This window comes from Pollicipes pollicipes, unplaced genomic scaffold, assembly GCF_011947565.3.
Source record: "Pollicipes pollicipes isolate AB1234 unplaced genomic scaffold, Ppol_2.1 Scaffold_7231;HRSCAF=8579_pilon_pilon_pilon, whole genome shotgun sequence".
NCBI classification, from domain to species: Eukaryota; Metazoa; Arthropoda; class Thecostraca; order Pollicipedomorpha; family Pollicipedidae; genus Pollicipes; species Pollicipes pollicipes.
This window is the reverse complement of record NW_023597034.1, coordinates 34,192,224-34,263,887: the sequence shown is the minus strand read 5'-3', so window position 1 is coordinate 34,263,887 and position 71,664 is coordinate 34,192,224. Positions and strand designations below refer to the sequence as shown.

The following is a 71,664-nucleotide window of genomic DNA, read 5'->3' as shown; positions in this document are numbered from 1 at the left end:
TGGTGAGTTCCAGTTGGTAGGGTAGCTGCGATGGAGGCTGGACAGACTGCAGCTGGTGAGTCATAGCTGGTAGGGTAGCTGCGATGGATACTTGACAGAGTGCTACTGGTGAGTTGCAGCTAGTTACAGTAAATTACGGCTACTTAGAGCTAGCAGTAGTGTAACAGCTGGTTGCAGCTAGTAGGGTAGCTGCGATGGGCACTGGAGAGACTGCATCTGGCGAGTTACAGCTAGCAGATGCAGTAGGGCTCAGCAGCCTGCAGTCGGTGAGCTACCTCTCAGAGCTGACGCGCTGCAGCCGTGCGCCACACACGGCCGTTGGGGTGGTCGGGAGCAGCGTGCCGCGGCGGGCCACACCCACCCACACCCACGCCCGGAGCCACACCCTCACCTGGGGTCACACCCGACTGAAGCCGTCTGCTGTGGGGCTTAGGGGAGGATCAGATCAGGCACGACTGAATGGGTGACCTGTCTATTTGCGCCGCAGGCCAACAACCAAGTGCTTCCTCCAGTGAGTTCGTTGCTGTGCTCTCAGCAAGTGGCGTGACTCAACGCCAGACTCGCCCCCCCCCCCCCCCCTCTGTGGACGAAACAGCTGTAGGGGCCGAGCGATCCTTGACGCCGCCACGGCCGGTCCTCACGTCTGACCCGCCTCGTGTCGCCAGGTGGACCGCAGGAAGGGCAGCGAGGACGCGTACCGTCTGCGGCGGCCGGCGCGGCGCGGCCGCAGCCAGCTCTCGATCCAGGAGAGCCTGGGCCGCTCGCTGTCCCGGTCCGGGGCGCGCGCCGGCCGGTAGTGTCGCCCGCGGGCTCTGGGGCGGACCGGACAGCGCCAGGCGACACTCGGACGGCGGCTGCCGCCCGCGGGGGGGGGGGGGGCGGTGGCCCGTGTGCGTTGCGGGATGGGTAGTGAGACGCGCGGGGCTGTGCTCTGTGCGAGAACGTGAAGATGGACGGCCTGTGCGGGGGTTAGGGATTCGCGTTGTGCTTGCAGGGGCCGAGCCGCCGCGCGGGACTGGTGCTGACACGAGCCGCTGAGAGGCGACACCGTTTGTGTGTGATGCGATGGCGCAGGGCGGTGCCACCACCTGGCTGTGGAGCAGCGGTCGGTCTGGTGCCTTCGCGGTCTCAATGTCTGCCCCGATCGCGGCCGGTCGTGCGCGGTTACAGCAAGACGCTGTCGTATCGCCATCATCTGTCGCTGACGTAAAGTGTGTGTGTGATTCTCCGCTTTCAAGTTGCTTTGACCCGCTGCAGTGTTCTGTTTTGTAGCTGTCCAGTTGGCTGGGTTGCGGTGACGGACAATGGGTACCTTTGTGTTCGGGTCCTGCGCTACCGGTGTTCGTCTTATTGAATTCCATGAGTTTCGGCGAAGACTACTTTTTCGGAGGTCCGAGGTTCGATGACATCACCTGCAGAAGCGAGGCTCCTAGGATCGGCGAGCTGTTGTCCCGAGTTCCATACGTTTTCTAGGCGAGTTGTGCGGTGGCATTTGTAACAGTTTCATCGTCGCTTCTTCATCCATGCCGTGTGTATGGCATGGGACGATGGATTTCGCTTTACGCTCATTGTTATACGCTTCATCGAATTGACATGGAATATACGCAGTCCACATTAGTTGAGCGCCGGCGTGAATCTGTCGATCCCCGTACAGGTTTCGAAAAACGCAAGTGACCAAACGTGGGTGTATTTATCAATGCAAGCATCTTTTACGAGTCACTTTATATTGCACCGTTCTGCTGCCCGCTCGTCGATGATTGATGCCACAACGGTTGGAATGCGCTCTCCGAATTTGAAAAAGCCCTGTCTCCGGTGTTCTCTGCGAATGCTTACGGGCTGTGGGAAATGGAGGAACTATTGGGCTTGCAGGCTAAGCCAGAAAGCTTCCTGCTGGCAGGAGCGTGGGAACGAGCCGGGGGTAAACCTCTGGTTGATGCATCTCTCGAAGCATCGCCTTAAAGACGAAGTTAAAGGTTGGTGTGGCGTGCGAGGGCTGTGCCCGATCCTCGCCCGGCTTCTCTACCGGTGCCGGTGTGACGAGTTTGCAATGAGCGCCTTGCCGCGTCGCGTTTGCATGTGCGAATGACAACACCGTGCAAGCAAAGAAACAGAAACATGGCAAGGCTCACTATGGTAAGGTAATGGTATGGTATACTATGGCAAAGTACCCTTTTGTACCCGCATAAATTATGTTAAATAAGCTCGTTGGAACGGAAGACGCCGCTAACCCAGCTGGGAGGCACCTCACAGGGCTCCATGGAATGCGAGAGAACCTGTTTGAGCCGCGGGCCGATCCGGGGTCGCCCGGCGTTCAGTGAGCGTGTCGCGCGTCCAGCCAAGGAGAGCGCTGTCGGCAAAGCAGTGTATGGAATTCCGACCGAAAAAATATATTTAGCGCAACAACAGATAGTGTGCAGCGTGTTTACACTGACCATTGCATGTCGTCAGTAGCTCAATGGCCATTTTCGTCACGTGATACGGCGGCGTGCCGAGAACTTTCGTGCGTGGCGACGTGAAATGACACGGGATATTTTCAACAAGGCTTATCATAAAAGATGGCATCTTTCACCGAAAACGTGCTTGTAGGGGAGAGGCGGGAGGATTGGGACGAAGGAGAATAGGGACACGCAAATATGTTAGAGATGGGCAGCCCCGGATCACCACTGGCACTTCAATGTTTTTCCTTTTTGTATCAAGTAACGCTGGAAACTATCAGCTGTCCTTTTCTGGTGCACAGGAACGCTGTACGGGGTGAGTGCCAAAAAAACTATACTTTTCGAGTGTTATATCAAGTTGTGTGTGCTGTTCATGTCAAGCCATCTTTTCTTTTAACTATTTCACATTGCAGGCTCACATAATGCTAATTTTCTTGCTTGCGTCTAAAATTACATAAGCCAATTTACGAACGGCGGAGAACTCCTCTAGTAGGTAGCGTGCGCTGCAGGAGAATCGGGACACCCGTCCCTATCGTCATGCAGATGTCCCAATTCTCCTGCAGGAACCATTAGTGTCACTCGTGCACAATACTGCACATACCTATAAATTGATATATCTGTTTTTACTGAAACTTACTCACCTGTTTTTCTTCTTTCAGAACCATGCCACGTGTATCCGTTAGAAAAGAAAAGGGGTACGCAGACATATCTCATGATTCAATGCTGCTGGCTGTCAAAGATGTTGTAGAAGGGGGAGTGAGTCTGAGAAAAGCTGCAGAACCCCACAGTGTGACCAAAAGCGTCCTTGGAAGGTATGTCGCAAAGCACGGCGTCGATCCTGCAGCTGGTCTTGAGCCCAACTACAGTCATTCGAAGATATTCACTGCTGACGAGGAGCAAGTCCTCGGTGAATATGTAATGCAGTGCTCGAAGATGTTCCATGGTTTAACGCACAAGCAAACACGTGAAGTTGCCCACCAAATAGCGGTTAAAAATGACAAGCATTTTGCCGCCTCCTGGGCTGAAAATGAAGAAGCGGGGTGCGAGTGGATGAAGGCCTTCATGAAAAGGAACACCCAGCTGGCACTGCGGAAATCTGAAGCTACATCCATCGCGCGAGCTGGAGTCTTTAACAGACACAATGCCGAGAAATTCTTCGGAAACCTGTCTGAGGTTTTTGAAACAGACGGGAGCCTCAGGTGCAAGGATTTTAAATTTAGATGAAACTGGAATTCACGACTGTACAGAAGCCTGGAAAAGTCATTGCTGGAAAGAGAGACAAACAGGTTGGAAAGGCCACCTCTGCGGAGAGGGCTGAACTTGTCACGATGTGTGTCGCTGTGACTGCCACTGGGGCATATCTTCCCCCTGCCTACGTCTTCCCAAGGAAGATTCTTCGGGAGAATCTGATGGAAGGCACCCCGGAAGGATTGCTGCAGCTGTGTCACAGCAGCGGGTGGATGACGCCTGAAAACTTTGAGAAGGTGATGCAGCACATTGTGAAGCACATGGGGGCAAACAAGGACAATCCAGTCGTCTTGGTGCTCGACAGTCACGTCAGCCATGTCAGCCTGAACGTGTTGACGTTGGCGAAGGACAGTGGAGTCTATATCGTGACTCTACCTCCTCACACGAGTCACAGGCTCCAACTGCTCGATGTCACCGTCTTCGGTCCGATGAAGACAAACTTCAACAAGCAGGTGGACAGCTGGATGCTCCCAAACGCGGGTAACCCCATCTAGCTCCTGAACATGGGGAAGCTCATGGGACAGGCGCTGATCCGCTCGGCCACCTCAGTTAACATCCTGTCCGGCTTTCGAACGACAGAAATCTGGCCGTTGGACACTGAAGTCTTCACCAAGGATGACTTCCTTCCCGCAGACGTGACCGACAAACCAGCCCCCTCAGCGACTGCAGGAGCGCCAGGGGTGACTGAAGACGACACACACGAAGCGGACACACAGGAAGTGAACACACACGATGCAAACACACATGAAACGGGCGCACACGAAGACGACACACACGAAGCGGATACACACGAAGAGGACCGCGTCGAGAGTCCGGAGCCTCCATCCCTGTCAAGGAGGCCGACTGATCCGGTTGACCTGCAGCTGAAAAGGCCACCATTTGCAAGCAACAAACCGGATGCAGTTTCTGGGCCGTCACGGGCTCCAACTGAGGTTCAAGGAGGTGACCCACTCAGCCCAGCATCTCCCGCAGTCCGGCTTGTCTCACCGCAGGAGTTTCGGGGATATCCGAAAGTGAGTTCTTTTTATCCCAATTTCTTCCTTAAACCGATAAGGCAGCAATGACAAAGTGGCATTAAACAGTCCCCAGATCGCCCACACGATCCTTAAGAAAACATTGTTCATCATTGAACTGTCTTATATTTTCATGATTATAAATTTCCTTTCATTTTCACGTTTCCTATGGTTGTTAATTATGTTGTAATTCCGTCAGAACATAGTTTTTTTAATGGATAATTTTGCATCCCAAAGGATCCTCCAGTGAGCCATGTTGTCCAATGCCCATGCATATGTTCCACAACCGTATCCTTACACTTCCTGGTCCCCATATTATAAGGCAGGACCTCATGGTCCCCCATCTTTTAAGGCAGGACCCCACGGTCCCCCATCTTTTAAGGCAGGACCCCATGGTTCCCCATCTTTTAAGGCAGGACCCCATGGTTCCCCATCTTTTAAGGCAGGACCCAAAGTGGAGCCGAGTCGGCGACAGCGGAAAAAGGAAAGACCATGATATCTACTAGTACACGAGAGCTGCAAAGAAAAAAAGAGAAAGAGGAGAAGGAGGCCTGAAAGTTGCAAGCCAGACACGAGCGTGTGTCAAAGCGACTGTTCGATGTTAAGAGCAACACCGCTAACACGAAAGGTAAGAAGAGAAAGCTGGGAGGTGCAAAGGACTTGCCAAAGGCTGACGATAAAACGTCGTGTCTGTAATGTGAGATGCAGTATAGGCTCAGCTGTGAATCGTGGATCCAGTGTACAACATGCAAAAAGTGGGCGTGCTTGCCGTGTACCGACGCAACAACCTGGCAAGCACAGTTTGGATGTGACGTTTGCCGAGACTGATGATCCGCTCATCCGCTATGATCCGACATGATCCGCTGTGTCGCGGGTATTGAATTGGTTGTGCTGACTTAACGTGATTAGTACGATGTGTAGGAAGTTTTGTGACCGTGTACGTTGTTAAATGGGTGCCTAGGATAGGTACTGATATTGTTGGGCACGTGATCCGCTGCGTTGCCATTAATGCATTGACTGTGCAGATTCAACGTGAGTAGCCCGATGTTCAGGAAGTTTTGTGACAGTCGCTTTGCCTGTTTTGTGCTTAGACTGCCGAGACTGTGAGTCCTACGATTCGCTGTTCTACAAGTTATGCATTGGCTGTGCTAATACGTGATTATGCGAAGTGTAGGAAGTTTTTACCGTTGTCGTTGCCTAGTGTGTGCCTAGACTGCCAATGTTGGCAGTCATGTGATTCACTGTGCCGCAAGTAGCGCATTGACTGTGATGATTTAACGTGATTATTACGACTGCAGGTTGTGTGGCGGTGTCGCCTGGTTGCTGTGTAGAGTGCCGGCATTGCTACTAGCCGGATATTAGGTAAGAAATATCTTCCCGTTGTTGGAGTTCTTCTGCCAAAAACAAAATGGTTATTTGAAGGTGGAAAATATATCCTGAATTCACGTTCTAAGATGTGTCTCAGTTTGAACACGATATAAATGAATCTGATATGCTACCATTTCCAGCGGAAGGAAACGTTGCCACGACCATTGACAGGATCCTGAACGCAATTAGATGGCAATGCAGTGCACTCATTTGACCATTTGCAATTTAATTATAGAGCATGTAGCCAAGTAGAAATGTTGTCCCAATGCTCCTTAGTATGTCCCAATTCATATTCACGTTTGTCCCGATTGTCCTGCGTGCGTCCCAATTCTCCTGTAAATGAAGGTCTTTGCTTTTGCTCCCCGCGTGTCGTATTCTACCACAAAGTGAAACTTGCTTATTAGTATGATGTCAACAAATATCCAATTTATTCATTAGTTTGGTGCAATGTTACCTAGTTTTCATACTTTTGCTGCAATGACTCAGCAAAGTTGAAGTTCCAAAAGTGTCCCAATTCTCCCGCTTCTCCCCTATACATGGTTCAACAAGAAAAAGACCCCTTGCGTTTTAAAGAGGTTTCCGAGCAAACTTGCGTCGCAGCTCGCTGAAGTCACGTGGACGCATGGTGACCTTTTCGACGTAGCCGACCCGATAGATGTTTGCGTACAGGCCGGTGCCGGACTATACATCCTATGCATCCTTTGGAGTATACCCGTCTGAGTATACCTGCGTAAACAGCAGTGACTCCAGGGGAGACGGGCGTGCTGTGTCATAGTCAAGTAGTATCAGGGTGGTTTATTCCAAATTTATACGATGGATGCAGTCCTGTGTCATTCAGCTGATGTACGGCGGCTGCCTCCGCCTTTCAGCGTACTTCCGGTTGCATACGTGCACGCGCGACAGGGCGAGCGCGACAAATATGTGTTTTGTACGTCGTTGAAAGTTATGGCGAACGGTCTAAATGTGTGCTCGAGGACATAGCTTGACCAACCGCAATGATATGCCTACCAAGAAATAGGAAAGCGCATTTGTCGTCTATACTGCAAAACATTTGACGTCTGCTTGTCAAGTATTTGAAAATGGAGCGAACTTTCTCCCAAGATGTCGGGCGGTACGTGTATCAGTAGTGCGTGGGGCTTGTAGCAGTGATACAATGACCTGACACCATGCCATTGACTGACTTACCATCAATGATTGACATGACTGTCATGGCTTGTCGTTATCCAGAAAACAAGTCAACATTTACAGTACCTATGAAGGCACATGATTTCTGCCTGAGCTACCGAAACCGATGTGGCAGTATTTGTAAAGCAAACAGCAGTTGATAAATGGGACAAAAATTAGCATGCTGCAATCACGAAGAATAAGGAAATAATGCACACGAGCACATTTGGTCTACATGCCGCAACGCAATCGATTTGTGACGTAACTTACCCCATGACACAAAAAGCTCAACTTCTCCCACTGTGTGATACAATTTACCCCAGGGTGGGGCAAGTTGCCTCACTTTAAACGAGGTCATTCGGAGATCATTTATCGAAAAACGAAGATGTGCTCCCCGAAATTTTACCCCCACATATAAAGACGAAGTTGGATGAAAGGCATGGATGCAGGCGCGCAGCCAGAACCTTGGCAAGGGAGGCGGGCACACGGTTGACGAAGGGCTCCTTAATGGTGAAAGCCTCCCTCCAAAAAAGAATAGCTGGAGGTTGACATTTATGAATTGGAGTTTCTTGTCTTTGGTACTTGTATTCCTACCTTGTGTAACTGGAATATAAACCATAACCTATCGCGAGATCAATTATGCCTGAATTTGATGTTAGATAAACTGAATAGCTGCTTTAGACATAAATTGTCTTCAAATGACAGCATGAAATAAATCCCCGGCGCTCTTCGTTTTGCAGTGGTCTACTGGACTCCTTGTCATCCAATAGAACCAGTGCCCTAGAATTGCCGACTTTGGGCGTAAAGCAACACCCCATGAGGAGCAATATTTCATTCCTTTTTCCCCAAATTTTATGTGAATTTTTCACTCCTGCCTGACACTGTGTGATCGCACATGCCAAACCCCTATTCCCCTTTCTAAGGTTTTCAGATGTCATCCAAAACCGAGCTCACTTGAAACCACCAAGCATAAACGAGGTTCCACAGAACCTGGACACCCAATGGCTATGTCCTGCCTCACCTTCATCTGGATCATGTCCACGTATGCACAGAGCAAGGGCGCTAGGTACCTCCAAGCCCAAGAATCCCAGCGGCTCCAGCCGCCTGCACGCATTAAGTTTGGTTTGTTTACAAAATGCATTACGATCGGCAGCTGTGTGCCAAATTCAAGGTTTTCACGCATCCCTATTTTTTCGTCTCACCACCACACCACGAAAGCAGAGCCTGGTGCAAACATCAGCAAGGCCTGGTACAGAATTTTATTGCACGTATTTATTTTTCCCCGAGGAAACTTGACCACCAAATTGCATCACTCCCGAAATGCAGGAGTAAAGCATCCAAGAACTGTCTTCCAAATTAAATTTACAAGATGAATATCACCATTTGAGCACTTATTTTAACATACTATAAGTCAAACCAGCTGATAACAAAATGTTGCCAGAAAAACATCAGTCTTTATATTTATTTAAGTATTTTTTAAATTTTTCTTGGTATCATACGAGCATGACACCACTTTAGTTTTCTTTTCTTTTGGATTGCCTTCAGAGGTATCACCTGTTTCTTAAAATGTTGACCAATTTCTCTGCAGGATTCTCAAACTGCAAACTTGTACGCATTTCATTCATAAATTAGAGTAATTCACCAGCCGCCCAAACATGTTTGCTATGCACCCAAGAGTGAAGAATTCACAGGGAATGAAGGAGACAATTTGAAGCACGCAACTTATCTTTACCGCCATTTTTGCCCTGTTAGGCCCTAGTTTAACCGTTTTCTTGATTCATGGTGGTGCTCAATAATGATAAATCTAAACCTTTCGAGTGTCTAACTCACCAGGCTACCTGACAAGGCTATCCTAATGCTGTCATGAAGAGCTTTGGGACAGACTTGACGCAGCTGATACAGAAGTGTTTGATGGCGAAATTCTGCCCTCTGGAGATGTTTGTCATGCACGCCTCTTACTTGTTTCGCATTTTAATCTCGTAGGTTGGTGGGCATGATTGATATTTATATTTGTGGGTGAGTGGGATGAGTCTGTCTGCCAGCAGACCATGCAAAAGGTACTGACTTTGTCCTAGGGGAGCAGGAGAAAGCCAGTAAGCTTCCCGTGAACCGAGTAATTGTTTGCCTTACCTGCTTTCAACACATGATTGGTAACCGTAGTTGGCCATTTTCTGTTTCAATCAATCGAGTTTTGTCATAAGACAAATTATGATGCCGCGAGGCATGCAATGGGCTTATTTTATTCCATATTCTTGATTATTTGCCCCAAATTTCTTGAAGTGGTCCCTCATGGTTGCTTTCACCAGATGTTTTCTACAGTTGTCATGGTTTGCTGGCTGGCAAATGACTGTACAGTATATATGCACGATATTTTTAACACAGGGATACTCTAACCTGCATAGCAATTATAATACGAGTTAAATTTTAGTAAGCAACAAATAGTGAGACCATCCCATTTAAAATGTGAAGCCGACATGTCAAACTTTATCATTAAATATGAATGAACAAGCCTAAGTAGATGCCTCTGCTGCAACTGAAAAGGCAAGCAGGAATACTGGCATGGCCATCTAAAGGTTATGTTAGTTTTGGAGAAGAGAGATTGTTTTGTGGAGCATACCCATTATTACCCTTGACATAGGTTGACCATGGCAATCAAAAATAAGTTGTTCAAAGTAATTTCAAGTATTTTGATTTGTGTGTTGTGAACTTTGTCTGATGTCAACAAGCATACACAAATGAACTGAATAAAAATGCAAGTTGAAACCGGCCAAAAATGAGCTATGTGTTTTAATCACAAGTGCTGCTGTCAATAGATAGGTGAGCTGAGATGATGTACAGCATATGGGCTACTCTAAGTTAGGTTAAGTTAGCTAAGTGCATGACAAGTGGCGATAAGAATTGTGCAAGAATCAGTAACTCATATCTGCTGCTGTGATACAAACAGTTTAGACAGTATGAGACTAAGTAATGCCTCTTTACGTTAGGCATAGTTAGGCTACTTTTGTGGGATAAGCATTGGTATTTTGTAAGAAACAGTGACAAAATGTTTGTTTTCCCTGACCCCATCTTAACAAAAGCCAGATGTATGTCTATCGTGTTTGACTTGGTGATTGTCTGATGTGTAGGAGTTCAAGGTTTTTTGTTTGAGTGTTTTATGCTCGTTGAATTTTCTGTTATTTTGTTATTATATTCCTTTGCTTTGTTTTGTGTTTAAGTGCTGTGAAAGGGAAGTGCACAGCACAGCATCAAATTATTGATGTTAATAATTGTTTATGCTAATTGCACTATCATGAAATTACTATGCTTTAATGTAGTCTGTACCACTTTAACGGCTTAAGATGTCAAAAACCAAAACGTTTGGTCAGGTGTATGATATTACGTCCATGGCAACTTGAAATAGATGTCTTTGTTTGCTGAAGCATCAGTCAGTAGCTCATAAGTTCCATCCTTTGTGAATTGAATTTCTCACTCCTGCGCGGTCTTTTTGGGATGGAATTTTTCACTCCCACCCTAGTTCAAAAGCAATTCTAGCTCCCTGGATAGAACTCAGAAGCTTTGTCAGAATTTCTATCTGGGTTCTTCAGGCATATCAAGGACCCCGCGAATGTAGATCGCAGGTCGAAATGGGTCAACAATCTGTAGCAACATGACCAAGGCGTTTTTTGCCTGGAAATGTCCAACATTCAGTCCGAATTAATTAGTGATCCAAATTATGCCACGTAGTTTTGAACAAGCGCGCTCGCAAATCTAACAACAAAAACCTCGACGCCAGGCGTTGCAGTCTCCACAGGCTGCGCAGCACCGGCTTGGCGCTTAATATTAAGTGGCGGTCAATGTGTGAACGAAAATGATGACGTTTCTGAAAAAGTACCTTCCAACACTTAAGGACATCAAATCTTACATTTAGAAGGTAGACCGGGTATATATTCCACATGTACGATTTTTAGAGTGATGATAAGAACGGATTGGCCTTTTAGCACCGTGAAGTGGTGCTGGGATCTGGTAGTGGAGCGGGAAGAGTAGAGGCAAAATCTCTATTTTTGTGTTGATGTAACTGCTTATCTGACCAGAGCACAATCTCAAGGTTGCAAGAAAAGATACGCGCAGTCTATCTTTGAACGGTATAAATTAACTTTGAAAGACATTCGGGACCATTAATTTACGACGGTCGCTCCCGCGCGCACGGCGCCCATCACCTGGTGTCACGTGCAGTGGCCAACGGCAGTTGGTGTCATTGAAGCTACAGCCCAGGCCATCGCTGTCCCTGCTTGCGAGATTCCGGGCGCGCAAGCTCAAATCATGCGATGTAATTTATTTCACTGTCGATTCTGCGAAACAATGAACGTTTTTAGTCTAACATGGCATGGCCTTGTTGGTGTTTTAACTCAGTTTGGCCCACTATATCTAACACTAATGGGACCTTTTATTTCTGTCTGGGCGAGGGTCCCGTTTGAGTAGAACGCTAAGGAGATCTTACTGTTCCGGTCAAGGGCTGAGGGGCCATTCCGGCCCACCGCTGCATGCATCCCGGCTGCCATTCCGGGGACACGGGACGCGATCCGTGGTCGATCCGGAGGCCCTTAGAGGGATATATCACATCACATTGGTCTCCTCGCTGACTCGGAAGGCCTTCTGACCTGCGCAGTTGGTCACGGATCGACGCAGGAATCCTCATGGACGCATCAACATCCCCGATCTGCCACATAGATTTCAGTTCGCTGGAAATTGGGTTTGAGTCCATTCTGGAATTGGGTTTGAGTGCCCACCGCTCGGTACTGGGGGCCCTGGCAGGCACAAGACCCTTCCATTGTCTCAATGTGAGCATTCGTCATAAGTTTTCAGGCTTCATTTCATTGTCAGAGGGCCCCGACCGATGTAAGAGGCCCTGTGTCACTCGGGGTCCGTCCTCGCCCCTGCTGAGCAAATGTATCCTGACTGACTCGAGGCCCCTTGTTGGCACATAACACCACATTGGGCACTGTGGGTCCTTGACTGATACAGGAGATCCGCATTATTACGAGGGCCTCGACCGATGCAAATCGCGGCCTGGTCTTGTCTCTGCTTGGGAAATGGGCCCCCAGAGCGCAGACCAACACGGAGCCCACCTTTCAGTGTTAGTGCTCTCTGGACGAAATATAAGGAAGCTCTGTCTCAAGGGTCCCCAATCAGTGCGAGAGGCCGTCTAACGGACATTTGAGATCACGGCCCTACGGACGGGGGTCTTAAATGTGGCCCAGTCGGGTCCTTGGTCTTTGGTCTTGAGCGACCCTTCGGTCCCTCTTCGGTCCCCCTCTAACACGGCTCCTGGCCGAGTCGGGTTCCCAGCGGGTTCGTGATCTTTGGCCCGGGGAGTCCTTCGGTCCGCCTTCGGACCTCCTCATACAAAGCTCATGACCAACTGGAGGTCACTATCCGGCACATGAACCTCTGGTAGGCACTGTGGCCCCTGGCTGCCACGGGGGTCCCAACTATGGCTTCGGGGACCCAGACTAATGCAGATCGTGGCCCCCCCCCCCCCCCCCCCAGCCTCGCTCCTGCTTGGGAAATGGGCCTACGGTTTCGACTGACAGAGTCAACCGTTTGGTGTTCGTTTTCAGGTCTCGACGCCACTAGCTGCGATTCTTTCGTGTTTAGGTCCCGACGCCACTAGCTGAGATTATTTATGTGACCTACAGCTAGTGCTTTGGGCCCTTATGTCCTCTAACCGGGCCTTTGATTGCCGGTTCCATTGGGCCGCCCAGGCCCCTTTTCGGACTCATCAAACACTTCTCTTGGTCGGCTCGCGGCCCCTTGCGAACAAAGGACCCCGTGTTAGGCAATACGGGGCCCCTGACAGATGCAGGGGTGCCGGCCAGTGAAAATCGTTGGTCGGTCCCTGTAGCTAACTGGGAAGTGGACCTTCAAGCTCATCCCGATACGGAGCTGACTGTGCGTTACTGGTAGTGTCTGAGCGACACATGCGCCATTATCGACTGAGGGTCACCTGACCAGCGCGCGAGGCCCTCTGGTCGGCAATAGAGCGCCCGTTCCTTTCTGGACCCTATTCGCTGGGGTCCTGAATGCGACCTCCGGCTGGCCTTCCGTGCCGTTCGGCAGTCAAGCCGGACCCTTAATCGCAGGTCCCGATCCTAAGTCAGACGTACCCCCTGTGACCTTACCCCTCTGCCCGCACTACTGCATTGATGCATGGATAGAAACACACGGTATGGCACGGACGTCAACAACCATATGAAAGTTCACTGCAATTATTCTAATCTTACTGTTCCATCATTCAAGGATATCAGCTCTCTGCCAAACGAGAGTTTATCAGCATTTTTTCATGTCCGTAGTCGATAGAACTAATTTCCTCATCCAAAAGATGTTTGAGCTGCGGACTGCACCGGCTGACTTTGTATCAGCGGTGTCGGTGCACTGGTTGCGAAGATCGACGTGTGGTTCACATGCTCCTCTCAGTGGCGCAAAAATGGGGGCAGCGATAATTCTTCCTGTTTTTCTCCCACTCTCTGTAAGTTCTTTTCAATCAGTTACGTTCTTGTAAAACGTCCAGTGATAGCCGAGATTAAGTGTTTGATCCACTGATGTACGCAACGTGCGGCTGGTCAAGTGTTCATATTATAAAGATGTAAGATGATCGTAAAGCTATCCACTTGAAGCTTTTAGACTGATTCATGCGGTGTATGCCTTTGCCAGCCGTTCCTCCTTCACGTTGCCGCGTCAGTGCAAAAAAATTTTGAGCGTGGCATTGAAAGGGCTTAAAGCTGCAAATGAGTGGAAAAGACAACGGTGGCGATAATTTTAGCCATGACAATATACCGTGCATGGTATAGTTCTGTGATGAAGACGTTGCCAATAGGCATGATCACCACCAACACATTTTCAACCCAGTGCACCGAAATTGTATTTGTGTCTTGACCATTTTTCCGTCTAAGCGCGACGTCATTTTTCATGCTTCTTACTTAACTCACGGCGTCATGCTGCATTCAACACTACAACGTTACATGAATATTTTGCTGCGCATTGTTGGCAAAATATATGAAGATGGAGCTTACTTTAAAGATTAACTGGCTTATGTAAAGCACCCTGTATCTCTATATGAAAGGCATGTGTTCATTTATTATGGTGTTCACAGAACACACTACTGAGTACAAAAGAAGAAAAAGAGCTATTTGACCAATTATACATATCTTGGATATTTATTGCCCTGGCCTTATCTGTGGCCAAACATGACAACATTATATCGTAGCAAGCACGTTTACCCGACTGAAATTTTGGAGAGCAGCAGCGGCTTAAAACCTCCGTGACCCGTTATTTTATATATGGTACGTCTGAACAGGGGCCTATTCGTGATGTATGCCAGTCTATAGGAACCTCTGAAAATTTTGGGCTAAACGTTCTTTTACGCTTATGTCAACTTATGCCGTCATGGGCAGTGTTAATGCCAAATTGTATCAATATCACGGGCATCATGGCCCTTTCTTTCCACCCCTGCTCTTATGTTCACGCCCAGGCATACTCCTTCCACTCCTCTGTTCCCCTCCCCGGAGGAAGAGGTGTTTTCGATTCCGGGAATCGGCTAGCGGTTCACAGAGCCCCTCACGTTACATTTTAGCTCAGCAGGATGGAACGCCAGCAGGCAGACAAAGCCTCGGTGGGAGGCAAAGGAGAGCAAGCCTGTCTGTGTATGTCCGATATCCGGAACCACACGCAAAGCTGCTTTATAATTCCGGTTAGCAGGCTCTGCTTGCATGTCGGCGAAGTCTGCGAAGTCAACTCGTCCGGTTCGGGTTTTGCACAACGCTGCTCTAAATACCGTGCGCCACCGAATTCTGGACGGTGGAATCGTTGAGGAGGGGGGCTTAGGAAACAGTTGTTCTCCCTGTGTTCTGGAAAATACTTAAGCCCTAACCTTATGGTGTTCCATGAAAAAGAGATGAGCATCGCGTTTGCCCCTCCCAAAACTCTAAAGGCGATCCACTAGTACTGCTTCTCCTTCAGCATATTCACTTGTCTCGGGGTCACAGTTAGCGCCGTTGAAGGCGAAGTCAAACTCAGTTATTCCTCCAATACCCCGCTCTGTTTAAACCTGCCGCGCTGCGCCGCTACGCCGTTGCCAGCGCCCGGCTGCCATGCCAGAGAGTGTACCTGCGCCTTGTCAGAGGCCGTACTGGCCAAAATTGGGTTAATGTCTCATTTGGCTTGACTAGGAGCCGGCCGGTAGTGTAGTCTGGTGCGCTGAGGGGAGCGTGTGTCTGGTGTGTGAAGTGTGGCTATATTGACACATACTCTATATATCTGGATACATTCGGATATACCAGGTAAGTCTGAACAGCGTGCAGTATGGAGTGTCTCCCAGTCTCTTGTGCAGCCACTGTACGACGGAAGGCCAGCGTGTGCAGTGGACAAGTAGTCATGCAAGCGTTCTGTCAAGGCTGGGCAGCCAGTGGTGGGGGATGGCTATGCCAAGCTGAACGGGTAGTCGACCACGTGGCTCGGGGCGGTTGGACACCTTTGTACTTGGCCTGCTGCCTATTTAGAACTACTTGGGTGAATCCCTGCATTTAGAATGCGACAAGGTGATAAATACAGCCCCCGTGGTGCAATCATCATTCTGTTGCACCGAATGATTTTACTTCGGTGTTGAGGATGCAAAACATTATCACAGAAGTTTGTTATTGGTGTGGCGGCGTCTGTCAACTATATTTCAATGATTTCCAATATAGTGTCATCGAGACAGTTTTACATGTCTGGAGACTTGCTGTATGTGAGTCTGGAGACTTGCTGTAAGTGGAAGGTTGCAATGCAATGCCAACCGACGTAAGAATGCTCACTAATGCAGGGTACACCAAAAAGAGCCCCAACTTTCGATAGGCTTCAGTTCTTAGTTTTCAGTCAGAACTGAATAAAACTTTGGTTATAAGTAGTTTATTGTGTTTAAAACACCATGTGAAACATGGGCCTCCTTTTAGCTCCGTGCATTTCTTGAGGCGCAGCATAAAGCTATCCATGACGTTCATACAAACCGATCGAGGATAGGCTCTTTCTGATCTCTTCCCTGATGGTTTCCTTGAGTCTCGTGATGGTTCTGGGTCTCCCTGCGTGCACTCTGTCCTTTAGGTGACCTCAAAGGAAGAAATCTGGGAGCTAAGGACTGGTCTATGAGGGTCGCTGGGGTCTGGGTCTCAGACCACGCTGAACTGACTCACGCTACCGACCAGTTCGGCTGTTCGCGTCCCGGAGCATCTTGAGTGGTTCGGACGGTTTTTACCTCTGAGGCTCTGAGCTGCCTTGAGGATCTCCACGGTCCCATACTTCCCAAAAAGGTCCACTCAGTTCTGGATTCTGTTCTTGGAGGACGCTTTCTCACATTCGAACTGATGTATGAGTGTCATATATTCTCTTGAACGGGGCTGACCTGTAGCAATATTTGACGCCGTATATTCTTTGCTGAAGCTCCCATTGAGATTTAGTTGTGTTCGCAGGCGTTTCTTTTTCCATGTTTTGCAAAATAAGGGCGATTAATGAGTGAATGAAGGACATATCACAAAAGTGTGCACGGCGCCCGTTTTTGGGGTCACGCTGAGCTTTCAGAACATCACCTTCCGTGTGATCAGCACTGCACGCAAGAGCAGGATTCTTAAAAGCACAACTGCGAAATTAAAGCTTCTTGAAACCATTGCTGAACGGGGTTTGAAACAAACGCTGGATGCACGCGTACCAGAGCTCCTGATCCGATGCCGTCTACTTTTCGTGTCGCTCAGGGAGTGCAGTCTCGCTGCTCACTCCCTTAGGATTTCCTATGTGTGGCTTTCGATCGTCTGTTTAAGTACGCCAGAGATGTCCCTAGGAAAAAATGGCGGACATAACTAACTGGTGTGAGGGGTTTCACAGCGTTTCCAAGACTGTTGAAACGTGGGCATGCGTGCACTTGTAGCGGTTCCATATCTTTGGCTTTTATCTTTATTCTTCAGTCTTCGAAACGCTGACAATGTAAATCAAACAAGTAGAGCCCAAAGTCAGAGATAACCAAGTCTCCACAGAGAGTCTACTTATATATACGGGGCGTGCTTCGTGCTCACGCTACTCAGTCTATTTGTTTGACCGGAAGCCGATTCTTGACAAGATGCGTGTTTATCTAATAACGTGACGAGCACTGCTGGCAGGACATGGCATGGCTGCCCACCCATCGCCGCGCAGGAATTACGCAGATGTCAAGTTGACACTCTAGCTTGTCTGCGCTAGATCACGGCGTTTAACCAGTGCTTTCTGTTCTGTCGTATTGAAGGCTGATCAGAAGGTCTTTGTGACGCTGCAATGGTCGGAATCATCTCTAAAATTATATGTACAAGCATACTCGCATACGCACGCACACACACACACACACACTTATATATATATATATATATATATATATATATATATATATATATACTGTTATATGCGGACCTATGTCTACCTATTGTTGAAACGGAATGCATCTTGAAAAAAAACTTGGAAAATAATGGCTTGAGTCATAGGCATATGTACTTTTCAAGAATTCGTGGATCAGCAATAATAGGCAGGAAAATAAGCAATTGCTGATGAACGCAAGGGCTCGCTTTTAAGCAGGTCACGGGTTTCGTGCCATTCTGCAAAGATGTGTGCATTTAAGCCAGCTTGGTAAATCTATAGAAGGTTGGCATGGACGGTTCAGAGTGTATCCCCCCTTCAAAAGCATTCCTTATTCTTTTGACAACGCATTGACACACAGCTGTGCACTTACTTTCCATCCACGAATGCTTGAGCAACTGACAACTGACATTGATAAGTGACAACTTTGATCAGGCCATGCGCCAACTGATCAATATCTCTGATCAATATTTACGCGCCAACTCCACAATATCAGTGTCAGCACCCATTCAGTGCCCAGCTCACAGCCCCATCACCACCTCTGAGTTCCCCAGCACGGTCCCCCACCCAGATCCAATCCCGCTGCGTCGCGCGCAGACGCTGATTGGCCGGCGGCGGCGTCAGCTGGCGGCATGTGCGTGCGCGCGCCGGGCGCCGACAGGCCTCCGCTGTCGTCGCGTCCCAGAAACGGGCGCCGACGGCGGCGCGGCGTCCTACTGGGCGGCGGCAGCCGGCCTGACGGACAGCTGACGGCGCCGCGCCGCGCGCCGCCGGCAACTCAGTCGTGCGCCACGAACGCCGCTCTGGTCACCCAGCGCCAGATGGCTGTCCGGCACGGCGTCGCTGTTTGAGATCTCTGGTGGCTGAGGACTGCACGGACGGGCACGTCCTCCTAGCTGTGTGCAAGCTCTGCTGATGAAAATGAACAGAACCTATCCACAGAGGCGTACAGAGGCGTTATACGTTTGCAGCTTAGCTTACGATGAGTTTAAGTTCCAACACTTAGGAGATGACGGAAACTCAAACAAACTGCACTGATAAACAGAGACAGATTGTTGTCAACTTTTGTCTACCAAGTACATACATATACACCACGTGTTAAGACTAGGAAACAGCAATGATGGTCACGGTATTGATCGGATCCCTCAAAAACATGAAATATTTCAGCCTTTCCCTAACAGAACCTCAAAAATGAAGAGAACAGAAGCGTATTTAGGGCGTGTTTCTCATAGAACAACCAGCATGCACCGAAAGATGGGTACCCGCTCATGTCACACAGTCTTAGCTCTGTTCCCATAATTTTGAACCTAGGTTGAGTAATCCAACAAGGCCTGGAGCCTCTTCAGAAACAGCGGAATAGCAGTCTCAAAGGACCATAATACCAAACCCTCGAGAATTCCTGTCGAGTATTTACTGTCGGCTTCAGCCAGCTAATGTCGCGAGCATATGTGTGTCAAACATCCTGTTCGGGCGGAGTACAGCAATCGGCGGCCATTGTCCAATCACACTTCTATAGAGCCCCGCTAATCAAGCCCGCTCAAAAGCCGCCCGCGCCCCTAACGGTACCGTCGCCGGCGCGCTGGAGACGTCACACGGCCGCCCTGGTGCTACCGTCCTGTGCGACGCCGGAGGCTCCGGTGCTACCGCCCTGTCGAAGTAGATTAGTTGCAGTCCCGGCGGACCGGGCGGCTTGGTTTTTCGAGGTCTGGTGATAAGCGGGTCAAACGCTCATAAGACCGCGGCGCCGACGAAAAATGGCTCTTAGTGTCACGGTGTCGGGCGGACTGCTTATTTAGCTGTCCGGACGGTTCTGACATGCTCTCTGTCCGGAAGTCTTAGCTCAGTTCGGTTGACCCAGCTGGTTTGTTCTTTTGGAGTTATGGTAATATGGACAAGTTATGGAGATCAAGACCGTGCGCGTTCGGTGTTGACTTCAGCGTCAGGATTTTTCACACCAGCCTATACGCATGTGGGGTCGTAGTTGGGTGCAGGTCCAGGACACTTTGCGACCGTTTATTGGCACATTGATCAGGCATGCGCCAGTCTCGGCAAACAGTGGCCACCTGACCGATGGTGAACTGGATTGAAATGCCGGTTGAGAAAGAAAATTCTTATGACGAGTCAGCCACTCGCGCACCACGGTGCGAGGCATCGTCGCCATTCACCAGAATGTCGATATCGGAAAAGAAGGCGCACTTGCATGCCTGGTGCGGCTTCCTCTCAAAACGGCCGGTATGTCTCGTGAGCAGAACGCAGCAGCACGACAGACGCGGCTACCACATTCCGTGCCAACTCGTGTGCTTCGGCCGCGGGGCCGGCCATTCCGCAAGGAATTGCAGCGGACGACACCGTTGCGCTGCAGCCCACCGCTGCCGCGCTGCCAGCAGAACCTGACCGCAACGGTTAGCGCGGACCGGCCCCGGTCCAGCCGAACCGGAACAGTTCTCGACTGACGCATGTAGCGCGGCGCGCGCTCCGCCCTCGCAGCTTACGCGCGGCCGTTAGTCGATCACAGCCGACTGCCGTCCCAGGGACCACAGACCATGGTATCTGACCTAGAGACCGTGGACCATGGGACCAAAGAGCACCATCCCGTAATGGTATGGTGCTCTGTCTGATAAAATATGGACTGTGGTCCCTGAGACTCTAATTCCCTGTCTGGTAGACATCGTGCTGCGAACTGTAAATGCGAGCAAATGAGGAACGAACGCACTGCCAAAACACGTCCAAAATGTGGAGAGCTCGTCAACATAGGCGTCATGGGTGTTAATCACACACTTTATCGGCGTAATAGGACCGCTCTCTCTCTCTCTCCCTCTCTTTTATCACCCCCCTCCGCACCTTCTCACTCCCTATTACTCGCCCTGCCTGTGTCAGCGGTCACTCGCACTCTGTTCCCAACATGTTGGGCTAACGGCATGCGACCTACCACGAAGGCTCCGCTAAAGCATCGCTGGTCTCAAACAATAAAATCAGGCCATTGTTCGGAGGTCTCCGGCTCTGATCCACAGCTTCGAGAGGATGTTGTGTTTTGCGAGTGCTGATGTTCCGTTGCGCTTAGTTCTGTATATCATGGTCTATGTGTCAATGTTTCAATCCCAGCCTCCACTCCAACCCCAAGCCAGCGGCGCCCGCCACGGCTGGCCGTCTCTCCCGGCCTCCTGAAGCGGACCCCTGACCAACCCCGGCGGCGGAGCGGAGCGAGCTGCGCGGCCCGGCGGCCGAATCGGCGCGCCGTCTCCGGCGCGGGGACGGCGGGAAAGGCGGGGTGGAGGTGGCGGCTGCGGCGCCGGCTGGGGACGGAGGCGACGACGGGAGATCGTGAGACTGTGAGAGCCCGCAGCTGGGCGATGTGTAGAGGCGCGGCCGAATCCAGCCGCCGTCACACAACGGTGATTTTGATAGAAGCGCCCACCTACTTCGCCCGCGCGAAAAGCACTAAAATCGCGCTGAAAACTCCCGTCGGTTCTAAGTCTTTACGGCTGTTCTGATTTCTTATCTGACCCATACTGGCTTTATCAGACGTGTGTCAGTTACATCTTTAGTTTGCTATTCAATCTATTTCGTGTGACTGCTGTCTGGTAACCTTCTGCCCACTGCGGCCACACGTCGACTCTTGCGCCGTCCGGGGTCATCAACCCCACCCTCGGTCATTGGCCCCAGCTCACCGCTGGCTGAGCGGCCAGTCCGCTTAAGACGGCCGGTCCGGCCGAACCGCCTGAATCGGCACGCGCCACCGCAGCCCGGCCGGAAAACGGGTGGTCGTGCTGACCGGACCGGATCGCTCGAGCGCCTCCAATTAGGGTCACTCGTCCGGCCCCACGCACCGTGCAGGCGGGGACAGCCGGCGAGTGGCGGCGGCGCGGGACGACGTCGGATCCGGGTCCTTTCGAGAAGGCGGGGAGTTTGCCTCCAGCGGGCTGTGCGCTTCTTTCCGGGTTGCAACGTGCGTTGCTCACGGACGACGATCTGACTCGTGTGAACGGGGTCATGAATACACAGTGGGGATGAACATATGTAATGAAGTTGAATATGCAGGCTGGGGCGGAATGTATAGGGTGGATCCGGATCCGATCCAAGAAGACCCCAAATAGTTCGACTTGATTGGAGTCGTGCAGATTCTGGTGGCCACTGGTGGACGTTAACTGTATTTTTGGTCATTGCACGGTTCATGACATGTCTCACGATACATGCAACTCAATTTGAATATGCTAAGTACTTAAAAAAATAGAACCTGGGAATCTAGCCGCGGATATTTTTCGGAATGCTTGGAGACAGATCTTGAACATCTCTGGTGTTAGCTGCATAGTGTCATGCTAATTTTAAATTTTCCCAGGTGGCGAGTCATTTACCGTCACAAGCACGTTGCAGCTTCACCACATAGAAGGCACGACATGGTAAACAGCTTCTCCAAATCGCTCTCGTTTGGTGCTAGCACCGTAATTAGCATACCTCTGCGGTTTTGTCGCAAGCCACAGATCCCAGTGGGCATTTGTATTGAGCATGCGAGCGGATGAAACAAGCCTCTAAATGCGGGCACTACGAGCGGGTTACTACGACCGCTTGCGGCGGCACAATGGAATTTGTATCAGCATTAGCAAGCCCGCTGTGACTTGCGTCTGTCCGACGGCAGGTGTGCAGCGTTCCAGGTCTGTTGACAGTGGGCGCCAAGTGACCCGGGTTTTTCTCAGCGGCGACTGTGCGCTGGCCCGTGTCTGTCTTCCACTGGGTGTCAAGTGGCCCCGGCCAGTCTTTATAGTTGGCGAAAAGTAGTCCGGTTCTGTATTATAATGGTCAACAAAGGGTGCCGAGTAATCCAGCTTTGTCCGCCAGCCGGCTGGAGTCGCTGCCGCTGGAGATCGTCCAACTGCCTAGCTGACCCCCCCCCCCCCCTTCCGTCGTGTGACCGTGCTGGGTGGGAGCAGGCACGACCTTGACCGAGTGGGCGCAGCCAGCCGGTGCGGGGAGGGGAGCGACGGTGGCCGACCCCTGCCGCCGCCCGGCGGACTGCGGGCACGGCTTTTCGCGGCGCCGGGGCCTGCCCACAGGTGGCGGCCACAAGAAGGCGTGAGGTGCTGCCGGGCTGGTCTGCCCCTCACCGCCGCTGTCCGGAGTCGCCGGGACCGCGTCCGGTGGACTCGAGAGACACCGCGGGACTGTCTCCAGCACAACAGCAGGCGCACGCCCGCGCTGTCTAACGGGGCGACCTCCGCCGCGGATCAGCTTTGTGATGGACTGGACAATGGCGCTGCGGCCCCCGCTGCGGGGCTGGGCCGGGCCTGACCCCTGCCTGGTTGTTCCGTTTGGGTGCTGGGAAGCTCATCAATCATACAACGTTGCGCTTGTGTGTTTTACCGGCTGAAACCTGCTTGAATGCATTTTCCAGACGCGAACGCTGTCAAGAAATGTACGCACGGTTTTTAGCAAGATGTCGGTCTAAAAGTCTGCTTGTGCCTCCCGTTGCCAATGAAACCATGAGACTCATCGTAGCTTCTCGCAACAATACCAATAGCAATAATGCAAGGAGCAATGACAGTGTAGATACCCTGGGTTTGCGTCTGTCTGCTAGAACGAACTGTTCTTTGTCTCTGACAAGCTGCAGTGGTTGTCATTTAAGGGACGCAGTATTTTTAGACCCCTCACTGCCATCAAACTGCCACCTTACCTATTGCCTCGCATAAAAGCAAAGGAGTGTGTTCGGCTGGGGAACCGCGGGGCTACCGCCGACGACCTCTCATGCATTCTGCCAGGAGGGAGTCTCGCGAGTCACTACCGACCAGCCGCCTTCGTCGTCGTCCCGGACGGTGCCCCCGGGCGTGCCAACTTCTTTCTGACAAGTCATAACTCCCGCTGTCTCAGACCCGGCTCCCACGACGCGGAGCCCCGCCACTCCGAGGTGGCATGGGCCCGCCACGCCGCTCCTCGTTTGTCGACCGCAGGAATGACTCCGGCGGGCGGGCGGCCTGTCGCGCTGCAGCTGGAGGCGGCGGGGTCAGGAGGTCACGGGTTGTCGCTCACACTTGTTGGGCTGCGACTTGCGAGGCTGCTCAGGCCTTACAGATACAAGGGTCTTGTCAGTCCCGCATGATAAGTTGAAAGCGGTGGGTGATATCGTTCAATAGAGGGTAGTTTATTTGTTTTCTTTGCTGTTGTTTGATGAATTATTTGCATACTAACTTCAATTTTAAATTTAAGGAACAAAATCAACAGAATGAGAGTATCAACAGTTGGCCCCAATTCCATCTCAAGTTGCAAGCACGTCATGTAAAAGTGTACAGTTAGGATTGGCAAACACCATGAAGACAACGTAAAAGGCACGACGTGCACACACACACTTGCATGTGCAATGATGGGAGGGTAAGGTTCTTAAAAGAGTATGCATACGGCAACGAAAGGGCTTAGAATAAAATATTTAAAATACATTAACATAAATCATTACATGACACAGCACTAAACAGACGAGAGCGACCTTTGTTTTACGTAACGCAACCACTGTTTCGACACGAAAATGTTTCGTTGAAAAGGTTTCCACAATAACGAAAGCGTTTTTTCGGAAGAGTTTTTACGAAAAACGAAAACGTGTTTTCAAACGTTTTACTGTTACGACCAGAAAAGGCAAAGGGTGCCATTGAAAACATAGGAGGGATATGAATATACGAAGATGTATGAAAATCTTGCTGTGGGACACGTGTAAACACACCACACTTGAAAGCGCCCACTGTAGGTATCTAATACCACTGATATGGTATAACCTAGCTATCTATAGTGTTCGCTCTGAAAAAGACTCCTGGAAAATTATGCTTGGAGTCGATCGTTTAAGCTGGGACGAGACACATAGAGCCAAACTTCATATCAAGAAGAGATAGTCCACCTTTTCAGAGAACCCTTATCCGCGAAGAAGACGTACCTACCGCGATCCGCTTTATGCCAGTAATGTGACATAAGCAGCTTGGTCATGTCTGAATAGGCTTAAGGATGTAATGGGCGTGATGTGTGGATGAAAGAGGTCACCCAGATGATACAGTTGTGCCTTTGGATCATACTGACGCGGTCAGGCCGCATCTTGAATGTTTTGTCTCTTGACATGGTGAGACTTGGCTGCTGGCGGCCCCGAGAGTACAAAGCGGCAGGCCCTGGTTCAGGTGTGACCCTCATCATAGCTCCAGACACTGATGTGGACATCGCTGCCATTATTTACGGTGTGTGGTACGAGACTCAGTCGGAATGGCGGACTTTGTCAAGTCATGCAAATTTTTGCCGAAACGGATGATGAGGATGTGCACTTTCGAAAATGTTTCCCTCCGCTGGTGGTTAGCGAGGATTAAAAGCATGCTTTGCGCCGTTCGTTTAAAAATGCTACTTTTTCTTGATGTAATGATATGAAAGGCTGCCATTCTAGCCGTTCATTTTTTTTATTCAACCTCAGGGGCGCCAGTTTGTATGCTTGCTTTGCCACTTCGTGGAAAAATATACAAATTTACGAAACCCCCACAGTGATCAAAACGCCCAATCACTTGTGGTAAGTGACTTCCCTGACGAACTGAATCAAGATTCACTGCTTGCAACTACAATTATTGTGATCAAATATACAACCAAAGGCATAGTGCTCGGTTTTACATCCCCAACGTGTGCTTGTTCGCTTTTCATTTTGCCTTGCGGTGCATTAATTGAGCGGCATACTTTAAGGTTCGGGGTAAAACGACGACCATTTATGCAGAACCTAGTACGTATTCAAAAGGGAGAAAAGCTAGTCACCCGATAATATTTATTTGATGATTGTCTTATAGTATATGAGTTTATGTTACTGGAGTGAAAACATGTAGCTTTAACCCAGTTGGCTTTCTATCAGATCGCAAAGTGCCCTGAATGTCCAATTAAACACGCGTCGGCTATCAGCGACCTGCTTTCAGTGCTATAGAGCAACATTAAAAGAGATAAGATTTCATGAGGTCCCAGCACTCACAAAATACAGCAATACAGATTGCATTAGAGCACCGTAGCGCTAACTGTGGTATGAAGTATCTACAATATCATCCCTAGGCGGACAAGCTCTGACCAACCACCTTAAGCCTTTGCCGTTCCCTCCCGCCCAGCCACCCTTTCTCTCGCAAGCCATGCCAAGCTCATTTGCGCATTACCCACGAGGACAGGCACCTTGTTGTCACCCTGCCTCGGGGACCAGGCGCCGCGGCAGGCCCCCCCCCCCCCCCCCTTCCTCCCCGTCCTCAGCCCCGAACCTCTGCGCAGCGCTGCGGCGCGCTGTCCCAGCCTGTGAGCGAGCCATGACGCGCTGCCCGCGCCTCCAACGAAAGCGCCGCGCCGCATACCGGGCCGGCGCCCGCGGCGCGGCGAGGCGCGGCGCGGCGCGGCGCTCGCGGCGCGGCGCATCTGGGTCAGTAGAGAGTGATCCTGCAGGGGCCGATGGCCGACCGTAGTGGCTAAGGAGGCGCTCCGCGGACAGCCGACGGCGGCGGCGCGCTGCGACCTTGCGAACACGGGGCCGAGCGGGCAGAGGAGTGTGGTGCCGCTGAGTGCGGAGTGTGAGTGAGGAGTACGGGCTCCGAGAGCGGCGGCCGGGACGGCGGAGCGGGAGTGTCAGAGGGCAGAGCGCTAGGCCCGGTGAGGATCGGCAGCTTCGGGTTTTCACCCAGGTATGCCTCAACCTAAGGCTGCGGTGCGCTGCTAACGTTCGAATCGTAATGTTCTGTTTTCTGTGCCGAACGTGGCTGTAAATTAAGTGTGAATTAGAACAAAATGCACCTTGTCCTGGAATCGTGACGCACGCGATTTTGACCCTTGATGAATGCAGCTGCCAGACAAACCGACCGTAATAGCCATGGACAGTCAGTGTGGCGTTATGAGGCTTCCAAGCTTCTTGTCGCCGTCCCTCTAACAAAGCCATTGTTTTGTTTACCAGCGGCGGACTCCATAATAGCCTAATTAAGCACAGGGCTCCATAATGACCCATTAAGCCCATTCTTCTGTAACGATCCCTGCGTCGGTTAGATTTGAATTGAGCACATGTGCGCAGCGCTACCGTCCGAGAACATCCGTGGATGTTACCGAGCTATCACCAAACTTCCGGCGACAGCATGCTCGACCGTCTGCGCTGTGTGGAGTTTTGGCTGGCACCCTGCGCGACGGGAGACACCCTCCCTGGCGTCCGTGCTGCGGATACAGGACACCCGCCTCGGCATGTACCGTCCGGCCGGATTTTCCGGCCGGCACTCCGCGCCCGTGCACCGTGTCGGCGTCGCCCGCGGCGCCGACGCGGCGTCGTTACAAGCTGCGGCACGTGGTAGAAACGGGGCGCCGCTGGGTGCGCGCCGCCCCGCTCGTGTTTTCACTCGCCGCCCCCGGACCGGCCCCCGGCGGCCGCCCGCTTGGGGTCAGCCTCGCCGCCACGACCTTCCATTGTCATCGGGCGGCGAACAAAGCTGATATTAGCCGGCGGCCCGGCCCCGCCCGCCGCCTTTGTCCACCCTCGGGGTCCCGGGTCCGCGGCGCGGCAGGCAACACACGGCAGACACGCACACACACGGTGGGGGTCGCCAAGGGAGGCCATGGGCGGATAAATGTTGACTGGTTCCCACTGCAATGCGTGTTGTAGAGACTGCCTCTGCATGCACCGGGAGTGAGTAGGAAACGTGAGTCGCTGACTCATTTGCATTGGTTTGTGCAATAGCATGATTACGTTGCATCATAAACAACGGTATCCACAGATGGTGAAGCATGAAGAACATATACATGATCAATTTGCATCATATGAAAAACAAATGCATGACCAAGTTGCAACATATGAAGAACAATCCACGCACCAACTGTAGACAACATGGAGATGACCTACAAATAATTCAACTCCCTGTGGACTCACTTGCCATGCTGCTTTTAACACTCCAAAAACACTGTTCGTTGGTTTTTCACGTAAGAAACATGCATGTTCCGTGCTCGTTTCCTGTGAGGAATACATGAGTTTCATGTTCACGTATGTCAGCTTATCAGGAGAATGCCGCCGCAGGAAACCGGAACAGTTGAAGCCGAGGCGGTTAGCATAAAACGAAGGAGCGGCGCCATCAGGGAGTGAGCCATCGCGAACTTTTCGCCCCCCCCCCCCCCCTGCCGTCTGGCTGTTCGTGCCAGTCCCGCTCCTGACCAGCCCGTGCCCCGGTGGGCGGGGCGGGGGCGTTCTTTGTCGGTCAGACGTGCCTGGCGTTCGTAGGAGGCGTTTAAACATGTCACGATCGAGCAGCGGCGTGCTGGAAGTAGTTGTGGGAGGTGTCCGATAAGAAGCGTGGCGCCACTGCGCTTTTTGCCTGGCTACGCTACGGGTGGCGTGGTTTGTAGATGTTTGCACGTTTTTTACGACAGGCTCGAGAAGTTTTACGCAGCCAGCTGCTCAAGTGCAGCACTCGGTCTTATTTAGTAGGATCGGTAAGAACTTGTGTAAAAGTGGTAATATTTCATCGGGGATTTTGAGAAACAAGAACAAGATTACCACAAAATGCGGTGGGCTGGTCACGGTACTGCACTGTGTCGGCAAAGTAAAAACACAAATCAGTGCTCTCCTCAACCATCTCAAAGATTCTTTTAATTCTATATGGATCATTAGCTGATATTTGATAGGTCCCGACTGGCATTAAGGGCCTTAACAACCAAAAGTCGAGGAAACTGAAAAGCCTGAAGCCATTAGTTGTTCGCTAACCAGTTACCCACACAGCAAGTGTATTGACTGCGTTGCGTCACAAGAGCGTAACCTGGAGACTGCAGACCGACTGGGGAGGGCAGACGGATGTCTCTGCCGCTCCCACTTTGGGGCATGAACCTCGACAGCGTTTCGGGCCGGTGCTTCTGTGGACCCTGCTCTGGGAACGCTGAGTCTCGTGCCGATCACTCGGTGGGCCTTGGTCCGCAGAGTGATCTCTGTGGACCTTGATGTCAGTCCGGGATCTCCGTGGACCTTGGTGTCAGTCCGGGATCTCCGTGGACCTTGGCCTCAGTCCGGGACTTCCGTGGATCTTGGTGTCAATCCTGGATCTCTGTGGACCTTGGTGTCAGTCCGGGTTTTCTTTGGACCTTGGCATCAGTCCGGGATCTCTGTGGACCTTGGTGTCAGTCCGGGTTTTCTTTGGACCTTGGCCTCAGTACGGGATCTCTGTAGACCATAGTCTCAGTCCGGGATCTCTGGGACCTCGGTCATAGTCCGGGATCTCTGAAGTCCATGGCTCCAGTCCGGGATCTCTGTAGACCTTGGTCTCCGTCCGAATTTTCTGCAAACCTTGGTGTCCAGTATCTCTATAGACCTGGGTCTAAGACGAGTACTTTCGTGGACCTGAGTGTCAATCCGGTACCTCTGCGGGGCCGTCTTCGCGGTCTTGTTCTTTAATCCCGCACCCCTGCGGCTCTGTGATCCCGAAGTCTGTGAGCGTTCTCGTCTAAGGCCGGTCTCTTCTCTGTTTTCAGAATGGCACATGCCCTGGCGACGGTCATCGGCTGACGGCGGCCCACGAGCAGGTAATGACCCCACCAGCCGTGTGGCTGCGCTCCGACCGACTCCCCAACTGACCCGCGCCGTCAGATCATCAGTTCCGTCACAAACATCCGTCATAGAATCCGTCACTGATGGGCTGAGCCCAGACACGTGAACAGGTTTGAGATACCTGAGGGCGCGTGATGTCTGTTTGCATGCAAGTAATGCATGGCAGGGAGTATCGCATAGTTTATGGTTGGGATGTGGACGCAATGTGTTAGTTGCCTCAGATTTGGTAATATCAAGATTAGGTTTGTACTGTGCCACGTTTGCGAGCTGATGTACAAATTTATGGCGATAAACTCTGCCACAGTATGTGCAACTTATATAACGACAACGACGGCCTCAGACATGAACCACGAATCTCCTTGTTGCAGAAATGACTTGCCACTTTAAGGCATTACTTTCCAAGTAGGTTTTCAGAAGCAATGAATTCAAATCAGATTGGCGACTGAGGGTGGGTTACTTCAGCCATCAGACAAGTTTTACATTGCGCGTCCTGAGTCCCGACTTAACCGGACCCGGAAGGCCCATAACGTTCCTTATCCGTTCACATTCACTGCATGCGCTTGACACAGATCCTGAGCGACTCTTCATGTCCACCGTGTTTGACAGCACTCGCTTGTGGGGCACACGTTTAGCTGGATGACACACCGTTTGCCACTAGCGTTGCATGGTGTTCAGAGATTGTGCAAACAGATCACGGGTGGGCGACCAAAATTCAAGACACTCTTAGCATTTGAACCGTTTCCTTTTTGTAGTCCGTTGCATTGCAAGATTTAGGTTAAGTCTGTGCAAGACGGCAGGTCCGATCCCAAAGAACTTTCTTACAGGCAGATAAATAACGAGCTACTTCAGTGTGAAGTTCCAGTGTTCCACCACCGGGATATTTGCTGATACGATCATAAGTAGTAGCGCAATAGCCCATAAGAAGTAACCACCACAAATCATATATCATAAACCCGATCCACCCCTGAGACTCAGTGCACAGCCGCATGCCACACGGCACTTCCCCATTCCTGTTTGTGGTGCATGGACTGGCCCAGTTTGCAGGGTCCTGATCGGCGGATACAAGCGCGGATGCAAACCGGCCATATCTGGAAACACAATGCCACCGGCGCCGGCTTCCGCGCTCTTACCGGGTGCAGGGCACCGCGGAGCGCTGCTTGTGCCGACGGTGCGCCTGAGAAGAAACCGGGGTCGATGACTGCCGTGAGATCGTCTCAGAACAGGGAAGCTGCACTGGTCTAGCATGTCGTGGACTAGCATGGCGCAGTGGCTCAGAATCCGTCAGTCTTTCGGAGCAGCCGGGTCCCAGCTCAAGGGAGAAGGCACCGTTTGTGACCATTCGGGCTAAGCCTCGCAGCTCAATCTCCTACATGGCGCGTTTGGAGACTAGCCATTACCGTGGGCAGGTGAAAAATGCTCTTCGCTACATGCCAGAGTGAGCCGGGTTTTTGGCAAGAGAAAAAACAAATTGGGAAGTGGTTGAATCCACTCGTTCCCTGTTCCTTGACACTCATTGTGTCATGTGTCGGTCGTTAGGTGCCATAAATATTTTTCAAGGAAACTTTCATCTGCCTTTTTGAGGGTCCGTCTCTTTCTATACGTTTCGTAGCTGCATCGATCGTTAATTTTGCCGGGACGTATCAGGCCAGGAGAGTGCAACGGTCGCGAGAGAGCGCAATTCCCCGGAAGCAAGGCCAAAAAGGACCTCGAACCTGTCCCACCTCATCCACACGGGTCAAACCCCATTCATCACGCTCCAAGTGGCCTCTTGTCGCTCGTGCACCGCCGGCGACCCTGCGTCCTGCCGCCGGCGCGTGCGCCGCGTCCGCCGCGGCGGCGAGATCGCTGCGTGGCGGCGGACGCGGCGCGTTTTACCGCGTAATGGCGCGGGCAGCGGCCGGGGCGAGCGTTGCCCCGCGGCCGGCCGGCGAGTTTCTCCTGGGCGCAGTTTCGCCGCTGACCCTGATACGTCGCCAGCCGTGGCCGCCACGCCGCTGACGGCGACGCGCGCGCCAACTTTTTGCCGCGCCGCCCGCGCGGCGTTGCCGCGTTTCGCTTTCGTCAATGGCGAATTGTTGTGCGGCGTCTCGGCGCGCGCGCAGCCTCCGCGCCCTGTTTGTTGATCGGCGCCATTGTGGCCAAAGTGGAGCGCTGCGCGCCGAGACGGCTGCGGGTGCGCCACCCTCGGCGCCGTCGCGGCCACCACCTCTGGGCGTCTTTTAGCGGATCCGTAAACGGCTCGCGGAACGGCCGGCACGGTGTTCGTCTGCTGCGACTTATTCATATCGGCAGGAGAAAGTTATGTCCGGTCTTTGGCCCGGTGGCGGCTGGACCTGTCGTCTTCACGGCGCACGAACCGGCCCTGGACCGGGTCCCGGCCGAATTCCTGCCGGATACGACCGGACCCCGATCGAGAGCCCCTCCCCAGCCCGTCCGGATCCTCGCGGGGCCTCCACAGGCCGTCCGGATCTTCGAGGGGGCATCCCTAGCCCGCCCGGATCTTCGCGGCCCCTCCCCCCTCCCCCCCGCCAGTCCGCCCGGATCCTCGCGGGGCCTCCCTAGCCCGCCCGCATCCTCGCGGGGCCTCCTCAGCCCGCTCGGATCCTCGCGGTGCTTCCCAGCCCGCCCGGATCCTCGCCGGACCTCCCCAGCTCGCTCGGATCCTCGCGGGCCAGACCCGGATAGGCCGCCGAATCCCCGCGGAGCTCCTCCCGAGCCGACCAGAACCCACAAAGGCTCGCCATCGGAAGCCAACACGCCCTCCCCGGCTGCCGCCGATCGGGGTCAGGCGGGGTTGGGTCGCGGGGCGCGGCGGCCGTCGTGCCTGACCCGACCCACCCGGCCGACTCCGGCACACGTCTGCCGACCTCCGGGGCGGCTATCAACGACGCGGCGCGCGCTTTTTCGGCGGCGCGGAAACCGCGACCGACCGATAGAGCAGCCGGCCGCGATTAGACGGTGAAGATAAGAGTTTAATGAACCCGGCCGGCCGGACTCGGCCGCGGCTCGTGCCATGGGGTCCAGGGGCCGAGCCAGCCCGGCCACCCCTGCTGGAGGCTCCCAGAGGACGCGCATGGGCACGTATGTTCTGCGCGTGGCCCATGGAAGCGGTCTTCGAAATGCTTCGGCGAAATATTCAGAAGTGGCGAGATATTCCATCAATGGTTGTTCGAGATCGTCAGAATTGTTATTGTTTTGGCGTTGGAGGGCTGCTCCTTGTCTACGTTTGAGTGCGTAACTCTGCTCCGTGAATACGACAGGATAATCAGGAGTGCGTGTTTGGCGTGGGGCGGCGCCGGCGCCCCATGAAGAACAGCGCTGTTGTTTGGCACGGCAGGAGGGCGGAGCCCATGTCTGGGCCGAAGACCGCAGCTGAGTCAAGGAGTCACGCCGCCTCGGCCCGGGGACGGGTCGGGCCTGCCGCTCACTTTCCACTCGTCGACGAGTGACTGCCCTACAAAGTGGAGCACGGCGCGCCGCCCGCTGGTCTCACGCCGAGAGTCGACGCTCCGGCGCGCAGCCGGCGCTCGACGGTGAAGCCACGTGCGGCCGGCCCGGTGGGGAACGGACCGCACGCCTGACGAGCAGATGCCGCCGCAGGGAGAGCACCTCCCTCCGACGTCGTGGCCGACGTGGGAGGGAGGAGCACGCATGAGTGCCGAGGAGGGAGGGATGGAGGGCTCTCGTGGCGCGCGGAGGGATGGAAGGTTCATGACAGGTGTAGGAGGGAAATGCGCTCACAGCTAGCAGCGACGGGTCCGGTGTTTGTGCCTAACGTTGGTGCCACCGCGCCGGCTACTGGAAAAATGCTCCAGTTGTGGCGGGACCGTCTTGACCGGCTGGACGTCCTGGAACAGACATTGCGACAGTGCGATGTGACAGCATTTATTGGAAACATGAACTGGAGCTTACGATGAGGATCTGGTGGATTTGCCCGAAAGATATGCGGGAGAAGCTCTGCGCCCGGCGGGCGTAAAACTTGTGTGTGTCGAAAGATGCCTGGAAGCAACTGCAACAATTCGTGAAACCAGTGAAATCATAAGAAGCAGGAAACCATGCTTAAGCAATGGGACATTGGTTTCGTCGCACTTATGAAGTTCAGTCCTGTGACGGGACGCGACATAAATATGAAAATCAAGTGACTAAATGGTCCGATAGTGGCGTTACGAACTGCATTGACTCTGTGCAGAAGCTTGTGGGTGGAAGGAGCGAGCTTGGCCCCGGAAATTGCACTGACGTAGATGCTATTTCAGGCAATGATCTAGTGTTTTCCTATGCAACGGAAGCCATTCTTCCGGAGCTCCGAGGCAAGCAGGCTCCGTCGCCTTTCGGTCTGATTAAACGGAAGGATGTCTGAAATCAGGCTTCAAGTGATTGTCGGCATGATATAAGTAAGGAATCGTCTGCACCATTGGCCTAAATTAAATTGTTTGTTATCAGCTCTAGTGCCAGAAAACCGCTCACGTCATTGCTTCTGCGCACGTTCCGTCAGAAGGCGTGCTCCTCTCCGAGAGCAGGTCACTGTGCCAAACTCACCGCTGCCGCTTTACGTCCTGAATTCCTGCGAGACTGCAGCGATACAGCGGAGTCCAACGCCACACCAGCTCGGATTCTAGCTTGCTCCTGGATGCTCTTTGAACGTCCCCTGAGAACTGCTAAGTTGTTGCTTGTGATCCTATTAAGAAGGACGGCCGAGGACGGCTGCATCTTTTTGTCATCACTCTTGCATCGAGCGACATATTTCAAAACACGTACTGAACGACGCCTTACATAGGGAGCGGATATTCTGTCAGTTTAGCGCATTTCGTCAGCCCTACGATGAAAAACATACAACGCAATTATTACACTTGAGTTTTATGTCTGTGTTTAGTGCGGTTTCGCCGCAGGCATAATAACCGGAAGCATTTTGAGCCATGCGACATGACATACGAGAAGCTGCATGCCGATAGGTTTACAGGGATAGGGACAATATAGAAACACGAATATCTTGTTCTAGTATTCGTGCACAGGACGGGGTTCGTTGATACAAAAACATGGCCCATTGTTACAAATACGTGCACAGCTCACGTCATGCATTTGTGTGCATGACATGGGCGACGTGATGATCTGAAACGGAATATGTTTGGTCTAGAGCTTCTGCGACATTCTTCTGTCTCCAAAGTCTGCTGCAATTGACATCTGACGAGGCAAAACCGTCGGATTGAAGCTCGATTGTGAAATGCAGCTTTACCCCTAAGGTGTACTCCTACTCCTAGGCTGTAAAGGATGTACTTAAAGAATTTCACATCCACCAGCCTCACCCAACTCACAATCCAACACGTCAAGTACGACGAGATGTTTTTACCTTCACCGCGGTGGCATGCCTTAGCATGCCCGGTGTCCCCGGCGCATTTATGCTATTCCTGCCAAACTGGGTTCCCGTTTCTGAGGCTGGAGTTGAATTCAGGTGCAGAAACAACACCGGATATATTGCGAGACGTCAAGGGAGGCTCACTATAACTGCTCCGCATGAAGCCAGATTCCAAAGAGCCACACAGGAAAAGGATAGATGCAGCGCACGCGTTGCCCACAGACATGCCGTGTGATTATTTCAACGGAGATAACGCACTCCGCCCGGTACGTCTAGCGCCGACACCTGAGCCCTCACCCGACCACGCAGCAATTCTCCGTCGTCTCGGCTTACAAGGCGTGCCTCACGTGACGTACGGCCGGCGACCGGCGGCGCGCGCGGCCTGAATTCCCACGTCGCCTGATGAATAATAATTGATCCATCTGCAGTGGCATGTTTTATGCATGCCGGCGGCCGGCGGGCCCCTCCCTCAGTCACCGCCCCGCCGTCCGTCCGGCTGTTGACACGCGGCGCCGCCACTTTTACTTCTGAGTCAGCCCCGCCCGCCGGTATAACGGTGTCGACGTGCCGACTTCCCGGACGGGTCGCCGGGGAGTCGAGCTCCGGGCCGGCGGCGGCCGAGGTGTCGTAAGCAGGGTTCCCCGCCGTCGGCCCGGTCAGAGCCGCGCCGGGTACGCCGCTGACCGGCCGCTCACCGGACGCCGGGGTCGCGGTTGCGCCAGCGGCGCGTCCCGCTGAGTCAGAAGGTCCGAGTACGCACTCCCACGGCGGCGTGCGCAGCAGCGTTGGGCGGCGCGCACCTGATGACGTCACAAAGGCCGGAACGCCCCGAGATTTTTGTGGGACAAGGTTGCTGCAATGGGCGGGTGCTAGAGGCCATTGGCACATGAGGCGGACTTTATTGAGGCGTAGTTATGCGTCAGAGTGTAGCGCTGCGTTTTAGGGGAATTGCCGAGGCGACTGATATTGAAAATCGCCCGCGACTGTGTATGTTTTACTGGATGCCACTGACACACAGACTAGGTTACTGGCGTACCCACTAAATCATGTTACACAACTACACGCCGGTAGTGGCTATTCCCGGAACATGGCAGCATACCGGATATTGTGCCAGAAGTTCACTGAATGCATTGCGCATGCACCGCAAGAGTGTTCACGCGCTATCATGCCCCGTAACGCCAGCGAAGCCTGTCGTCGGCCCGCCCGTCCTGGCGTGCCCTAACCGGCGGCGACCTTGCGTTGCAGGCACCGAGCATGCACCGGCGTCGTCACGTCCGCTGGAAGTGCTGCTGTGATCTCGTCTCGCCGCGCGTCGCACCATGAAACTGTACCCGCAGACCTCGCCCGACTCAGTCCAGGCCTGGACGCAGGAGGACTTCGGCGGCTTCTCGACGGACAGCAAGGCCGGCCTGCAGTCGGCTCTCGACACCATTTTCCCGCCGCAGTCGCCGGCGCCCTCGTCGTCCTCGGTGGCGTGCGCGGCCTCCTCCAGCTTCACGGAGCTGAAGCCGGTGCCGCCGCTGAAGGCGCTGACGCAGTGCGACTTCGTGGGCAGCTCGGGCGAGGCGGCCGGCGCCTCGCCCGGCTACTACCCAGCGCCCGAGCCGGGGCCGGGCGCGCAAGACATCGTCTCCACCACCAGCGGCATGGGCGAGCTGGGCGATTCGGTGATGATGAAGCCGGCCGAGGCCGGCGGCATCGACTCCTACCTGCTGTCCGACGTGGCCGACGACGACTTCGCCGCCATCATCGGCAACGCCATGGTCGACCCGCAGCTGGTCGTGCCCGAGAGCATGGAGCTGGGTAACTTCACCAGCTCTGACATGCACGACCTCGAGGCGTGGATCGAGGGACAGTCGCAGGCGCAGCTGCAGCGGTACGGCACCACCAGCCAGCCGCACGCCACCGCCGTCCACCCGGGCCTGCAGTACAGCACCGCCAGCCCCATGCTGCAGAACCTGCTGTCGGGCAACGGATGCGGCGTGTCGTACGGCAGCTGCGCGCGGCCGCCGCCGCCGCCTGGCTACGGCATGCTGCACAACATCCAGTTGCAGCAGCGGCTGCAGCGGCCGCTGCTCACCTACAGTCCACCCAGCTACGCCGCCTCCGACAGCATGACGCGCGCGCCCGGCGGCGGCGGCGGCGCCAAGAAGCGGCGGCCGCTCGTGGCCATGCCGATCGCCACAGAGGGCACCAAGGACAAGCTGGTGCACCGCTGCACCATCTGCAACCGCGGCTTCCTCAACAAGAGCAACATCAAGGTGCACCTGCGCACGCACACCGGCGAGAAGCCCTTCAAGTGCGAGACGTGTGGCAAGGCCTTCCGCCAGAAGGCGCATCTGCTGAAGCACTACAACATCCACAAGCGCATCAGCAGAGACTGAGCCACGCCAGCCCGGCCGAGCGCCGACGCGGGCCGGGCTCGGGCCGGGCGAGCGCCTGTGCGTCGTGAGTGAGCGTGCGCGCCGCTGCGCCGCCTGGACGTATCGAACTCCGTGTTGTGCGCTCTTTCAAGGTTGCTGCCGCGTGCCGCGCGCCGCGGCGGCTCCGCGATACGAGAAGGAGAAAGCCCGGTCGTCGACCTACTGGAGGGTCAGTGCGCCGCGACGCCTGGTGCCACCTGCGCGCGCGGCCATCGCCGGCGACGCCCGCCTATCCCACCGAGTCGACGACCCCCGTCGGCGGCGACGATGCCCCGCCGGTGCCGAATGAGGGGTGAGCGAGCGCGGCGTGTCGCCGGCCGACCAGGTAACACCAAAAGTGTTCTGGTTCCAAGTGGGTCAGTCGGATCCGGCGGCGGCGAATCTGGGTCGCCGGCCTCGCCGTGCGGCCAGCGCGCATGCGCGTTGGCAGGTGGGCTCGTCCGGCGCTGACGTCACACCTGCTGTGGCTGCCGCCAGAGGGAGGGAGGAAAGCGCCGCGTCCGAGTTACGTGGGGGAATGGACGGGTATGAGACTGGGGAGAGGGGCAGACAGACGGGGAGAGGTAACGTGAGAAGCGCAGCCTCGTACCTGATGCGTTCCGTTCCGAGGCCGCCTTTTGGCTAGCTGTTTCTACCAAGACTGAATAGGAAGATTCTAATATTCATCCTCTTCGACTGCATGTCTTGAGCGAGTATGTACGTTTTAGGTACACATCCTGAGCAGGTATCCATTCCCATTCGCCTACGACGTTCTTCGTGCCTGATCACCTCGCACGTTCCGCTCCTTATACGAGCTTCTCACCTTCCTGACGCGCACAGCTGACCGACCCAAGCCGACAGCGGTGCCGTCCCAGACGCGCCGCCGCCGCCACCGCCGCCGCCGCCGCCGCCGCCAGCGCCAGCGCCAGCGCGCAGCGTGGAAAGCGGTTGGCCCACATTCCCGTGACACTTCTGCTGGCGGCGGAGCGGCGCCGGCCGTCGCCGGCCGGTCCCCGTGGCCGGAACGCCTCCGGGAACCCGCTGCCCGGGGGCCGGGGGTCGGCGGCCGGCGCCCGGTGGCGGCGGGGGCCGCCGCTGCCGCCGGCGTTCCGCGGATCTGGGTCAGGGCACAAAGGGAAGTGGACGACGCGGAAGTGCGCGGGGAGGGGAGGGCGTGCGAGGATCGACGCGTGGCTCGTCGCAACAGCGGCCGCCAGTCACGCCCGACGCAACGGGTGTCAGAGGGGCGTCAAAGGGGCGTCAAAGGGGCGTCATAACGGCGTCCATGGGGTGCCAGAAGCGCGTCAGATGGCGGGATGGCGAGGTTGCCAGCGCGTTCGCTGAAGATTGGCTTGTGATATTGGTCGGACGGGGCTGGTGGATATATTTATGCTCCGTCTGTCTGAGCCGCATCCCAAATCCGTCCTGCGCACCGTACAAACGTGACCGAGCGTCGCTGGCCTCAGCGCCCTGTTCCTGCCTCCAATTCGTTGTTGTTTTGTAGGTATTTCCGACTATTTATTTCCTTGTTTTGTCAGGCCTGTAGTGTTCGTTCGTGTCGCGTCGTGGGTGGGGAGCGGGGAATGCTACATCTGTGCTCGTTGATCGCGTACGTACACGCCAACCTGTTGTTGATTTTTTACTTGTTGCAATGATTTGTGCTGTTCCGTTGCTCTCGGATCCAAAGGTAACTTTTGGATGTTTTGTCTTGGTGTTTTGTGTTCGCCCGCGGTGAACTGCGAGTGCCTAGTTACCAATAGGAGATAATACCTTTTGACATGTTCTGTTTGATGTCGTCACCTCAAGATACTATTGTGAGCGTGTAATAAAATGAAACATAGTTGATTTGATCCGGATAAGAGCCGCATGTACCCATTACAAATGATCGTTACTGCGTTCGCTCTTCGAAATCTGTCCTTGTTTTACCGCACTGCTTCCCTCCTAAGCTTAGCTCAGTGGTTTTGGGAATGCCGCAATATGTAAATATATAGTATTTGGTTTTCGTACAGAATTCCTGTTTCTGATGCATGTTACCGGCGTGATAGCGTCGCTCAGACTTCTTCCCTGCTCTGTCCTCTTCTCTGACGACTGTCGCTCCAGCCTACATCGCTGCGATCACGGACGTCGTTAGAACAGCACACGAGAGCAACGACGCATTGCGATCAAGACGATCTCTCACAACTCCCCCACAAAGAACAAGGAGGCGATTGTACTGACAACCAGGATTGGGGCATTCTCTGGCCATGGGAACGTTGAAACCGAGAATGCGAGGAAAATTGCTCGATCTGATACCTGCCAGTTACCATCAAAGCTTCGTTTCAGGTGAAGGACGCCCAAGTTTTGGCTGGTTCATGCAGCGTCAAGACGATCGCAGCAAGATGATACATTTTTTGGCGAGCCGTTTTGACGTTAAAATTATTTTGTTCGACCCCGGCGAATTTCTTAACACGCGCTCGGGTGGGGGTCAAATTGACCCCCCAAAGGTTTTTCCAGAATGGTTTCCGAACAACGCGGCGCAGCAGCGCCAAATTTTGCATAACTGTAGAAAATTTCATAGCGGTTCGTTTGAGACAAAAAATTTAGATGTAGCTTGGAAGGTTGCTGACCTATGGCAGGTCAAAGTTAGACCATGGTTTCAGCTAGGTCAATTTCTAGGGAATCGTTTAATCTGATACAACAACGAAGTGTTTGATGAAGCCATACATCTCTGAGATGCTTTCTTAGGCACCACAAATATTGAATGAGCAAATTATGTTGACCTAAGGTCAGTTATGAAGGTCAGACCAAGGTCAAAACTAACCTGATTTATTGCTCTAGGGCTTGCTGTATGTGATAGTTTCTGGTGCTCACTTGAACTTTACTGACGGCAGAAACCGCATTATGCATCTTTCATTGACTTCTTGGGGGTCAGAAAAGGTCATTGACCTAAGATGACCCCGGTTGGCGTTTTGTTTTAGGAACATACTGCCTAGCGTAATCTTTGTCTTTTATTCAAATGCAAAACTCAAAGCAGTCCCGTATGATTTTGGTCACCATGACCTTCAAGAGATCTATCAAGGTAACTGACCTCAAATGGGCTTGTGACTTTTTGCTTAGAAACAGTTGCCTAGGTTCTGGGGGCACTTTGGAGACCAACCCGGAGTTTGACCTTGATTGACCTTATTTGACCTGAAGATAATGACCTAGGAAGCTCAAACTTTGACCTAAGTGAGTTTACGTACAGGTCAATACACCCTGTAAATTTGGTGTCTCTAGCTTTCTTAGCTTTTGAGATCTTAGGGGGGTCAAATTGACCCCCACCCGATCCAAGGGTATCTACCCGGGCGCGTGTTAAGCATGCCAGCTGACCCGGCTGAGTGCACTGTTACAGCACCATTTGTAGACATTTTACTGTTAGACTGAATTCGGGTTGTGACCACAACGTCAACGCTTGTTTTGAGAGCAGCTGACTGGCACTCTGTACTTTGTTTGAATAATATGCGGGGTCAATTTCATTATCAGAAATCTTGAGATCTATTGGGGCCATTTGTTGCACTAGAGACCAACTCAAACGCCGGGGTTATAGCCTCTTTTAACCAACAAAACTCTTTAAATGACGCAGGTAAGAAAGAGCAATGTTAACTAAAAACTTTATATATATACATATACATACATGTATATATATATATATATATATATATATATATATATATATATTTATGGTGAGTTTAAACGGCGCCTTGAATGAAACGATTGATTTGATGTATCTAAATAGGCCTGGAATACCGTGCACGTAAGCTCTTGTTGTCTTAGTGGCGGACACTGCTATGCAAATATATGGTGGCGAACTTCGCCCCAGGGTGAGGTTCTTCGGCCCCCTTTGTTTAATTGCCTTAAAGACGATAAACCTTGTTTAACACGGTCACATATGAAGTGTTCATAGAAACGGCTTGAAAGGCAATCGGCTTTGAAACGGCAGCGACGGACTTAGCCGTCTTCAGAAATTACATAAAAGAAAAGTTATTAGTTAGCGCTATTTTATTGCTTACAACGCTATGACGACTCACAGGTCTGGTCATAGGGCCAGGATGATTACCACATTACGTTGGTCGCCTACTTTTATTAATGGTACATGTAGGAATGTTAAATAACGGCTCTGATTTGATTGTCATTCCAGGCCTCCAGTGAAAACGTCTTGTGTCGGTGTACCCTTATCTGTTGGTAGAGTAAGATGGATGACATCAATTCCCATGCTACCTGACCCCACCCCTGTTACGTTTGGTTAGATATACCAAGGTCAAAATGATCAGCGTATCATTTAAGTACAGACGCTATCATTGTTGCACCATCTAAGCACAGACACTGTCGTTGCCACAACATTTAAGCATCAAAATGTTTTCCGTCACCCACATTGCATGAAAACATACTCATTGATACCCTACATACCTCCGAAATATCGTCATTTTCCATACACATGATTCTGATGGTCATATAAGAAGAAAACATATTGCTATATTCCTGGACGGTTGAACTTAAAACTTATTCCCATGCAGCTCCCACCAAGCAAAATGTTTGACATCGTTGAACATGCAGCGCCACGAATTGCGTAAAAATTGCGTATCTGTGCTACCCGTACGGATTTCATCACTAAAGCACTCGATAGCCTCTGTCATTAAAACAAAACTGTTTCCATAATTATCTTTGCGCAGCCAGATATCGATTACGTTTAGTATTGCTCCTGATTCTACCCCAGGAAATTTGAGTGCAAAACAAATCAGCAAATATGAGCATTTATGATGCCATAAGACCGGATTTAAACTAATTTTGGTCAACCATCGGCCGGTCAGTGATCTGTAAAAAGTACATCCACCTTAAACATGCAGCAATTCGTTCTAACATGTCTCTCAAACGCAGTTCCCTGAGTCTCCTCTGGATGATGAAGCCAGTTTAGATCTTTGCAGATGATGTGAACTTTTTGTTGACAGTGAAGAAGCGTGTCATGTACAAGCAGAGAGTTTGCAGCGAGTGGCACTTACGTGCCATGTTATCACTCAATGTCCACAAATGAGAAAAAACAGGCGTACTTTGCTGCACTCGGGGCCTCAGGCCGAGTAACTCTTACTTGAACACTGAGAAGACTGTGAGCTTTGGCAGCCCTGCCCAACTGTACCATCACGTCTTCAATATCTTTGTGATCTCCGATTATGCGCTCAGGCAACTCTCAACAGCACGGAACCGAATTCCTTAAAACTGGACGGCACACAGTTTGAGACATTTGCTTGCAAGTTGTTAGCGCGTGATTTTCCTGCTCCTGCAACATCATAGTGCAAGCAAGGTGCAACGTTCTAATTCGATTCACACGGGCACGCAAGACTGGACAAGTGCAAAAGACACACACTAGACACGTCAAAATAACGCCCAAAGTTCACCAATCTGGCTTTGTTGCGGCCCGAAACCAGCGCATTTTGAAGGAGGAGACGGCTCACATACTGTTGCACTGGCGAGGCTCTGGGTCGAATGGTATAGCTGGTCACAGGCGCCCGAGCACAAACCGAGTGGGGTGTCTGTTCCAGGCTTTTTACGTCAGTATTGGAAGCCAGAGCAGGTAAAGATGCAAAACCAACCGAGCGACGAAAGTGGATACATTATCTCGAAAGACTCGAAAGAATCAACACTATCCTGCTTTACAAGTGCGTTAGTAGTCGTCGAGGAGCAGCCTACGTCACCGTCTCCAAAGGAAGCCACGGGTATAGGACACCGTGTCCTAACTTTAAAGAGGCTGACCAGTGACTGTACAAGTGTGCAGACCAGCGAACCGAAAACCGTTCAGCCGCACATACCTGCCCAATGGTTATCGTCGCGTCGCCAGTTCTGTGCAAGAATATCCATCGTGATTATCGCACTGTGGCGTACAGAAAAGCATCGTCGTTAGTTTTACCTTAAAATAGACGGTTAGGTGTATCGACTCTAAGTGTAGGGCGTTAACGAAATCTGAGGTAAAGAAGCGAACATTTTGGTTCATGGACAGGTAAATTTCCGCTAATTTTGCTTGTTGTTGTGTGCTCAACGTACGACTTCAACCGAAATCCTGTAATGTCGAGTTGACGACGCGTAGATCCAGTCGAGCTGGGTGGGAAGCGCTAAGCGCAGGACGTAATGCACGTGTCCCTGACGTTCACTCCAGACTTATCCTCCAGAGGTGAATGGATTCAAGTGACCCAATACGACACACATCAGTCTTTTGGATTGCACTGTCGTTGAATGGCTCATAAAGCTGAATGGTTGAATGGGTAAATGGTTCATTGGGGGCTAACTGGTGATCTTAGCCTTGTCGACTTCCGAGCGTTATGGCTGCTCTGCAACATTTGAAAATACATGAAAGTACTGACATAAAAATAGTATCTCCACCCCATGAAGTAAGTTAGTGACCTAGAAATATAAGATACAGATCACCCCACGGACTTTTGAATGAGGTGGAACCGCGTGAGTTGGGTGCGGCTCATTGTTTTATGCTCGCTGTGTATTATCAATGAGTGAAATTAACGGCTGAGTAATAAACAACGGGTTTGAATGACTAATGAAATGCATAGGAATGTGAGCGGCTGCAGCTTACTGGATCTCATGACCGGCCCCATTACATCCGCTCAACCGTGTCGGTCACATTTCGGTTGGCTTGCGAGCGATACCTGTGGCCACAGAATGAACAACGAAATAAATACATTGATAAAAAATACACAGAACGAACCCTTTGCCGATCATATGTGCGCAGTCCAACTGCGCAACAACTCATTGCATAAAGCGCAACGAAGTGCCTTGAGGTCCCGAGCCATAGCCACACACTCATTAGCAAAGGAGTCATGTGACTCACGAGTGGCGGTACGGCGACTGCAAATGCTTCTAGCTGTGGGGGCACAATGACGGTATGGGGAGATGGGTGACTTAGAATGTTCTGCACTACGAAGGTTCTCAGGCTGGCATCTCAAACTTCCAAGTGTATTATGGCCCCAATTGTATAAAATTTATTGCTTTGTTTATGCCTCAACTATTGTGTTTTTTTTTCACTGGGGCCGCGGAGAAGCACGACTTGCTTGCTGATGGAGTATTCTAATTTTGGGAGATGGGCTGTTTTTTTTCGGCGCACGTACATTTACATGGGTCAGGAAACATACGCCCACAATGAACCCAAGTAGGAAAAAAGCATTCAAACAGTTCCAAAAGTATAACTGTTGTTCTGCATGATAACCATGGCGCCACTAGACTTCAAACTTTGGAGTCTAGTCGAGTATCCAACTATGGAAAATCGGGCCGCAGTGATGGAAAAGCACCGCTGTGCTCGGAGCGGTGATTTGATGACGTCACAGCTCCAGGCGCAGGTCCAGAATGGCAGGTCAAATATATATTACACACATTCGTGGGAATAAACGGCGTTATCTTCGCCTTGTGTTACCTGCTGATGTGTCACCTATGTGCGGAAGTTAATGTAAATTTAACCGTCCGTTGCGCGCCTGAAAAACTGGTCTGTGGGTTCGTCATAGTCCCAGAGGCGCGGGCAGGAGCGGAGATGCAGGGGGCACGTGCTTCCTCACACCCCCTTTAGGGCTCTGGGGCCCAAATGTCCCCTCTGGAGCGACGAACAAGGACACGATTGGAGGGCCCGGCCTTCCGAAGGGCTGGCCGGAGACCCCCTCGAAGAGCTCCATCCCTGCGGGCAGAGGCATCTGCATTGAAAGGAAGAAAGCTTCTTGCGGCGCTCGGGTTCCCTGGAGCAGTGATGGCCGCATACCGGTCAGAGACCACCAATAGCAAACAGCCGGCCCGGTGTCAGCCTATGGTCCATTTCCCAAAGTAGGGACAAGGTCAGCGCCCGCGAATGTCAGAGGCCCTCTTACTGACAATGGACGACGATGTGATAAATGACAGAGGAGGGGTTCACAGTGATGCATTAGGAGGATTCTGTGTCAGCAGAGGGTGGGAGGGGGTAAACAGCAATCAGGGGCACAGTAAACAGTGGCATGCATTACGTCTCACCTTGCTCTCATCACCGGTTAATCTACTAACTAGCCTATCTGGGGTCACTGTTCCCATAGGCGCGAAAACCGTCGTTTCATGATGGATGCGGCTTTCGGGCGGGGCTCGAGAGCCTCTGCGACATTTTAGAGAATATAACACTAGACTTAGGGCGGCATATGAAAGGAAAAGTCTAAAGGTGCCTCAATTCCCCAGCGACGAACAAACTCTCTCGCCCCTGCCTGAGCCGACTTTGAATATCCCTGTGCCAATAAGGTGATACTTCGGTGTTTGGTGAGCGTCCTGCGTCGATCCGAGGTCACCGGACCGGTGCATGATGAGAGGTTCATTAAGGGTACCCGGATATAATAGGAGCCTTGACCCCGCGTCGTCAGAGGGGTGACCGGTAAGTGTCCCGGACTGGGACGGGAAGAGTCTTCTGCCGGTCCCTGACCGGGGAAGGTAATGGTCCCCTAATGTTCTGCCAATGGGACCCTGTGTCGGGGCAAGATCAGGTGTCTCCTTGGTGTTCGTATGTATTGTGCTATGTGCAATAATGCGTCATCATCATAATTCAACTTGATTGTGGTTTTACCTAACTTCACGATCTGAGGCATACTGAGTATATGAGTATCATCAGTAGAGGCCGACAAGAACACGCAGATTATTCGTGAGCAGCAAATTTGCTGAAGCGCACGCCGTCAAGAAAACAGGGAAAAACATGTGCAATACAATACGTGATACACCTTTGAAGGCTCAAAGCTTTGTCCAGTTCGTTTTTAAAAATTTCCCTGACCAAGTCCTGCGCACGTGAATTGCTGACGTGGAAATGTTCTCACATAGAAACACCCCAACGGCTGGTTGACTTTTGACTGAGTGTTGAGATTGCCTCGGAGCAGCTAACTGGCAGTGCATGATTATAACATAATGTAGAAGGGCGAAATGCTCGCACATCTCCTGATTCAGTTTCTTATTCAGCGGCACCCGCAACTTATCTTACATTCGAATATCAAACACTGCATCATTTTCGGTTGCTTGTATGTAGATTGGATGACAGTGTACCGAGCAATATCAGTTGCGAACTCGCATTGATGCAAGTTAGCAGATCATAACTAAATCAAATGACCATCGGACAATGCATGATAGTGCATCTCACGATCTCTTTACACACTCCGATGCACTTCCAGCGTCCGTCTTTGTACAGCAAAGCCATAACGTAGGTCATGATGCGTGCCGACCAACCAGTGCCCCTCCCCTACATCTGCGCGCCGCGTCAGACCCCGTCAGGCGTCGGACGCGGGTGGGGGGTGGGGGTGGGGGGGGGGGGCGTTTGAGGGCGTGACGACTGACGACTGTCCGCCGAGGGACTGATCCGGAGCTCGCTGGATGAGTCGGGATGAAAAGGCCCGCTACGTAGATTCGAAGGTATCTGTATTGATACCTGTAAGGCATATATTTGTCTAACGTATTGACACGAAAAATCGAAGCCGTGCTTCCGCTCTATCGCGTCATTGTTGAATTTTGGGTTTGTGATGATATCTTTCAGCATCAGCTGAAAACTTCAACTTGCTAAGGTTTCTGACGTTTGGGATGGTACTGACCATATGGTCGCTCATGGCCTGAGATTGGGTGGATACACAATCGGAGTGTGACAAATTAGTACTTACCTACGTGGTATCTTCGAAATGCAAGTGTACTTTGAGAACAAGAACAAAATCATTGCTAATCATTGCTAATGCACATAATCAGTCAATTTATTTAACGAGCAAGAACATCCTTATGCACTAAGGAAGTGGTAAAGGACGAGGGACAGAAGTTGTGGCGCAAAAGATATCTCGAAAGAAGTTGAACCGAGCACGTTGCCACGGCAATGTGTACGCGCGCTTAAACGATTTATTTCCGTTAAACGATTCATTGACACAGTCAAGTTAATGACCATGCATACGGCTGTCATCGCACGTCTTCTGAGCCGATGAATTAATTGATTACCGCGTTTTGGAAAATGAACAGATCATCGTCAGTCGTTTTACATGTGTGAAATGAATTGAGTCAGACCTGGATTTCAGAGCGTCGTAATTCGCGAAGCGGTGCCGGGTTTAGAGTCTAAAAACCTAATGATAAGCGAAACAGCGAATTTAGTTGATATTCTCATTGCATTCTCCACTGCCAAACTCATAATAAAAAACTTTGTAACGATAATTCAACGGATAAGTTACAGCATTAATGTTACCAGATTTTGATAACAGTGGAGTGCACCGGTAGAACGAAAATGAGGAGATAGGTAGATGATGTTTCAGAAACAACTGCGATGCAACGAAAACTAACTAATAGCAACGGCATGACACCAGATCCGAACCAAGAATCCTATGATTTGTTATGGTTCCTTAAGCCATATGGCTATAGTTTCGGTTCTAAAAAACAGTGGTGGTAGAGAAGCTCAGACCCTATTTGAAAATACGAGGTTGCTTAACGTGTGTGTGAGGGATTTCACGATAAACGTGGGAGACCTCAATGTCGTCAATGAAAATCGAACCTAGTGCACCGCGGGTGCGCACAATTTCCTGCGTGTCATGAAATACGTTCACGTTTTTGGTGTACTTGTTACGCGCAATCTTAATTTTGAACTGCCGACATTTGTTCTTGTATCTATTAATGCACCACACTGTCCCGTGACCGGGGACTTGATAAACGAAAGGTCCTGAACAGCTGTTTAGGGCTTTTTGGAAATATGTTGGCCTTTAAGACTCGGCATTTCCAGGGAGTGCAACTGTGCATGAATGTGGGACAGCATTTGGCAAGATATGCAAAATAATAGGAAGCTCAAAGCATAACAGGTATATTGTCTGATAATAGGTAGAATACCTCGAAATATGTAAATGACGCAAAACAGGCAAAATCAACGAAGCAAGCAGATGTCAGGTTATGCTTCACATTTCTGCGGCATAATCGCAGCTCTCTAAAAAGCTGATCAAAATGCAGTGTGGCATGATCTGTTTGACATGTTGACAGTTTGAATGACATGACTTATGCCTGCCATTTTATGATACAAATATGGCTATGGACAATAAGGCGGGGTTAGAGCCACCAGCTATAAATATAACAGCCATATCGCTGCTAGCAACATAGTTATCAAGAGCAGAGCAGAAATAAGACACCTTTTTGTCTGTGTTGATTGCACTCAGAGGCGCGCGACCCAGATGTCGACGAGGTTTTTACAGTAGCAGCCACCTCATAAAAGTTGTATTGCCAATCCTAAGAATTACGGTCACATCTGATAAGAAAGCCTCGGTGCTATGAATTCAGCTATCTGAGACATTACGAGAGTTTTCGTTCAGCAGAGGATACGGGGACCTACGCGGGTTCTGTGATGCAGAGGAAAAGCACTCAGACTTGTCGAAAGACTTTGGCACCATCTCAGTCCATGTCAGGTACCCCCAGTCTGTCAGGTCCTAAAAATAGTCTGTGCCAGATCAGCTGCTTCAGTCGGTATTAGCGTGCTCGACTGATCTTTTTTCCAGGTCAGCAGTCCTAGCGAAGGCCACCCCAGTTTGGACTGGCTGTCCTAGAGTCGGCCGACCCGCTGACTTCCGGGATGCCCAGCATAAGGACATCGTAGCTTGTACCGGGGTCTCCAAGTGCACCACCCACCCTGTTGTCTTCCGGGCTCCCACATCCATTGTCTCCACCCCAGTGAGGGTCACACTACCGCACTGTCGGCCGCCCCAGTGCGTGTCGAACTGCCCAGTGTTTGCTGGCCCAGCCTGCAACGGACCGTCCCGTGTTCGGCCGCCCCACTGAGCGCCACCCCGGTGCACACCGCCCTAGTGGGCGCCAGACGGCCCCAGCGCGACCCGCTCCAGTGCCCGTTGGCCCTAGCGCGGCCTGCCCTAGCGCCGGCGTGCCCTAGCGCGTTGTTTGCCCTAGCGCCGGCTGGTCCCAGCGCCGGCTGGCCCCAGCGCCGGCTGGCCGGGCGCGTGTTGCGTCAGCAGTCGCGCCCGGAACCGCCCGCGGCAGTGTGCCGTACCCAGATACAGCGGCGGCCCTGCCTTACAATCGGCTGACCGGACCGTGGAGCCGACTCCGGCCGGACGGCCTAACGGACGCACCGGGCCGGGCCGCCGCACAGCCGGGTCCCGCTGCTGCAAGCGAGGCGGGAGAGGCGGGGGACGCCTGCACACCCGCGCCGGTCGGTGCTGACTCAGCTCTCCGAGCGGAGCACGGGTGGGGACAGGACAGACCACGTGGGAAGTGTGACAAAACATAAGCTATTTACATATGCGTGTCATGCAAGACACCTTTACTAACTGCGTGATGCGTGCGATATAGTTGCAGTTTATAATGTCGTAGGAAACAAGGACAGAACTAGCTTTGCCACATTGCATCCGGACACATATTATAATTCATATAGGGCCTTTGATTTGGGTGCTTGTCAAGATGCCAGGATTCAAAGTCCGAATTCAGAGCAAAATTAGAAAAATGGCCAAGTGTGGTTTAAATTTGGCAAGCACGTTTGACCATTGCCCTGCGTGGATGTTTTTCATAAAGCAGGCTGATGATGGGAGGTCGATAGGACCTCTGCCGTTTCCAAACCAAGACAGATTAGTGGGAAATACTGGCGGATTGGTCTTCACAAGGTCTCGCGACTGGTAATAGGTTTATTGTTGTCAAGTAAACCATTGACCCGATTACGCCAGGCTAAAGGTCAAATTGTCACGAAAATCGCACTTATTCATGTGACATGCTTACATGCACGAGGCCATGCCTCAGGGTGACACAAAACTTAAACAGGCGTGTTTCTCGTTTGATTCTGAGTACAGTTGTGTATAGTTTCATTCATGTGCTTTGGGCATATCCTTATGGTGCATGGTTCCGTTAATGGAGCGGCGTCGGCTCGCCGCGGCCGGTCGCAGGAATCATCGGCTGCCGCCCGCCGCCCGCGCTGCCCGCAGATCGCCGTGCAGAGTTCCTCAAAAACCGCCGCTGCTCCAAAACCAGTAACGCTAGGGTTTTGCTTTTGGTGTTGAAACACGGGCGATGGATATTCCACAATCTTCTGAAAATCTGGGCGATATTGCATAAAACGACGGATAGGTATTCTCAAAAAAACCTTGGGCTGGTTTGCATCAACAGCCCTACCCGATCTGGTGAAGGTTAATGTTCGATAGTTATTTACCGTATCATCGCACTGAAATGCCAACGCACTCAAATCTAGCACTGGCATCATGCTGCTTTGTGAATATTGGTTAATGTTCTGCGTGTCATGCATGCCAACGCCCCTGTAGATAGCGGCCTTATCTCAGCCTAAGGGCTGATCAAAAGTGCATCAGTAGGTCCAAGAGTCCAGTTGCGAGACGTTTCACGCAACGAATATATGTCAGCTCTGTTCCAGAGATGACCACTTTGTAAAAGCAGCATAAGCACGCCTCAGGAAGACTGAATAACAGGCGTCGCGCATCTGTGGGACTACAAATTGATACTGGCAGACCCTGCAGTCAGTAAATGATGCGCAGCACTGCCTGGACATTCTGGGACGGTTCCACATCTCCCCAGAGACGCCTCCAACCCGACACCCCGGACGTATCTTCCTCCATCACCAGGGACGTCCAACACCCCTCCAGGGATGGCTCCACACCTCCCCATATACGGCTCTCTCCCATTCCACGGAGACAGCCTACCCTCCCCTCAGAGTGAGCACGTTGTCCCCTTTTGTGGCGGCTGCAGCATCCGCCATGCCAGGACCGCCGCCCCCCCCCCCTCCCTGACATCATTGGACGCGGATGTGTAACAGGCGTCGGACGACCTCGCGGTCGACCGACCTCCACCCGCCGCGGCACAAAAAATGGGTTACCCGGCCGGTCACGTGACCGGTGACGTCAGCGGCCGGGGGCGAACTGGAGCGGGCGGCGGTCAGCGCCGGCGGGGGTCACGTGACGGGCTCCGTGCGTGCGGCCAAACGGACCGCGCGTGCCGGCCGCGCCGCGCGCCGCCGGCCGCCGGGAATTCGCCGCCGCTTGCCGCCGTGGGGAGCCGGCCGACTGGAGGCGGCCGCTCGACAGGAACGATGTCATGCGAGACGCGCCACTGCTCGCCGCCGGATCAGCCGCCGTCAGCTATCGGCGGCCGGAGGCTGGGTGGGTGGCCGGGCCGCCAAAGGGGAGCTTGGAGCCTGCATCGGCCTTGGGGCGCTAGAGGCGATGTGGCAGGGGGCCTTACTGGTCACTCACTGCTAAAGGAAAGACGCAACAAGGATGTGAGGTTGAAGCAAACATATTTTTTGGGTGGATTTATCCAGGGTAGCGTCATGAAGTTAATACCCACTTATCCAGAGATGAGCAGCTGGCCCTCGCCGGTGCTCCGCTTCCATCGTCCCTGGTCTCGGCGGCAAGCATGACCTCTGGACAGGGTCAGTGGTCATACGCACACTTCTACTGTGTGGATGTGCTGAACTGTCTCTGAACTGAAAGCCGTCTTCCAGCTGTTAATTGCTGTGTCGTTATTGTGGTAAGTTATCCGTCTCGTTGGCTCATTTGGTTAGAGTGCCTGCCTACAGATCCACCCACCTGTGGCAGGGTGGGCTCGAGTGGCTTTAAGAGCTCGCTATTTGCCCTTGACAGCCCATGGTCTGCGACCGGTGGCAGCGGCCGCCGCTAAAGGTCAAGTGACGTCAGAGGGCAGGGAGGACCGTGTCGAGCTTTGCGGCACGTAAAACTTCGCCACCAAATCCTGCCGTTGAACTGGACTCTGCGATCGGATGGTAGCGGTCAGGGCTCACACAACAAGCACTGCTGAGCCGTGAGCTCTGATCCCAGAAACCCATCCAGTCAAAAGTTTCGGATCAAATCATTAAAAAGGTTTCCTCGTTTTTTTCCTCGCGATTGAAGCGACTTCCTTTACCCACAGCCCGAGCGCTGTGACGGTACACTGACAAAACGTGAACGTTTACAGTGGTGCGCCTCAAATGCAGCGTTGCAGTCTCCGCGTTGTCTAGGTCCGCGTCGAAGTTGCGGCTGTGGCTTGGGCTCGGGGTCGAGAGAGTCCATCAGATACTGTTGACCGACAACTATGTCAGATGGCAGCGGTGGGAGACCGGGCTCGTAAAGGGTGTGTAAGATGGCGTATTAGATAGCATTACAGATCAACGTACACAGCCTTTTAGTATCACATGTCACACTGCTACACCCTCTATTCCAACCTCACCGCTCAAAAGGTTCTTTCAGAAACCGTTTCACTGCCTCAGAAAGGATCAGAAAGGATGATACTTGTGCTCCACAGGCTGTCAGTGGCTGTATGCTGGTGCCGGGACAGCACAGTACTGATACTGGCCGCCTTGCATTCGAGATCACTCCATTTCAAGAGCACCGTCGCATCGCCTGTGCCGTGCGCTGGGACCTGGTGCGTCGGCGTCTCGCTGTTGCATCAGTCAGGCGGCCGTCGCCCCCAGCGCGGCTCCGTCGGGCCGCTGCCCCGCCCCTCCGCTCCCGCGCCCGGTGCAACGGCCGCAGTTTCTGTCTCTGTGAGCTGGTCAGATTGTGGTGGGCTGGCTGACCGAGCCGACACGCTAAGCTGACGGCGGGTCGCGATCTGGGATTGCACGGCATGCGTGTACTGCAGGTGATCGCCAACCGAACCTGGTCGCCGCAACCAGATCATGTCGACTGCAGCGCTCAGCCACCCAAAATGATGTTATTGCAAACAAAAGAAGACGATACGTGTTTCAAACCTAACAAGAATTGAGAGCCGCTCATCCGCTGCAGGGCTGGTCATGGACTAGCTCTGCAATACCACCATAAGCTGCGGTTAGGTGACATGCCTATAAACGGCTCATTCAACCGGGCGTTCAATGACAGCGGGGTGACAATCGGTGTTCCGGGCTTTGCACAACACAACACACAATAATACTCTACAGATGGGCTGGCTTATGACGCTCAGAGTTGGGTGAGCCGGTCAGCCCGGCCAACACGAGTGACGATCGGTGTTCCGGGCTTTACACACACAACACACAATGATACTCCACAGATCGGCCGGCTCATGACGCTCAGAGTTGGTTGAGCCAGTTAGCCCCGGTCAACACGGCCATTGCCGCCGATCGACCGGTCCCCGGCGGCCTGCCTCCGGGCGAGCTTGTCTTCCGCGTCCCGGGCTTGGTCACGTGCCACAGCTGACTCTCCGGTCCTGACGGTCGGCGACGGGCGAGCGCCTTTCCCCGTGCCGGACTGCACACGCTTCGCCCCGATTACCCCGTCCCCGCCGTGATGTGCCGTGTTCGTTGAACTGCCATCAAGCGTCATCTGTGTCCGCTGTCATCAGATATCAGCCGACGTCATCTGTGTCTGCACTCTGATGCCGTCACGCGCTCCGACCCAGCCGGTCCCGGCTCCCGCAGACGCCGCTGCCGACGCGCCGGCCCCGGCGTTCGGTGCCGGCCGCGCCCGCCTGACTCGTCCCGGCTCGTTCCGGTGCTGGCGGTCCCGCCGGCTCTGTTGCCAGGCGCGGCGACCTCCATGGTCGCGCCGCGTAACTGGAACACGCCACACCGCAGCCGGCCGCCGCCGCGCCGCCGTCAGCACGGCTAGCCCACATCCATCAGAGACTGGCCAACCGCTATTTGCTTGCTATTTTTTTATTTACCTACCCAGAGATAAAGTTACAGAAAGTAGACACTCCATAACCTTGTGTTCATAACTAGCGAATAGGTTTTAGCAGTCAAAAAGTATGTGTTAACATATTATATATTATATATATATATATATATATATATATATATATATATATATATATATATATATATATATATATATATATATATATATATATATATATATGTATATATGTATATCATATATATATATATATATGTATATATATTTATGTGCATATATATACATGTATATATATATAATATATATATATATATATATTATATATAATATATATCAATAAAGTGTATAGGTGTTCATATGTCTTTAGTTCAAAACACCCACAAAAAATTACCACGCAGTCATATGCGACACACGATAAACAGGATTAACGAGGTCGATCTCCTTCAGGTCAGAGTTCACGTGTCGCTGCTGGGGCGACACCTGACGCCCGGTCACCAAAGTGTCTGTGGCGGCCCGCTCGGCCCGCGGACACGCCTCCCCGAGCCTGGGGTGGCACCCGCCGGCGGTGACGCCGCGCCGGCGGCGCCGTTACCCGAAGTAGCGCTTGGCCGCGGGCGGCGCTGCTGAGCCGGGCGCGGTAAGCCGACCGGCCACAGCCACTCCATGGCACGCCGGCCGGCTCGCAGAGATAAAATGCGGTCATTTGCACCAGGCCGCGGGAGCAGACGGCGTGTGGCAGCGCCCTCACAGAGCCGAGCTGGGCACCCACGAGCCGAGCCAGGCCCCACAGAGCCGAGCTGGGCCGCCACAGAGCCGAGCTGGGGCCGCCACAGAGTCGAGCTAGGCCCCCGCATGAGCCGAGCTAGGCCCCACAGAGCCGAGCTGGGCCGCCACAGAGCCGAGCTAGGCCCCAGCAGAGGCGAGCCAGGTCGCACAGACCCGAGCTAGGCTCCCCCACAGAGTCCGAGCTAGGCTCCCACAGAGCCGAGCTAGGCCCAAACAGGGCCGAGCTAGGCCCCGCACAGCCGAGCTAGGCCCCCACAGAGCCGAGCTAGACCCCCTCAGAGCCGAGCTGGGCCGCCACAGAGCCGAGCTAGGCTCACACAGGGCCGACCTAGGCCCCGCACAGCCGAGCTAGGCCCCCACCAGAGCCGAGCTAGGCCCCCGCAGAGGCGAGCCAGGTCGCACAGAGCCGAGCTAGGCCCACACAGGGCCGAGCTAGACCCCGCATAGTCAAGCTAGGTCTCCACGGAGTCGAGCTAGGCCCCCACAGAGCCGAGCTAGACCCCCACAGAGCCGAGCTAGGCCGCTGGCTGACTCACTGGCGCGGCGACGGGACATCGACGGACCAGGCGATCTGCTGCCGTGATTTGTTCACTGCTTGCCAGTGGCGCTGCGACAGTGCTCTTCAAGTCAAGAATGCCACTGAATGCGGTTCAGTCACTATGATGAGAGAAAAAAACATGGCGAGGTTTTTTTGCAGCGCTAAAAACAAAAAGCAGAGTGCACAGGTGCACAAAAAGCACAGGACTTCTTACGTAATGGTGCTGATTTAGGAGCTATGCCTGCTCCGAATGTGGTTGTGTCAAGTGCCTTCCAAATGTCCAACAGCCCTGCCAGGCTTTGAGGGTTGGGAAAGCCCTCGTATCCGTAGAATCGGTCTTTGACCTCTTTCCTCCCTCGGAGAAACTTCGTCAAGCCGTCGTGCCGAGTTGGTGCCGGATTCTGTCCGTGTACCTCATCCGGGTTACGAAAAAATTTGGCTTACGGCTGCCAACTGTACCAGACCAGCGGGATTTCGTGGTGACCGTGTTTGCAGCGGCCCGGAGCGCAGGGTCCAGCCGACCGGTCTCGGTTGACCGCGTCGTGTTCCATCTGCAGCCGGTCTGGCAAGCCCGTCATGAGGTCACGAGGGCCGTCACACGCTCCCGGGTCCCGTCCGGTACCGGGGTTCCACTGCGGCGCATTGACAGATCTTGACTGACGATGACTGCCAGCCACGGTGTGCTCCTGGGTTCCGACTGGCGGTGACTGCCAGCCACGGTGGTGGTACTGGGCTCCGACTGGCGATGACTGACATTTGCAGTGTGTTTCAGGATTCTGTCTGGCAGTGACTGACAGCAGGCTCGTGCTGACAAGTTCAGTGCGACGTTGACTGACAGCTGCTATGTGTTGACAGATCCCGTCTGACCGACATCGGTGGATGGACAGCTGTTGTGTGCTGATGGACCCAACTGACCGACAAAAGCGAACAGTTGCTATGGTATGTCAGGTCCCGCCCGAATGCCGGACTGCCAGCCTGGCCGACTCCGCCAGCGGTATCACCCGACCGGCGCTGTCGTCCTCCCGACGCTGACCGAGGTGACGCCTGCGTCCGCTCTGATGGCTCGTCCTCACGTCCTCACGTCCTCACGTCAGGCCCGCTCGGCACCGGGAGGTTCCGGCAGCGAGCGTCAGCTGCGCCGTCGGCAGCGAGCCGCGACGGTAGCGGGACGTCACAGACGGTGGCCTCTCCCGGCGCCTAACCCCTCCCCACTCGTTCCGGCCTCCACGCGGCGGGCCCGGCCCAGCCCAGCACCAGCTGGCAGCGCTGCCGGCTCTGTCGCCATGGTAACCGCGCGCGTCTGCGGTGCCCGCAGCGCAGTTCGGCTCCTGTCTTTAAAGGGCACGGTGCGCTGTTGACTCAAAGCTCACATTCGAATTAAATACAACACGTCACAGAAATAATCATATTTCGGCCGACATGTCCCCGTCAAACAAGTTTAATTTTTTGACATTGCAGGTAATGGTGAACCATGAAATACAATTCAAAGCCATACAAAAATCCGGAGCTTGGGACGTTGGTGGGGTGCGGGACGTTGTGTCCCACTTAATGTAAAAAATTGTACCGAGGTAATTTAACAAATTGGTCAATCTTACGCTTGTGCAAATAAGATGACAACATAACTATTAATATTAATAGAGATACCTATCTATGAGGTCATATGGCTCATGATATATAAATTTCAAAACTTACCTCAATTTCAAAATTGAGCTATAAAACTGCCGATAGAAAGCGAATTTTGCAACTTATTTCATTTCATTCGATTTTGAGACCGAAGCCGGCAGTGCATCTATACGGTGTTAATTACGACTACAGTCTCAGAGGGTGCCTGATATCGGTTTATAGAGCAGTGGCTGCTCTTGACGTTGAGTACTTGGGGGCAGGGTCATCAGAAACGGCCGGGATGGCCGGGATCTTCATGACGTTCTATCGAGGTCACGTGCTTGTGGAGAACTGATATACGCCGTTCCAACATGGGGTGAACAGTTTTACGGAAGAATCGAGACGAGACATTAGTATTACTGATGGAATGATTGCTCGGACTATTTTCCATGCCTGGTGTGTTGGTATGTGCACACCCTTCGGTCGTTTACGTCTCCGGCCGTGGACAGGTGTCCTTAAGTCCTGAGAAGGACCGGATAGTGTCTGGCTTCAGCGGGTTTGCGTTATAACCCGAACTCCTTGGAATTGCTGGGGTTCGGACCGCAGTCGTCTGGTTGTGAGCATAGTGCTCCTCCAACTGCTCCACCAACTGAGTCCTACCCAGTTCGCTCAGGTGGTAGAGCGCAAGGCTAAAATTAGACGACCCCGAGCCGCCTGCAATTCCAAGAAGAGAATTCTGACTTTGACGCATGCATGGTTGAATGCCATACACCCTTCAGTCCTTCTCAGGACTTAATGACACCTAATGATGACGACCAGAGAGTTAACCGGCCGAAATGTTGTGCACATGCTAACACACTAGGCGAGGACAGTCGAGGCAGTCGAGGACAGAGGGCAGGAAAATCCGTACGATCATTCTATCTGAGGTAGGTTGAACCAGATATATGCAATACGTTGACCTCATGCGCTCTCTTCCAGCAAAACTCTGCTTACATTAGTTAAAATCAGCCCACAGGCCCAGCATGTTTACCCTCAATGAGGTTTCATTGAGACCGACCTCGTGTTCCACCAGAAAGAAAATCTAATACACTGACCTCATGCGCCCTCTCCCAGCACCACGCCGTTTTCATCAGTTTACATTAGCTTACAGTCCCAGCATGTTTCCCCTCTACGACGTTTTATTGAGACCGATCTCTTGATAGCTGTGTGGTTTGTTCTATTGTCGAACAAGCTAAACAAGAATAAGTTGGATGTGTTTTTACGCTGCGCACCAACAGCCCTCATAACAGTCAGCTTCACCTGACACATTTGGAAATTAAATAACGCACGTTTTGCAAGCATATTGATATGATGGCAGAACAGAAGTTTGTTGTTTGTGCATCTGTGTTTGCTGTCGACTTTATCCACACAAAATAAATTGGAATGTCTAAGACTGCACGTAGCTGGAGCATTAACTCGTTTCTACCTGGCATAAATGTACCTCATCGTTCCGTATCTTTAACGGAATGTTTCACATTTGAAGATATTCAAGCAAGCATCAGATATGATGAAACAAGCTCATTTATAACCATTGGTATACTTTTAATTACAAAAGACTGCCCTTGGCAGCGCAGGCTTAGTTAATATGCTCCTCAACACGTCATTATTTATTACGTCACCGTACCTTGCATAACATCGGTTGAGCGCCCATTGACGGCCTTCATATCTGGAAATGGTGTTCGCGAAGTCAGGTATAAACAACTCGCTCATTATATTTTTCTCGACCTTAATCGGCTTCTAGAATGGCAGGATTTGAATGACGTGGATATGACGCCATGAATGCCAATGTGTCCTTAAAATACTCTCTCCGAAATAGTCTCCCCATGTTTGTGGGCGTGCAGCTCAGAAACTAAAGACGCTTAGGTCTTAAGGAGGGAAGAGCTGTGTACTGCACCGAAACGTCCTCATGATGGCTACCTCAGTTCAAAACTCCATATAAATGTGGAACACTCCCTTTAGCCGTGCTCGTAATTTGTTCAGCTGCAGGTCTACGTACGCGAATAGTTTCCGGAAAAAGCTGTCAGAGCCGAAAACTTAGACACCGATCCCTGCCCCATTGATCAAACGTATGTGCGAGACTGAACGGATTCGGTCAGACCTCGGGTCAGAGACCACCGAGCAACTGGCTCGAACCGGCAGTGCCTGCAGGCAGGCGCAGATCAGGACAAGCAAGGCCTATTGTCTCCATATGATGAGCGAGGGCTCCATGCCACAGGTAAAAGTTGTTTCCACCGGCAATAGTGCCAAATACCATTGCTTTAATAAGCTGCATCGAAAACAGCTTGTCCCGATTATTAATGGGGATGGGCCTCGTCTCGTTCTGAAACTAGCACAAATCGCTTTCGCAGTATGAAAATTGGGGGAAGACATCAAACGCCGTGGCAGCGGCATGAACGTTGAAAAGGTTGAAGCAAAAATAGGAAGCCAGCTTGTTTTAGAAAAAACGTGGACGCGATGAACAAAACAGAGGTGTTTGGAGAGCATGCAGCATGGATCAGTAGCGGGCGTTGGGGTTAACCAGCCGTGGGTTCGATGGGACCCAAGCAATGCTATCCCTTTAGAAGGTCGAGCCTGGAACAAAGCTGTTTTTTGTGCACTGTCGATGCAAAATGGCATTTTAAACGTATTGTATGTGATTGAGATTGGGTTTTAACCCCAATAGCTGTGTGGATAACCCATGTGGCTATGCGCGCAGTCGGAATGGAGGTGAGAGCTTGGATTAAGCTCAGTGACTGGCACTAACGAAACAGCGATGAAGTGAACAAAACATCTGCATCCCTCCAAACGACTTCGGTGCTGTATGAGTTCATGCGCTCACGTTCTATCAAAGCGTTGTGACCGGGGCTCTGGAGAGTTATTTGCGTTTGTTCACGTGGTGAGGCGACCTGACACGGCATGGCTGTGTGGAGCTGACTGTGGACCGTATAAGCTGAGTGTGGGCCGACCGGCTGGCTGCCTGCCCTGAAACGTGGAGCAGTTATGCCAAAGGCCCTGTGTCAGGTACCGCTGCAACTTTATCTCGCGTGTCTCGGTGCGGCCAGCACACAGTGACGTGCTGCGAATGATGCGATCCCCGTGCATAAAACGCAACACTACATAAAACCTCTGCTGACTTAAAATTCAGTTCGTGCCCGGATGTTTCCATTCAGGCTATTTGTTTTTGCTGCCACTCAAATCATACCGCGTGCAGTGCACAATCCGAATGCCGCCGTAAACGGGCGGCGATAGTCGCTCGAACAACTTCCTGGTTAGGGCATAATGGCTTCGTATGCGTTCAACACCAGCGCCATCTATAGCAAATGGGTGAAACTGAATTGACAGCCGCCACTTGTCGCGATCAGACCCTGGCCAAAGCCGGTTAGTTGGTGTGAACGAATCGAAACGACGAACGATGAACACGACGGTGGCGACGAAACGGCGCAGGGAAGCGTGGGTTTGCGATCCAGCAAGCTGCTGAGCGACTAAAAGGACATGGCCGCCGCACACCGTTCGGAAACCATTCATTCAACAATCCCCAGGGTCCGGACGCGCCGCCCGTCATCCATGGGCATCGACTTCTGTGTAGATGCTTGGAGGGCGCAGACAAGAGGGAAATTCGAAGCCTCATGCACCATCTGTCGGCATAGCATCCAACTATCATACAGCTACCAGATGGCAGCACCATCGTCAAACCGCGAAGTTCTCCACGCTGCGTCGGTGCGGGAAGGGCATTGGGTGGGGGCGTGTACCGCTTCCCTCTTACTTTTTTTCGTTCCCCATGGTGGGGGAGAAAGCGGAAAAGGGCTTTCTCTTTCCTCTTATGATCACCCTCAGGTGGATTATAAGCAACCATTTGCCTCTTGAGGAAATTGCTAGTGTGCAAGTGGTCTAGGGAAAGATGCTGGGCTCGTCATCCAGCAGCGCTGGGTACGAGTCCCAGAGCGGGCGCATTATTTGACTCGATTGACCTGAAAAGGTCAGCTGGCAACTGGCCAACAGAGGTTCAACCCAAGGCCCGGGGCGGCCGTGCCGCAGCATTGTGCGGCACGTAAAAACCTCCGCAGTCCTGTCTGGCAAAGGGCGGAGGCAAAATTATCTGTTGAACTGGACCGCACGACTTGGGTGGTGGGTTCGGGGTACACGCGACAAGCTATGCTTGGCGGGTACTGTGAACCCGAAGTCATCCCATACAAACCATTCGGAATAAATTTGTAAAACACCAAAGTTTGTGCCCAAAATGCGTATAGTTATCCAGCATGCCAGGTTTTGGAAGGAAATGTGACAAATTAAGCACACGATTTCTAGCTCTTGGCTGTTAAGGCTTAAATAGCTAAGATACGACAATAGAGCAATTAGGTTAAAGAAAGATACAGTAATAACTTGGTAGTTGCTGTATCCAATTCATGGGGACATTTAATTTCTCTTGGTCTCCTTTGGGGCCTTGGTGAGCGCAATTCATATGTGTCCATATGTGCCCATATATTTCGTAACTTTCCACAAGATTCAGTGGCTTTTATAGAAGTTACACGTCATCATTGATAAAAACGGGCATAAAAGAGACAACGTGAAACCTAATAAAAATGGCCCTAACACATCACACATCACACCAGGCATTCAGTCTTCATGATGCCGTTTGCGAGACGATGCTGGCACACATTCTTCATATCCGCGGCAGTTTTCTAACCTGCAAGTCTACACCAGCAGCAAGCAGGTGAGTTATGAGGCTTAAGTTCATTTCTCCACCGCCAGTCGGCTTAAAGCTTGGGTAAGACCGAGCCTCTACTTACGTTAGTCGCCGGTAGATGTCAGCTCCAAGCTCCCGCTCCAGGCGCTCGTGTCCTTGTTCGGCCCATTCCGAGGTCGCCCGTCTGCCTCGGCCGTTCCGCCGTTCGTTGGCAGTGGAGTGGACGGCGCCCACCTACCGCTTGCGACCAGCCGGTTGCGCAACCTCTGCAGCAATTAGAAATGGACTCATTTAATCGTTCTGACTTCAGCCTGCGACAAACGCCGCTGCGCACATTCGGGGCGCCCGACCTCGCTCCGTTTTCAGACGACGAAATTCGCAAAATGCCCTGCGTCTTGTGGGGCTGTGACGGCCGTGGAGCTTGAAAATCGCGGTGTTTTTAATCACCATCAATCAAGCCCGGTGTTTCATCCATTGGATGGCCTCAGGGCGTGGCGCTCACGAAATAGACGTATATCAAAGAAGACATTCTCTTTCTCTTTCCGCTCTTTCCACTCCCTCTCTGCCCGCACCGTTGAGTAGCATTCAGTGAGGCGGTCTCGCACGGTTTCGGAGCATTAACTTGGTGCAAGCTATGTGTGCATGGGTCCCAATCTAAACGCACGACAAGTATTCTACACAGGCACCACACCTTCTATCTAGGGATGGGAACACGGGACGCATGAAAACCGAGCTGCGTAGGCAAACGGGGCGGGGCGACTACCTCCTGTTTATGGGTCACTTAACGTCACACCTCAGGAAGCGAACGCAAATAACACGAATCAAAGATCCCCTCCCCACGTACGACCCGGCCCTGATCTGATTCCCATGCCTCTCGATGTCATCAATCACTGGCGTTTACCGCCAAATATTTCGGTGAACGGGACTGAGATTGATCTGTGGCGTCTGCTGTCAACGTCAGAGATAAGCGGGTCGTGAGTGGTCAGTGACGTTTAGGGACAAAATGACGCAATGGTTATCGGTGGCAATCACTGCGTGACGTTCAAAATATCCGGGGTTAGCTTCTCAGACGCTGCCTATTCCACGAAGCCGATCACCACGATCAGCGGCAGGGGCAAAGAGACGCAGTGCCCTTGGCGGCTGCATGCGTTGATACATTATCGAACGATCGGCAACGACTTTCTCGAACCCCAGTGTTTACGTTTCCGTCGTGACCACCGTGACTCGAGATATAACACTTTCCGCAGTTAAGGCTTTATGTTCACGAATACGTCACAACGTGCCCTGAACGCCTGCATTATAATCTTTTCAATGAAAGAGCCAATTTCCCGGAGATGAAGTCACGAGCTTTGACGTCAATGAATCACTAAAAAGTTGCAGGGTTCATGAACGTGAGTATGCTGCTCCAAAGGCGGCTGTTGGCGCGTGACAGGCGTTTCACCACTGGTGTGTATTTTTTAGGTAACATTCAGGGAGAATAATCATGGCTCGGGTCTTATCGGTAAGATAGGAGATGCTGGCTGTGACGGGGATATGAGTATTTAACTTAGATATGCATATATTACAGCCCTGCTGCTGTGGAGATTTTGGTGAAAATTGGCTGCATCGCTTCAGGCCACGCCTTTTACCACGCCTCCACATGAAGACGAAGATAAACTGCTATTATACCGGTGATATCATGAATGATCGATGGCACATTAGTTACCATGAGCGTCTTAACAAAGCTCTCCTCCTATAACATTGCAATTTTGCAATGTTCCAACAATCATCATGTGACGAGAAGTGCTTGTGCTAGTAAACCCGAAAAATGTTAGCTGCATAAACTTGACGCTAAGTTATGCAACCATCACGTGTATTTGTCCTCTCTTTCTGAAGTGTTTAAAAAATTGTGATTTCGCGGAAAAGTATATAAAAACCTATTTTATCCGCTGCACTGCTGCAACAACATGCGGCTGCAGACTGTTCTCAATGTGACCGTAGCTATTTCGAGCACAGGACTGCAGAAACTGACAGTTTCGGCGTAGTCGTAAGGTAGTATATTTTAGACAGCAAAAGACAAAACGAGACAGTAAAGAAACCACAGATATTACATTAGTGCAAACATGCCTGTGTCCGCTGTGTTTATACAGCTGGAGTACCACTGTTTCGAAAAAAAATAGAAAGATGTGGTCTAAATTGTCAGATACTTCAAATTAGGTATACAGCCAGCGAAGAGCTTCGTAAAAACTCTTTCTTCTAAATTAGCGTAGGTCTGCTCTCTCTCCTCACCTGCACCCAGGTTTCTCGTTCTTGACCATGCTTGACAGCCCTAAAGGTGTATGACATAAAGGAAATTTTACTGGAACAGCACAATCCTTACATCGCAACCCGGGTTCGTCGCTCATCAGATCACACCAAGTCGCTGGAATCGCAGAACCGTGGTGCATCGCGTCGTTCATGCACGTTTGTAAGACCGTCTTTTGCTCGGTGTATGAAACAAATTCCAGAATAGCTATCTATACGACAGTTTGCGTAGACCCGAAGCAATTGTGTGCCTTCTCGCCAGGAATTCGGCTTACGGCCCACTGCGCAACCTAGGTGAGTGGCTCGTTGAACAAGACTGAACAGTCAAAACAAAAACAGACACGGCTGAACCGCATTTTGGTTTGCTGGGCCGCAGCATCGATGTTTCACCGTCAACATTACGTCATCAACAACCGACGAATGCGTCCTGACGAGGAGACCGCTCGCTGCACCCCTTCACACACCACCATCCGTGCGTGACCCGCACCACCCCCCCCCCCCCCGTACACACACCGGAACACACCGACAGCCCGCCCGGCGCCCGGCCGCCGCGTGGCGGGAATGCCGGTTGCGCGCGGCGGCGCACACCGAGACAGCTCCGGCCGACCGGAAATCGGAAGTGCGCGGCCGGCGCGGCGGCACCGTAATAAAGACTGCGCCGCCCGCCGCAGCCGCGCGCCGCTGCCCACTCACGCGGGCGGACGTGTGCACGGAAGGGCGGCGAGCCCGGCGAGGCGCGCCGAGCGAAGCGGCTGAGTCAACAGGGGCAGTAATTTGTGGAGGCGGTGGTGACCATGTGGCCGGGCACCGTTTCACTCTCCGGTGTACAGGGACGCGCTGCTAGAGGAGGTCGCTGGCGCGACCACTGGCTGACGGCTGATGGCGCGCTTTGTCTCATGCTGGGAGCCGAGAAGTGAGCTCTTAGAAGGCGCAGAGGCTGGAGAGATGGAGCAAATTGTGACCTGATCTGGAACAACTACGGGGAAAGCAATTATTCAGCGCAAGGAGGTCAGCTGGTATTGCTCAGGCGTCTGATCTCTTTGACGGGAGTTGAATGCAGACGTTTTCCTATTCTTGGAACCGTTTACTTACATAAGCAGAATGAAGCCAGGGTGACACAGGCCTTGGAGCTGCCACTAACCTTGTAAATTACTTTCTGGGCGGAATGAAGTGCTGGTTCTCAGAAGGCATGAGAGCAAGTCGCTAACATCATGACGAACAATTCCACGAATGCTGCATTTCCCCTCCCCCTACTGGCATTAGCAACCTGGTGTAAGCAATGATGTATAACAGCAGCTTAGAATGTTTCCTGTGAGGAGATGAGAGGCAATACTGGTAATAACCAATGTTGAAAGCGCTGGAGAGCATAGTGGATGGAGCCTGTTGAGATCACGGTATACTTGGGAGATGTACGATGGCTGATCATAAGGATGCAGAAGGGAATTACATGACAACGAATTACCAGCATGATTGTATCGTTGCTTGTTTTTGTTTGTTTTTTGATAGCACACGCTGTTTCAAATTTAGCTATGAGTGAGTTGCACCTCAGTCTGAGCTCGAGTCATTCATACAGCCCCTCTACTCGCAACCGTCTGAATAAAGCACATAGGCTTGAACATATGATTTATCAACCCGAATTGAGAAAATGCGACCCCAGTGCATGTTGTTCACTCAACATAGCTGCCCCAAAGGCACACACCCGGAAGCGACCGTCTACACATACACTTAATTGCGACGAATCCACCACGTGCATGGGCGGGATGTCTGTAACGTAGGGGATATTGTGCCTTCTCCCCGATCAAGGAAGAACATGATTTGCCTGCAAGCGCATGTCAACGGGCTGCATTCGCGAGTCAAATTATTTGGTGTTTCCAAGCTGCCGCACCTGGCGCTGCCCGCGCCAAAATTCGCGACACCCTGCCGCGGCACGTGCAGACTGGCCCAATACCTCCTACAGAAATATGCACTGGCGAAATAGGCCCGTTTGAGAAAGAAGCCTATCAGAGCTGGAACGTGTGATACATGCTTCTGGAACAGCGTTTAGTCACCCATCCTGGTGGAGCGGTGCAAACGATTAATAACTACACTGTTGCGGTGGTACTCACATCTGTGTTGGTGTTGGACTCCAATTCCATGAGATCTCTCAAATTGGTAAATAGACTTTAACTGTCAACTTTAATTTATGAGTGTTGGTGACAAGTGATAGTCGACTCGTGGTATATTTGGAAAATCTTATCAAAGTAGAAAACAGTGGAAATGTTTTAGAGCCGAAGAAAATTATGCTGCTACGTGCATCGATCATTATAGACACTTGGCAACCTATCACTATGTCAGAGACTACCCGATGGCGATAGATATTACTTCACCGGAGACTTAGAGATAATAGAAATATGAGTGCCCAAAATACGAATATCACCGCTATCAATGGAGCTGACATATACAAGACATTTTACTCAACTGTTTCATGTAGGATTAAGTCGCGTCCATCCACTTTGACTACGAATCAGTCTACCTCAACCGGTATCCGTCTATTTACTAGCTCCCCAGACAAGACACTCGGTGGATGCATCAGAAGACGGAGGGGCTGACTATGACTGCCAGCGAGCGCTGTACTCGAGACGTCGCATGTCACACCATGATGAGACGTCGCTGCTGAGAGCATTCTTCTCATAGTAAAAGATGTAGACAGTGCCTTTAGCGGCTCAAGTGTGGTATTTAATCATTATGGATTCGGGGCCTTTAATTTGCTATTTAGATGGATATCAATCCATCTTTCTTTCCATTCTTCTGGTTTTTTATCCGGGGAATAAGGCTATTACTACTGTGTTATCTATGTGAATAATGTTCCTCACTAATGCACTGAGCAACTTACGTAGTTCCCAAAGCTTCCGTTTTAAGCATGAAAATGATATTAAAAAGCTTGAGCCAAGATTCGCGCCATTTTTGTTTTGATTATTGTAAGTGGCATGCAAAGTTAAGTCGCTAGAACAAACAGAAACACACTCAATTAAAATTTCGACATTTTATGAAGGCTACTCACAGTATGTTTAAGTACCTTCCTGTACTGGTACACATGCCGGTGATTTTCCCTCAATCAACTCAATCTGAAGCACTGACAGGAAAGTCGAGGTGCTTGCCGAACTCATGAAAGCCTGCAGTATACAAAGATAGTCAGGATAGTCCTTAAGTTAGTCAGGAAATTCTTTGCTTGAATCAGTTTTCCCGGAATGCTGTTGAGTCGGGTTTAATTGCTATTTGAATGGAGCTGCAGGCTTCAGTCCTGCGGTCCCCAAGGAGTCATGCATATTTTCGCTCAAATACTCTGCTCGGATCTGCTAGTGCGACGCCACTGGTGGCAAGACAAAGACGACAGGCACCCCACCTGCAGCAGGGCGTGCGCGGCGTTTTTGCCGTTAGCCGTGTAGGGGTCAGAGTAAACGATCGCCTCCGAGCGTGTTCGCAGCCTTGAGCCGCGAACAGCCAGGCGGCGGCCGGCGGCGAGAGCTGGGATGGGCCGGCCCTCTCCGGCGGCTAGTGCCGCTGCGGAGGAGCCCGTCTTGTCGTTCCGTGGGAACAGCTGGCGTTTACGAGAGCTTCACGAGCCGACGAGCGCGCGTCCCACATTCTGGGCGTGGATCACGGGGTCGTAGCGGCGTTTCTGGGCGCGGACCACGGGGTCGTAGCGGCGTTTTTGTCGCCAGGTCGGCGTCACACAATGCGTGATCCCAAGCATTCCGATGCGGCGGTGGATGCATCAGAAGGCAGAGGGGTTAACGAGGCTGACTGTGACCGTCAGCGAGCGCTGTGCTCGAGACGTCGCATGTCACGCCATGGTGAAACGTCGCTGCTGAGGGCACTCTTCTCATAGTAAAAGATGTGGACGGTGCCTTTAGCGGCTCAAGCGTGGTATCTAATTTTTATGGACTCGGGACCTCTTCTAAGGCTTTAGGGCTCTAGAAAGTTCCAACAGTCATTACGAAGACTGTGTTGGCTTGTGTAGCCTTCTATTTCTCGTTTCAAACACAAATTTCTATTTTTTTGCAATGGTAAGTAATGACTTTAATGACGGTACTCAATACTTCAAGCTGTGTCGATGCTCAAGAGTGACAGGAGTTCAGAAAGGTTCAGTAAAATAAGTGCTACCGGTGAAAAATAAAACCCTTGAATCCAACAAAATGCTCCCATTTTGCACAAACAATGCCACTAAAAGAAATAAAAAAGCTTCGATCATTGAAGCTTTCAGCATCCTTCACAGCACAACATTGAAGGCTGCAATGAAATCAATGAGAAATAATGCCTCAGGCGGCTAAGACAGAAATCTACAAAGTCCGGCACAGAGCACTGGGTACGATCATTACTTACCGGGCATCGCCTCTCACGAACAGTGTTTGACTAAACCTCAAAAACGCGCATAATCTCAAAAATGCTGTTTAGACTAGAGCTCTTGATGGAGTTTGTGCGTTTAGCCTAGGGCAAAGATTCCGAATGTGCAGCGGTTCTGAGGCCTTAATGTCCGCATTGTCTTTACATGTTGCTAAATTGTATATTTTAGACTTGTTTTAAAGGCCTTTCTTTCCCACCTAACATCCAACCTTACCATTGGCGACCACACGAGTTTCAATGCATGTGTAGGATTGCTTACATACTTCAGGATGAGAATCATGAATTTCTCTTCGGAGCTTACAAGACCCTCTATGTGCATATCTGGAGGTCCTTGGTCTCCCAATGGGCTTAGGAATACGTATCAGAGCTCCTTTTTGTAAGCTACATGCATCGTTTTTACCATGCCAGGTGATGGTGCCTCGTGCACACGAAGGTAGACAAAAAGTAATGTTCAGATCCACACTAGCACGTGAGTCCCCATTTCACACGAACTCCATGAATCTTTGAAAGCTGCGGACTTGGACCTAGCAAGCACTCGAGGGAGCCCGCGTGAATTAATGATTGTTCCAAAAGTGCTTGAGCAATTCGCTTATCGGCCACTCTGTCGGCCTTGTGATGGTTTGTCACGTTCTATTCGACTTCCGTGCCTCCGCAACAATAGACGACAGTCAAGGACAAACGTGCACGCACCATGACAAGTTTACACTACCGGAGCACCGCAAGCCTAAGGCACCCACAAGCGAGAAGCACAAACTAGTCGGCGTCCCGCTTTGTCCTCTGCGTGCTCCTGACAGCATTGTCCGTCGTGACTGGCAGAACGACGTCCGCGTCGCGTCAAGCCCGTCCGACGCTCCCGCCGCGAGTGGGGGAAGGACTCCTTGGTGTCGCTGGCGGTCGGAAGCCGTGCTCTCTCCACCGGGAGGTGCGGGAGCGTCAGCGGGGAGGAGGCCGACCGGGGAGGAGGCCGTCGGGGAGGAGGCCGACCGGTGGCGGCGCAGTGAGCCTTTCCACTGAGAGGAGAGGTGAGAGGGCCGACGCCGGTGGTGGCCGCTACACCCGGCCTCTCCGTCGGAGGGAGAGGAGGTGCTGATGACGGCAGGCCGGTCGAGGCTCACGATGCCTCCCACGTATGGCAGGGGAGGTGAGACCGTCTGTGCTGATGACGGCAGGCCGGTCGAGCCTCACGACGCCTCCCACGTCTGGCAGGGGAAGGCGAGACCGTCGGCGCTGACTGACGGCAGGCCGGTCGGAGCCTCACGACGCCCCCCACGTCTGGCAGGGGAGGCGAGACCGTCGGCTGCTGACTGACGGCAGGCCGGTCGAGCTTCACGACGCCTCCCACGTCTGGCAGGGAGACGCCAGGCAGGGGAGGTGAGACCGTCGGTGCTGACGACGGCAGGCCGGTCGAGCCTCACGACGCCTCCCACGTCTGGCAGGGGAGGCAAGACCGTTGGCGCTGATTGCGGCAGGCCGGTCGAGCCTCACGACGCCTCCCACGTCTGGCGGGGGAGGCGAGACCGTCGGCGCTGGTTGTGGCAGGCCTTGGCGCCGAGGCCGGCGGCGCACCACCGCGGAATGGGTACCGGGAAGGCGGACCGGCGCTCCGGGCGATCCCCGGCGCCGCGCTCCCAGGCCTCGGCGATTACCAGCGGCGGACATGACGCTCCAGGTCGGTGTCAGTCACCCGGGTCACTGCCGTAGAAAGAGGTGGGTCCAAAGGCGGCTTGGGCGTATTAGGGCCGGCGCCAGCAGGGGCAGGGGCAGCCGTCCGCCCCATGTCACCCGCCCGTCACCCGCCCGCCCATCACCCGTCACCCGCCCGCCCGCACCGTCACCCGTCACCCGTCCACCCGTCACCCGTCACCCGTCACCCGTCACCGCCCGCCCGTCACCCGTCACCCGCCCGCCCGGCACCCGTCACCCGAGTGATGAAGGTGTTCTTTTGCCTCCTCGAAATTTCAAGAGCGCACATTATGCCGACAGCGGGCTGCGGATGCTCTGAGCAGATCATTCCATCGAATCAAACGAAAGGCGCGTAGGCGATAATGTATTCCCCGTGCGGAACCCCCACATGATCAACAGCAGACCCTCTTGGTCAACAGGAAACCTCATGTGATCCAAAGGAGACTCCCGTCAAACCTACACGAGAACGTGACAAACGCAGGCAACCCGTCAGTCCAAGAGGAGACATCGGCTACAAAGATCGGAGACCCCACAAGGTCAAGTGATCTCAAATAGATGCAATGGCCTTATCAAGGGTCCTTTTGAGAGCAAGCATTTACAAAGTCACACTGAATTTATTAAGTTAGGGGATGGGTCAACAGGCTTAAGATCTGCTTTGGGGGGTTTCTAATCTGCCTGCCCTTGGAAGAAAAAAAATTGGCTGCACCTCCCCTGGCAAGACCTCACCGTAGACATGTCCAAAGACAGAACATAGGCGTAAACAACGAGCGGACGAAACGTGCTAAATACAGCGGACCACTTTTAACAATGCCTCGAAGACAACACGGCTGGGTTTGGTGGATTCTCTGGACATGGCATGTATGCTTCGGACCTCCATACCATGTGAGTATTCGGGCTGTAGTGAGAACGGGTGAGCCCGAAGCCGGCTGGGCTTTGACCAGCGCCCCTTCGCCTGTGGCGGGGCTATTCCCAGACGGCTGAGTGGGCAGCTCGTGGTGTTTTGCACGTGTGGGACGCAACAAGAACTGCCTTTGTCGTTTGGCATCCGGCGATAGCAGGTAGATGGCAAAGAGACAATGGAAGTTTACTTTTGGACTTCCCTTTAAGACGCATGGCATTCTCTTTGTAGCCGTGACAATGCAGTCCACAACGGCTCCAAAATTTGTGGGCAACGCCCATAGTAGGTGACACATTTCACCAAACCCAGACACTTGACCTTGCTTTGTGTCCCCCTATCGCAAAGCCTGCACATGTGTGATATCATTTCCCTATTCGTTATGCAGATATGGCTAATTCAAGTTATCCTCGGTAAAAATGACGGAAAAGATGATAAGCGCAAGGCCCTTCAAAGAGCCATCTCTGACCACAAGGTTTCATTAGCAACGATTAAGCACTCTCATTTCTAACATCCAAGCAGCACATGTCATGCTCACTCTTGCTTCCTAAGGCGCAATGAAGCGGATGGGAACGAATAATAACTGGTGGGAGGGCGTGAAACCTCGCACGCCGGATCGAGAGTCAAATGGACTGGAGCGCCCGGCCGCGTCGGCGGTAGTCAGGACCCATCGGTCACCCGTCCCGACATACGTCGCTCCGGCGGCCGCCCGACAAACCCCGTCCCCCAGCCCGGTCCGTGGCGCTCAGTTGCCTGAACCGTCGGTTCACGGGGCTGCGGCGCCCCCGGCCGGACTTGGACGGACCGCAGCCGTCCCCCGCCCGGTCCGTGGCGCTCAGGTCCGCCTGACCGCGGTCACGGGGCGGCGGCGCCCCGGCCGGACTTGGCGGACCGCAGCCGTCCCCCGCCCGGTCTGTGGCGCTCAGGTCCGCCTGACCGCGGTCACCGGGGCTGCGGGGCCCGGACCGGGCTGCGGTCGGCTAATGGTGGCCGTCACGGTGTCGGGTGCCGCTGAGTCAGGAGGCGAGGTGTGGCCCGCGTGGGCAGCACCGCGCTCCGCTGGATCGGGGACAGGCCAGGGGTGGTGCGGCGGCGCGCCGCTGACGCCAGGCGTGGCAGCGGCCAGGAGTGGTGGAGGGAGGCCCCAGGGAATGGAGAGGGCCCGCTGGAGACAGGTGTGGTGGGGGTAAGGGGAAGTAGAGCGGAGCGGATGGAGGGGCCGCTGGTACGGGTAGGGTAGGGGCAGCGGAGCGGAGGCAGGTGTGGTAGGGGTAAGGGGCAGTAGAGCGGAGGCCACGGGAATG

The 71,664-nt window shown here is 52.6% G+C and overlaps 2 protein-coding genes across 3 annotated transcripts in view; both read left to right on the top strand.

Annotated features, from left to right (window-relative positions):
* LOC119110334 (E3 ubiquitin-protein ligase RNF168) overlaps positions 1-803 on the top strand; it is a gene marked incomplete at its 5' end in the record, with an annotated part of 5,922 nt that extends 5,119 nt beyond the window's left edge. The window contains 1 exon segment of the mRNA XM_037234109.1: positions 666-803. Coding sequence (XP_037090004.1) covers positions 666-797 — 132 coding nt within the window.
* A 14,650-nt stretch (positions 804-15,453) lies between these two features.
* Positions 15,454-37,933, top strand: LOC119110643 (B lymphocyte-induced maturation protein 1 homolog). Of its 2 annotated transcripts, none has more exons than XM_037234542.1 (3): positions 15,454-15,543; positions 29,075-29,125; positions 35,746-37,933. In XM_037234542.1, exon 3 carries the CDS (start codon positions 35,820-35,822, stop codon positions 36,882-36,884), a length of 1,065 nt encoding a protein of 354 aa, XP_037090437.1. In that variant the 5' UTR covers positions 15,454-15,543; positions 29,075-29,125; positions 35,746-35,819; the 3' UTR covers positions 36,885-37,933. The 2 variants fall into 2 exon arrangements, with proteins under 2 accessions (XP_037090437.1, XP_037090438.1); XM_037234543.1 differs by lacking the exon at positions 15,454-15,543 and adding an exon at positions 26,065-26,265.
* The last annotated feature ends 33,731 nt before the right edge of the window (positions 37,934-71,664 follow it).

Excerpts from the sequence above, each read along its gene's own strand:
- LOC119110643 (XM_037234542.1), top strand. The coding sequence starts at position 35,820 with ATGAAACTGTACCCGCAGACCTCGCCCGACTCAGTCCAGGCCTGGACG.